The sequence below is a fragment of the Peromyscus californicus genome, unplaced genomic scaffold (assembly GCF_007827085.1).
Source record: "Peromyscus californicus insignis strain IS unplaced genomic scaffold, ASM782708v3 Scaffold_19__1_contigs__length_69161282, whole genome shotgun sequence".
NCBI lineage: Eukaryota > Metazoa > Chordata > Mammalia > Rodentia > Cricetidae > Peromyscus > Peromyscus californicus.
In genome coordinates this window covers 65,049,752-65,121,625 of record NW_026294491.1, presented here as the reverse complement: position 1 = coordinate 65,121,625, position 71,874 = coordinate 65,049,752, and the positions used below count along the sequence as shown (strand labels likewise).

Below are 71,874 nucleotides of genomic sequence, written 5' to 3'. Positions count from 1 at the left end.
GCAGGTCAGGTAGATGGCTTATGGAGGATCTGGGTAAGCCCCGTAAAACAGCACAAGTTATAAGCAACAGATAGATCTGGATGGTCCCTCAGAAGCCCGTGTGAAGGGCCCTTAGTGACTAGAATGGAGTACCATGATTGTCTCTGAATATTTCTGAAATGATATGGCAGAGTAATTTCTCTTATTTAGGATGGTAATACTAAAATTATATGATTTATAGATTTACTGTTTATATGACAGAGCCAATTTTCAAAAAATTTGTGTAGAATGCCTGGTAATAAAAAAATATATATTTCAAAGCCCTTTTTAATCATACTTAACTCACCAACAAGATTCAGCTTCTTTACCAGTCCTGCTCTGCACACCAATGCCATGTGGCCCACACAGACTGCACACATTTCATGGAGGGCGGAGATGCTCAGACCTCCAGTGTTTAAAGGAAGCTGGTCACCTTGTGAATCCAGACACAGGAGGGGGGTGGTGTGTGATCACTCCCATTCTAGCAGTCTGGAACTGGAATATTAAAAACCTACCAACCCCCCTGACTCCTGGGGTAAAGAAGTTGATCTGCAGAAAAAGAAAAATGTATCATTGTTGAAGTAACTTAAAGACTTCTCTGCAGTAGACAACAAGATACATAAAACTGATGAGATTTTTATTAGATTAAGAAAAGAAAAGATGAAATACTGAAATTAGTGAAAGAAGAAGGGTCTATCAGAAGCAATCTTACAAAAATAAAAAGAATTATACAAGATTTTTTACAAGGAAGTGCATACCAAAAATTGGCTAACTTAGATGAATTGTACATGTTACTAAAACAAAAAACAGAAAACAAAACAACAACAACAATAAAAACCCCAAACAACTGAAACGAGGTAAACTGGGCAGACTGGAGGACTTGGTCCTTAGAAGAGCATCCGCTCTGTTGCAGAGGAGCTGGGCTGGCTCTAACTGCCTGCAGCTCCAGTGTCAGGGATCTGAGGCCCTCTTGTGGTGTCTGAGGGCTCCTGCATGCGTGTGACACAGACATTCACACAGGGAAAACACACATAAATAAATAAATCTTTTTAAAGAAAGGCATAAACTACCAAAATGGTACAAGAAGCTAAAGAAAATATAAGCAGACTTACATGAAGTGAAAATATTAAATGAGTAATTTTAAAACTCCAACAAAGAAAAACAGGTCCAGATGATGTCACTGGTGGATTCTCCCAAATACTTAAAGCGGAATGAACACCAATCAGTGATTAACTTCCCAAAACAGAAGAGAACACATGATTTGAACTTGTCGTAATGAATCCAGTATTACCCTGATGCCAGAGCTAGCATCTTGGCGGGAGAATGGAAGCATCTTCCTTTAGAATAGGAGAAGACAAGTGTGTCTGCTCCTATGCTTTCCACTTAGCATAGCAAAGTAAGCAAGAGAATTTATAGACAAAAAGCATTTGGATTGGAGAAGAGAAAGTTGCAGATGCATAATTTCATATACAGAAAATCCAAATCACCAAAAAGGTATTAGAACTAATAAATACAGATAAGGTTGTAGAACACAGGGTTATATAGACATTTGCATTTCCATGTGCTTGTAACAAAAAAATCCAGGTGAGGGAGGGAAGGAAAGAGAGAGAGAGAGAGAGAGAGAGAGAGAGAGAGAGAGAGAGAGAATGAATTAAATCCAGGCATGGTGGGATATGGCTTTAATTCTAGCACTCAAAGCAGAGACAGGCACCAGATCTCTGAGTTCAAGCCAGCCAGTGCTGCATAGTGAGACCCTATCTCAAAAAAAAAAAAAAGTAGCAACAAATTTAATAAAGAAAAAAGTGCAAGATGCACTGAAAACTACAAAACAATATTGAAAAGCTTAGATCTAAATAAATAGAAGGGTATCCCATGCTCATGGATTGGAAGATTTAACATTGCTACAATGGTGATAGTCCCCAAAGTCACCTAACAATCCAATGCAGTCACGCCTCCCAATTTAAGTTATTGCAACAATGAAAACATTGTGGTGCTGGTATAAGGACAGACAGGTTGATCAGAATTCAGAATACAGGAATAAATCCTTAACTTCATGATCAAATGATGCACACAGAGGTGCCAAGAGTTTAGTGTAAGAAGAGTGTGTTCAGCGAATGATACTAGAGAAACTGGACCTCTACGTGAAAAAAAAAAATTTGGGCCCTTCCTTCACATTATATACAAAAATGAAGTAAAAACAAAGCACCTCTGTTGACCTCTGACCTCCACACACATGCACATGTGCCCTCATGTACAACACATATGCAAACACACACAAACAGTGCTCAGAAACATAAGATCATTATTGGTCACAGCAGCTCAAAAATGCAAACTAAATCTTTACGTGGACAAACAAAATATCCATAACAATGCAACGAAGAAATGATACATGCTACAGCCCAGAAAACACTGAAGTCATCTTCAGGGAAAGAAACCACAAAAATACCACACATTTCATGATCCCATTTCTATGAAATGTTCAGAATGGACAAACCTATAAAGACATAAAAAGGAGGCTGGGGAGTAGACAGGGGTTCTTTGTGGGGTGCTGAAACTACCCTGAAGTAGGATTCTGCCCTTGCTCAGTTGGTCGAGTGCTTGCCAGCAGGAAACCCTGGGATCCAACCCCAGCAGTGCGTGTAACCAGGCGTGATGGCGTAGCCTGTGATTCTAGCAACTGGTGGTGGCTGCCCGAGGAGAGGAAGTTCAAGGTCATCATAATGAGTTCAAGGTCGGCCTGGGTTCCATAAGACTCTGTCTCAAGATGATTAATAATCATAATAAAAGTAAATAATTTAAACCAGCTAGGAGGTAGAAAATGCTCCAGGAAAGTTCCTTGACAAGAATACTTAAATTGCCTTTCATTTTAGATAAGGTGAAAATATAAAGACTGTAGTTCGAATTCATTACCATAGCTGCTGTTTGCTGCTGTGAGGTGGTTCTGTCTCCACGGTTCCCATGTGTTTCCTGCTTCATCTCCTTCACTGTGGTGCCCTCTGCTGCTGGATGCTGGTAGAAGCTACTCCCAAACCCCTCTCTGCCTTTGAAAAACAAGGTACAGAGACATTCAAATTAAATTAAAAGCCCCATGTTAATTTAGGAGAAATGTACAATTCACATTTCTTAAAAATATCTGTCCAAGGCTGGGCAGTGGTGGCACATACCTTTAATCCCAGCACTCAGGAGGCAGAGGCAAGAGGATCTCTGAGTTCACGACCAGCCTGGTCTACAGAGCCAGTTCCAGGACATCCAGGGCTGCACAGAGAAACCTTGTCTCTCCCCCCGCAAAAAAAACCCTATCTGTGTGTGTGTGTGTGTGTGTGTGTGTGTGTGTGTGTGTGTGTGTGTATCCAAGAAAGAACTAATCTAAAACGCACAACTTTCTAACATGCTTTGCAGAATCAGCACCCAGGAGTTATGAGCTGAGGAAACTACTGGGTATACACACAGAACTGAGGGGCCACGTGTGTAGTACAGCAACATATCCACATCCAACACAGACATACCAGAAACCAGGCCCTGTCCAGAGAGGCAGCACCAGTGCCCAACACATGGTGGGCCAAATGATGATGCTCTACACGCTGTGGTCCTGTGCTGTTGTGCAAAGGTCACTTGCCTGCCATGGGTATCACTGTGGAACTCGTGGGAGAGACACCGTCGATGCCCCGCTTCCCACCCTCAATAAACTCATTCACACAGGGGGAAAATCAACAATGAAATTAGAGTATGTTAAAATCGCCTCAGAGTGGGGAGACAGGCAAAGGAAGTGGAGCTTACCTTGGGCTTGAACAGACTGCAGTGGAGGAGGGCAGTCTACATGAAGAACTGGGAACACAGCACTGCCCAGGTGTGGTCAAGGAAAAGGCTCAGCTCATGGCCACGGAGGCCACCAGACACCGTCAACAAGCAGCAGCCATGCTTGGGGCAGGGGTATTCTCTGCTCCTCTTAGGCTTCACTTCAGTCCCGGCGTCACGTGACCTCCTGCACCCACCCCTCTGACACTGGCTGCTGCTCTTCCAACCAACAGCCTCATTTTGCTAGGAGCTGACATGAACGAAACTAAGCAGTGTACTCTGCCTGAGTCTCACAGGCACAGATATCTGACTGACTGAGTGAAATACCGACAGTAACAGAAAAGAAAACTATTGAAGTCAATGCTAGACCATTGTACAGAGCACTTAGGTGCCCCAGTCCTTAGGAGTTCCACTGTTCCCTCCTAAAACGTGAAAACTGAAGACCAGGGAAATGCTGACACTTCTACCTTACAGACCTAGCAAGGAGAACAAAAGCCAAGGAGCCTGAGTCTGAGCCTGAGGCCATGAAGCCTCCCTGCCCCCAGCAGTGGAGCCACCACAGGAGACAGGCAGCAAAAGCCACATGAGAATCTGGCAGCCACACAGACATGCTGATCGCATGCCCTTCTTACCCCAGAGAGGAAGGAGGAATTCTGACTAGGTCAAAAGCAGGCCTCACCAAGGAGCTAGTTGGTAAACAGTGGGCCTTTCACAGAGAGGAGTGGAGAGCCTAACTGTGCTCACAGGAGTGTTTGGGAAGTGATTTCTCCTTTCAGCCTTTCCCACCCAGTTAGACTGCTTCCGGGTGCTTTCCTGGTGGGAACCAGTTACGTCTGAGGCCCATCTATAATCTGTGTTGTGGGAGTCTGGGGGAGTTTGTGGTTAGAGACTCCCAATGCCCGTGGGAATTCAGTAATTTCCTTAGAGTTGGATCCAGTGTTTGGCAGGCATCAGAGGAGGTACCAGCCAAGACGTCATAGATGTGGGGCCTCGGCTGAGCACAGCGGCGACCCTTGCCCTTACTTCCAGCAGCCCCTCATTCCCATCCTGACCACTTTCACCATCAGTCACACTCAGCCTCTCTTTCCTGCCCAAAGTGACAGGAGGCGAGTGCCCAGCTAGAGACCTAAGAGACCTAACAAAGAATGGAAAGGGTGACATGCCAACCTAACCCAAACAGCCACCCTGTAATCCATAAGGTTAGATCTGGAAATGAACCCAGAGCCTAGAACCATACAGGAAGTCAGAGGTAAGGGCACAGTCATTCAAGGGGAAGAGGCCTGGAGTCAGGAATAATTGCAGACCCACACTGCTAACCAGAGAAAGGGTCACACTTTGATCCCTGGTTGCCCACATCTGTCAGGAGCATAGCAGAGTAAGCTGGCCCTAAGCCACTCACTAGGCTGGGGGACCATCACTCCAGCTGGAACGCTTTTGTTGTGAGATTCCACTTCTGACATTGTTTTCACCAGGTCCCTGCAGTCTGCAAGTGATAATGCGCTCACAGGCCACCATGGTGGCAGCATTGCAACCAACACCCAGGCTTTTGGACCTAGGAGACTGAGGTCCACGTCTGGGAAGAACTCAAGGGTTGAAGGCTTGGGGACAATACTGTGTTGGGACAAATCCCCATGGAAGGGAAATATGAAAGGCATCGTTACAATTGAAGTCTCTCCATTTTTCAAAGTAATAATTGCTCAACCATTTTTTGAAGAGTAAATATGTTGCCCACCCCTTAAACTGCTAAATACATTTAATATGTATCACCGAACATGTGCAAGGATTGTACTAAATTGCTTTACAAACGCCAATTATTGCAATCAGCATCTTGTTTTCTAGTTCTAAATTCAAAGGCAAACTATTAACACGAGACTGCTACTCTTGCTATTATCACACATCCTAACAAAACCACATTTCCAGATGGACTGCCAAAATTAGTCAAGTAACTCCTAAGAAACATCACCAAGATTGACATGCCAGAAATTCATAGAAATGAAGATGATATTTAAATAGAGGACACATACACTCAAGTACACCTTTTCTAGGGAAATATAAGTAGCTTTGTTTACAGTATGGCTCAGTGAGGCCATTCTGAGAAACAGTAGGACAGCTGGGCTGTTAGCCTGTCAGCATACTGATTAGACCTCAGAGTCAATGGAACACACTTAGGATTTGTGTGTGGTGGTGGGTGGGAGGGGTGTGTGTGTGTGTGTGTGTGTGTGTGTGTGTGTGTGTGTGTGAAAGAGAGGGAGAGAGAGAGAGAGAGAGAGAGAGAGAGAGAGAGAGAGAGAGAGAGAGAAAGCTGGGCCTGACTGGAGAAGCCTGTTAATAAATGAAGCAGACTATTTAAACCCAGACAAGGCGTGAGTAATAGGAATTTGTTAAGGGGGACAGACAGCCCTGTGATGACAGAGCTAGTTGTCCTTTCGGCTGCTCTGTCCACTCTGTTAGAATAAAGGAGACTGGTATTTAGAAATGTGTGAATATCTGGCCGCCACATAACGGGAGCTGGATCGACGGGAAGCTGCCAGAAGACACAGCTATCAAACTGAGCTTCTGTGGATCAGCACCAGCCTCTTCATTTGAAACTAGACTACTCAAGGCATGACAGAGGGGCCTGTGGGCTCAAAACAGATGTGGGCTCCAGCCCAGAAAGGAATCAGACTGTCCATGACAAAATGGAGGTGACCTAGAACTCATCTCAGTCGGTAGGTGGGGAGCATAGCAAGTCCCTTCCAGAAGAAAATGCAGTCCCTTTCGCCAAACGGCACCCCTTAGATATACACTCTTGGAAAAGAAAATGTTACTTATCTCTGGCTAGTCTTAAAATAAAAATCTTTACTAGCAATAAGCAAGTAGAGGCTGTCCACAGGCAGACTCATGGACACACACCCTAGCCATGGCCACAACCTGAAGCCAGAGGACTCTGTGCCTATGAGGCCTGAGGAACAAATGGCCTCCTGAGGACTCCTCCTGAGGACTCTTCCTGAGGACTCTTCCTGAGGACTCCTCCTGAGGACTCTTCCTGAGGACTCCTCCTGAGGACTCCTCCTGAGGACTCCTCCTGAGGACTCCTGAGGACTCTTCCTGAGGACTTCTGAACTCTACGAAGAGGTGGTTCTGAAAAATATCGAACAAGGCAAAGTACACACTGCTTTGGCTCTGCCCACTGTGTAGATTTAATTGACTTCTAGACTGGTCCAACGCTGTCTTATCCTGCACACAAAGAACATTCCTTACAGGGATGGTGTGACCAGCCTCCATCTGAGGAGTCATGCAAGGCACTGGGCTAAGCACCCAGAAAAGCTCTGGGTGTGGGACCCCTCAGCAACCCCACCTGACCTCTAAACTCTTCATTAGTATTAGGCCAAGTGAGGCCATTGTCACCTCTAAGTATGTAAGAAACCCATGGCATGCTAACACACACATTCAAAGAAACATCAAGAATTGTTTAAAGAAGGAATTCACGATGGCTTTGTGTCTGATTAGTAGCAGAGAACATGTTTGCCCTCCTCGTGTGCTTCTTAACTTTTTCTGCTTTATTATATTTTTCCAAACATAAACATTCCTCTTTCACGATGCTCAGCGTTTCCCTTCCTCCCTTAAGTCTGGGAAGATAAACGCTCTTTCCTTCTTAGGTTCAAATTCACTTGTAACTCGCTCAGGCACAGATCCCTGGGTGGAGCACCCCTGACATGCTCCACCAGAGGGCGCTCTGGAACCCTCCCATCCTGCTGCTAGCTCATGCTGACCTATCCTCCAGCCAACTCTGGATGGGAACCCATCTTGAAACATCCATCAGAAAGTCTCATGATGGATGATAGTCGCCCCCACAATCGCAAATACCTCCTAAAATGTCCTTCCCTGCTCCACCCCTATAAATCCCTTACCTTCTTCCTCTGCACTGTTGCTAATTCCTTGTAATTGTGTGAGAAACAATTACAGGCGCTCACATTTTCGGAGGTTACTCCCAGAGTCTGCACCGACCTGAACAAAAATCCTTTGGACTCTCCTCCCAGGCTCTGGTACCTGTTCTGAGCGAGGCGTTTCCTGTTTCTGTTTTCCTGTAACACTGTGTTGTGCATTGTGCGTTGGCCTGGAATAAGCCTGTGCCCTCAGATAAGGCTGGCCTTCGGAGCCACCACAGACGCCACCTAGCCGGTTGCCTGGATCCAGATTCCGCAGGCAGCAGCCCTTATCATCAGACCTGATGACAGGAGTGCACCAATCCTCAGGGGGTTAAGGAAGTGGTTAGGACACCCAAGGTGTCCAGTTATATCAGGCCATCTGGTTGGTGACAGCAGCACCTGATCACCTTTTAGAAATGTTTACAGTTGCCAAAGTTAGGCCAGTGAGGACCTCACAGAAGTTCCTGTCTAGAGTTTGGTAGTAAAGGGAGGGCGTGTGGTATGAATGTGTATGTGGCTCCACAGTCCAGAGACTGATCAGGGCTCCCCTAAAACTGCCTACTGCTGAGGAATCTGAATCCCTGCCAGTGAGCAGCCAGACAGGCCCTGTGATTTGTGTCCTGGACAGTGACTGTTCATGGGTCCTTGTCCCTGTTCTGACTCAAGCACAGCTGGATGTACATCAGGACCCCTCACTGACTCCAAAACACACTGCCCTTGTCTGTATAGTCAAACATTGCAAGAAAGGAAATTCAGGTTATAGTGTTGGGATGTCTCCAGGAGAGGGGACAGCTCCATGAGTCAGAATGGCTGACTTTTGAGGTAGAATGGTCTCCAGAGAGATCTGTTGCTATGACCAAGATCAGGCAGTACACTGGGTGGTGACTGGGTAACTGGCCACCCAGAGCAGTTTCTGTATAGAGAATCTTGGCTGCAGGTTATATTACTTCAGCTCCTTTAGATACAGAAAAAATGCAGCATCCTCCTGGCTGAAACCCCACTGGTCCTCCAGTGAGACCCAGATGAAGTGGTTGTTGCTCCTGCACCCGACAACTCCACCCAAACCAGAGGCCTTTCATCAGAAAGTTCACAGCCCTTTATATCTCCCATAAGGCCTGAGGGGCTGAACCACAGGAAGGCACCTCTATTTTGTCCAGAGACAACAGCCTCTCCTCCAGATGCCACTCCACAAGACCAGGAGCCCCCAAGGTGTGTACAAGATGCAAGTGTCCATGAAGGATGGCCTGTTTTTCATTACCAGCCTTTCTCTGACACCAACCTGCTCAATTGGAAGAATCATATTCTGTTTTTCTCAGAAAAACCTCAGGCAATGGTAGCTAGACTTTATCTTCCTGTCTGGCAACTGCTGCTGGTTCCTCCTGACTGTCGTAACACAAGAGAGCAGCAGCCATAATGACTGATGCCCCAGCATGGTTGATGGGACATGTCCTGGCAGGATAATTAAACACAGAGGCGCGTAGGTGAGGACAGCCCTCCCAGCAGACGATCCCCAATAGGATCCAAGTTCTGATGGAGGTAGCGCCAGCTTGGAGAGAGATTGACAGGCTCCCCTAGAAGGACTGAGGCGAGGGTGAGACAAAGAAATCACAGAGTCCCTCCAGAGGCCGGAAGGGAGCCCATCTGATTTCTATGTATACTCCATTTGATCCTGAGGCCCCAGAGATCCAACAGCTGGTGAATGCTGCTTTCATAGGCCAGGCACAAGGGGACAGATTCAGAACACTAAAAGCCAGAAGCGTTCATAGAAATGAGCAGTACCCGTTACTGGAGGTGGTGATGAGGTGTTCATAAATCAGGAATAAACTATAAAGAGAAGTAGCATGATCTTGTGGCAGCCAGGTTCAGGTCCTGAGACAGGGAAGGGGTGTCAGCACAAAGAAAAAAGTGTCCCACCACCAGGTGAGTTTCACACGATTGGCCGGCCCCAAATAGCTCAAGTGCTTGTCTTTACTTTTACTTTAAAAACAAGCATGTTTTCCCTGCCTTCCAGGATTAACCTCCAGCAAAAACAAATAGGTTTTTCCCCTCCAAACTTTCACATCAAAACAACTTTTTTAAAAAATTATTTATTTATTTATTTTTGGTTTTTCAAGACAGGGTTTCTCTGTGTAGCCTTTTGGAGCCTATCCTGGACTCACTCTGTAAACCAGGCTGGCCTCGAACTCACAGAGATCCACCTGCCTCTGCCTCCCTAGTGCTGGGATTAAAGACATGCGCCACCACCGCCCGGCATCAAAACAACTTTTAAACAAAAATCAACACTCAGCATTTTGTTGGCTTGGCTAAATATACAGCCAGTCAAACCCTGTCCTTACAAAGCTAGAAGGTGATAAGCATAGGCACACATCCTCAAGATCAACAATAGCGTTCAAAACTCAACACAGCATATGTACAGAAATCGGGGTCATTTACCGTAAGCTGCTTGTATACAGTTAGCCTGTATTCCTCCAACTGTCCCCTGTCCTACGAAAGGGTCCTGCACTCCCAAGCCTCTCTATAAAGGGTAAACTTTGACAAGGTACTCTTTACATCTTAGTGTTTTTCCCCAGAATTAGGAGACATAGTTAATGTGCCCTGTGCTGCTTCCTTACATGTGCTCATTAACTTTCTTTGCTTCTGATCCTGTCAGCACTGAATCAAAAAGTTCCCATGGTCTGGGGTGACAGCTGGTATTTCCAGACAAGAAACCTTAGAAGCATCAGTTCTCATAGAATTTTAGAGGAAAATATTTTTTAAAAAATGGGGTTTCCAGAAATGATTACATCTGTCCCAAGTGTGTCTGACACAGTAGAACTAAAAACTGCCAAGAGAATCGTCAACATTATGAGAGAGAAGGGAGCGTGCAGGCCGCATGGTCCCAGCAGCACTCTGAGCCATCCTGAGGTCCACTGGTTCTTACCGAGTGAGAGACCATCTCCACGGGCCTTGCCTCATGGAAACCCGTTGAACAAGCGTTCATATACAGATCTTAAACTAGGCCACACAGCTGAGAAGAGCCGACAATAGTGTGAAACAGAAAGCATCCCTCCTGTCCTTAGCTCTCCTGGTGTGGCCGGGACTGTGCTAACCAGCCCCATCTGGGCCCAGGCTGCAGCAGATGAGCAAAGCCCAAGTCCTCGGCCTTTTACAGAAGGACTAACGTGCTTACTGCAAGGAACTCGGACACTGCAAGAGCAAATGCTCTGATAAACCTGTGGGGATAAAGGACCAGAGGCCAAAGTAGGAGCATGTTCCCTCTGGGCTGAGTCCTCTATGGTCAGAGTTATTGGGCTGGCCAGAATAAACTCATAAACTCCGACAGGTTGAATACGTGTGCAGCCCCCCACACCCACGTGCATGCACATATGTATATATTGGAATTTATACTCCCTATACTTCATTCCTGTGTGGTTCACCTGTCTAGATCTAAAGAATGTCTTCTTCTGCACTCTCATGTGAGTTGGTCCACTTTCACCTTTGATTGGGAAGATGCCATCATTGGCTGGAAGGACCTGAATGCCCCGGGAGTTCAGAAGCTGCCACCACAGCATTCAGAGAAGCCTGGCAGATGATAAGGAACATCTCCCATGTGTGGACTAAAATGTCCACTCCTGCAATGTGTGGGTGATCTGCTCCAACAAGGCAGCCTTGAAGGAATGCTGTGAGGGAACAGACGTGACTCAGGAGGAATGGATACAGGGCACCCCTTAAGAATGCCCAGATCTGCCCAAACAAAAGTTAGATACTTGGGGTTTCAGATCTCAAAATGACATCAGGTCTTGAGGCCAAATGGAAGAAGGCAATGTGCCCTGCCCCCACTCCTGAAGACTTGAAGTCAGATCTGAGCGTTTCTGGGGGTGGCAGCCCACATTTGCATTCCTAACTACTCACTCACAGTCAAGCCCCTCTTTGTAGCCACCAGGGGAGTGAAAATGAGTCATGTGAGTGGGGGCAGCAGCAGTGGCCTCTCTGACCTTAAAGAGAACTCCCGTAGTGGAAGGCCTGTCCTGGTGCTCCCTGATGTAATCTGTGAATTTGGTCTGTTCATGAATGAAAAGGAAGGAGTATCCCTGCGAGTCCTAAGCCAAAACACAGGACTCCAGCCATGGCCGGTGGTCTGTCTGTCTGACCAGTTAAACAGAGCGGCAGTCAGACAGCCGTGCCTGTGGGCCCTGGCCACCACTGAGGTCTTGGCTGAAGAGGCAGACAAACGGACAATGAGACAGATTCTGAACAGCAAGGTCCCACATGTAGCCACGGCCTTGGTGGACCGCCAAGGACACCATTGCCTCACCAGTGCATGCAGGAATTGATAACTGTTACTCCTGTGTGAAAACCCGAGTCCTCCTGGGAATTGTCAAAACATTAAATTCAGCCCAGCCGGGACTCCAGATGGCGACTGTATTGAAACGATGGGCAAAATCTACTTGTGTTACCCGGACTTCACAGCCCAGCCTCCCCCTCCCTCACAGACCAGCCTCTCCCTCCCTCACAGCCCAGCCTCCCCCTCCCTCACAGACCAGCCTCCCCCTCCCTCACAGCCCAGCCTCCCCCTCCCTCACAGACCAGCCTCTCCCTTCCTCACAGCCCAGCCTCTCCCTTCCTCACAGCCCAGCCTCCCCCTTCCTCACAGACCAACCTCCCCCTTCCTCACAGACCAGCCTCCCCCTTCCCCAGACCTCACTCTACACTGATGGAAGTAGCTTCCTGTTAGATGGGAAGCATCTGACAGGAGACGAGGCTGCAACAGGAATGTAGATAATAGTCAGGGGCCCTCCTGACAGGATGGCCAGCCCAGTGGGCAGAATCGCTGTCCCAAATCAGGGCCCTGGAATTAAGCAAAGGACAGAAGGTGAACTTCCACAGAACCCCGAGGCATGCCTTCACCACCCTCCGTCTACACTGGGCCCTCTGTAGAGAAAGAAGACTCCTCATTGCACAAAGAAAGGCTATTAAGAATCACACTGCAAGCCGGGCGGTGGTGGCGCACGCCTTTAATCCCAGCACTCACTCGGGAGGCAGAGCCAGGCAGATCTCTGTGAGTTCGAGGCCAGCCTGGTCTACAGAGAGAGATCCAGGACAGTCAGAGAAATAGTGTCTCAACCACACCCCCACACACACACACAAAGAATCAAACTATAATCCCATACCTTCTGGGAGAAGTCTGGGATGACCATTGTCAGCTACTTCGAAGAACATCAGAAGGGAGATCCTGTAACCAAAGGGACAAGGAAGACAAACAGGCAGTCACGACGATGACTCCTCAGGATCTTCCTGTCATGATGACTCCTCAGGATCTTCCTGTCAGGATGACTCCTCAGGATCTTCCTGTCAGGATGACTCCTCAGGATCTTCCTGTCAGGATGACTCCTCAGGATCTTCCTGTCACGACGATGACTCCTCAGGATCTTCTTGTCATGATGACTCCTCAGGATCTTCCTGTCATGACAATGACTCCTCAGGATCTTCCTGTCAGGAGGACTCCTCAGGATCTTCCTGTCAGGATGACTCCTCAGGATCTTCCTGTCATGACGATGACTCCTCAGGATCTTCCTGTCACGATGATGACTCCTCAGGATCTTCCTGTCAGGATGACTCCTCAGGATCTTCCTGTCATGATGACTCCTCAGGATCTTCCTGGCAAAATTTTAATGGTTTCAACCTTACTTCAGTGCCCAAATTATACCAAGGAGGAAGAAAACTGGATAAAAGAGATAGGGTGCCAAGAGCTCAGATAGATAGTGACATTTTCCTGATACACACACCTTCATCCCAGGCCTCTTGCCCTATCCCAGGCTCATCAACGGCATGAGAACACACATATGGGAAAAACAGCAACATCAGTAAACCAGTGTTACTACGTGGCCAGATGTGGTGAGCCACAGAAATATGAAATAGAAGCTCAGCTGTATATTATAAGCTATACCTTGACCAGACCAAGGGTCAGTCAAGTGGCAAGCCATTTAGTAGGGACTATTGGTGTTACACAACTTAATATTCACTTGTGCCTTGCTATGAATTTCTTGTGCTCATAATTCTCCTAAAATGTGTGTGTGTGTGTGTGTGTGTGTGTGTGTGTGTGTGTGTGTGTGTGAACTCCATTTCAAAGTACTTGGATAAAGTCACATAGACAGAACCTTCTGCCTCTGAGCTCCTGGCTCCTCTTTCACATTTGTTTTGGGTATCTGCCTTTTGCAAACACCCTCCCTAAGCTACTTCCTAAGATAGGGCCAACCCCAAACAAAGCTTTGAAAGACAAGTGAGGAACAGATAGCTCCCAGACCACCTGCTAGATGCCTGAAGCGCCCTCCCAAACTAAGGTAAACCATCCTTTGGAGACAACCTGTTTCCCAGGCTAAGTGCCTGGTCCCCTAGATGCACAGCTTTGTTTCTTGTGCAAATCAAGTTCAGGTCTTCCCCTCTTTCTCACTGCCCCAGAGCAACTTCTTAGATCAAAGGGTTTCCCCTCACCGGGTGCTTCAAGCTGTGATGCAGACTGACCAGCTCTCTGTACGCCTCCCCTGCCCTGTCAGGAAACTGGCAGTGGAGGGAAATAGAGGCAGTTTTAACCTTTAGTGACCCACAGACTTTCCCTCCCTATCACCTGTAAGTTTGTAGTTGAACACATTTGTGATAGATTCGTAATGCCTTCACCTAACCACGGTAAGGATATATTTTGTGCTAGAGCACATAAATTCCTTTTCTGATTTATTCCAACTCCTATCTGACTCCGCTCTTGTTCTCTCCCCTTTTGGGTTGCAAATAAAGTTGCCAGGAAGCTTCTGGTGGGGACCTTGCAATCTTGTGTTGTATAGTAAACATGAGGTATTGTTGCTTGGGAAAAGATATAGACCAGTCCCCAGAGAACAAGGGTTGGGTTGAATTGAGGGAGTTGAACTGAGAGAGTTGAATTGATGGCTGAATGATGGTGGCAGATGAACAAACAAATTGGACAAAAGAGCTTCATGCATCTGGATTCATTCCCGCATTGATGGTAGCATCCCTTCTGGGCCCCTGGGATAGTAGAATAATAAGGCTGGACCTTTATTATTATACAAAATCCAGACTCACACACTTTGTAGAAATAGAACCTAGAGATGCTCATCACAGTGCTGAAAAGGGGCCTCACTGCTACCAGGAAGACAGAGGACAAGACAAAGCTCATCTGAAGACCTGGATGTAGCTGGAGAATTTTCTCTCTGGGTCCCACCAGCTCCAGCAGTCCAACAGCCCATGGCATCTTCACATGCTGCTTGTCATGGCAGCGGCTGGCAGTGTCTCCTCCTCAGCCTTCCACTTCCCAGAATTCTCTCCATTCTCCTCTCTGTTAGTCCCGCCGATACTTCCTGCCTGGCCACTGGCCAATCAGTGTTTTATTTATTGACCAGTCAGAGCAATTTGAAATACAGACCATCCCACAGCACTTCCCCTTTTCTTTCTTTTTTCTTCTTCTTTTTTTTTTTTTAAAGAGGAAGGTTTTAACTTTTACACATCTCCAAAGCCAGCTTGGTATATTTGGGAATTTGGGCATAGCTTCTCTTACTACTTCCTGCTGGAGGGGGGCGCTGTATTTTATGGGGATATAAAGAAAATTTTAGGATTATGGAGTAGTCCGTGAGGGTGTATCGTCTGAGACAGTTGCCTTGAAATGGTTCTGGATGTTGGATTGTCTGGGCCATGGTGTCATTGGAGACCTTTCAGGGGATCTTGGCTTGTCAAACCTGATGTATCTTAATCTGGAACAAATCCATAGCCTCTGGCTTTCTGTGGAAACAAAAACAGAGCCTCTTTTCCAAAGCAACATATCCTTATATCCAAATTTTGAAGTCAAGGTACCTTTAAAATATACATTTTGACATAACTCAACAGCTTTTACAATCAAATGTTTTTCTTCAGTTACAAATATCAAAGAGAACACAATCTGGATTCTCTGTGTGATAGCCATCTTTAAGTGGCTTATTTTTTATACATTTTTACATACATTGTAAACTATTCTATCTGAATCAGTCTTATTGTGAACCTATTGCTTTAAACTGCAGCATTCTAAGACTGAAACAGCCCTGTGGCTGCTGGCTCTGCCCACTTCAGCTTCCCAACATGGCGGTGGTACATTTTCCGCCAGCTCTGGGAGCCATCAACTCTCAGAAATAGTGGGTCTATGCTTCTATCAAAGCAGCGTGTAGTCCAGAAACCTCTTTTTGTTTTGTACTAGCAAAGGCTAAATCCACCACGCAGCTTAATGTGCCACTTGGAGAGGACCATACTGCAGGTCGAGCACTCACGTCAGGAATCCGCCATAGTAGATAGTAGCTCAAACACGCAGGCTGCCACTAGCTTGAAAGAGACAACTAGGAACTATTTTTAGCTCCGTTTTAGAATCTTTTTACTCAGGTTTTAGGTGGAAACTCTTGCCAACACGTTGGTCACCACTTTTAGCTGGAGAATTTTCTCTCTGGGTCCCGCCAAGCTCCAGCAGTCCGACAGCCCACGGCATCTTCACATGCTGCTTGTCATGGTGGCAGCTGGCAGTGTCTCCTCCTCAGCCTTCCACTTCACAGAATTCTCTCCATTCTCCTCTCTGTTAGTCCTGCCTATACTTCCTGCCTGGCCACTGGCCAATCAGTGTTTTATTTATTGACCAATCAGAGCAATTTGACATACAGACCATCCCACAGCACCTGGAAATGGATTTTACTGAAGGTACACACTCCTCAGCCCATCAGACCTGAGGAAGCAGGGGAAATGACTGTGTCCCGCTGGGCATGCACGACCATGGGGAGTGGTTGGAATTCCTACCAATGCCTTCATAAGTTGGGTCATAAAAATGGACCAGACTTCATGGCTGAGCTTACTCAAGGACTGGTGAGAACCCTACCAATTAGGTGGTACTTCCACCTGGCCTGTCAACCACAGCGTTCAGGGAAAGCTGAATGCAAGATCCAAACCCTAAAGCCAGCCTTAAGCAAACCTGTCAGGGAGCCTGATGACTCTGGGACTCTGTACACCAAGGTGAGATGCTCCCCATAGCCAGAGCCAAACTCTCACCCTCTAAGATTCTGTTTCGTAGACAGAACCCTCCTCCTCATAAAGGTCACTGGAGACAGAAGGGAGATGCAAAATCTGAAAATCCACGCTCAGTTATAACTCCTAGCCACTATCATAGCCCGATCATACCAATAGATTCTAGAGAGAATCCCTATGCCCTTAACAATCTGGTGCACCCATGCAGACCAGGAGATTTTGTATAGGTAAAGACTTTTGTACAAGGCACCCCTCAAACCCTCAAACCCTCAAACCCTCAAAGTGGAAGGGTTTCTCCTCTGTGCTTCTAACCATTTCTACAACTTGGAAAGCTACAGGTATAGATGCCTGGATCCATAGTTCCTGAGTGAAGACTGCTGCTCCACCTGAATGACCAGGCAGGTAGATTGTAGTGGAGATCCCGAGAGCCCCCTTAAGCTCATTGCCCTGCTTTGGACACACCAGAAGCTGGTCAGTCTATGCATGGATGAAACCAGAGTAATCTATAGCCTTGCCCCAGTCACAAACCCAGGAGCTTACTGGTTTCCCCATGGCAGAAGCTTGAAGTGGGAGAGAAGTCCATTAGCATTGCTTTAGCTTTCCTGGGTAGGATTCTTTGCCAGCATTTAGTGTGGCAGTAGTCTGTTTGCAGGAACTGTTTGGGCTTCACTAAGTCCTAATTTAAATGTAAATAGGTCTTAGATGTTGTCTGATGACATTCCTAGCTTCTGGATTGGTAGAAACTAGCCGGCTGCTAAGTTAATAGGTTTTAAAAGGTTTTTACCTATTAGTCAAAGGATGTTAGTTCTGATGTAGAGGTGGGCAGGGAATTCAAGGGCTAAACTGAGCCCAAGATAAGGACCTGCAGAATTCCAACGTCTCCACATCACTGCAATTTTAATTAGTCAATCCGTTTTTGCACACAGCTTCTTTCCAGTAATTCTCATTCACACACTATATTGCTTTGTTTTTTGTTTGTTTGTTTGTTTTGCTTGCTTGTTTTGTTTTTTGAGACAGGGTTTCTCTGTGTAGTTTTGGTGCCTGCCCTGGATCTCGCTCTGTAGACCAGGCTGGCCTCAAACTCAGAGATCCACCTGGTTCTGCCTCCCGAGTGCTGGGATTAAAGACATGCGCCACCACCACCACCGGGCTATATTCCTTTTTTATGTATATATAAAAAACCCTGTCATTTAAAAAATATTATCATCTTTAAATTGAGTGATTTGTAAACACAGGCAAGACTTGCACTGTGCCATTCCTAACAACTTGGCTGGCATCTGTGGGATTCTCGAGTAAAACCATAAACGTATTCACTTTCACCACATCCATACCAGTCACCTGGCAGCCGTGAGGCCTACCGTCACAGTCATGAGCTGGCATGGGACAATGTTTCACATCAAATGCTAGGACTGTGTAAGATGGACTCTCATCCTCTCCACATCCAAACACAAATTGTATCGAAGAATCCACACCTTCTATGAAGCCATCTTCCCATGTAGCTAGTGCCTATGTCCAAAGATCTCATATGCATTATGGGTTTTGCTATTAACACAAACATGTAACTCCTGGACCAAACTGACAGTTCACTCTTTGTCCAGTGCATTTCCTCTAATGCCATCCTTCCTCTTCCCACCTGTGCTGCTTGGTTTATGTCAACATGACATAAAGCAGAGTCACCTCGGAAGAGGGACCCTCACTTGGGGAATTGCCTTCACCAGATTGGCGTGATTCATGTGTGCGGGCCCAGCCCATTGTGGGCAGGGCCGCTCCTGGACAGGTGGTTGGTTGTGTAAAAATGCAGGTTGAGCAAGCCATGGGGAGCAGCGTTCTTCCCTGGCCGCTGCTTCAGTCCCTGCCTTGGCTTCCCTCCATGATGGATGCTACTGGAGAGTTGTAAGATGAAATGAACCCGCTCCTCCTCAAGTTATTTTTAGTCAGTGCTCTATCACAGCAACAGAGAAGCAAATCTGAACATGACTTTATTTTGCTTAATATCAGTATTGTATACAATTTAATGATTTCTACCCTTGGGGTTGAAAACCTAATAATCTTTTGAGAGAACTCATTTCTTTTGTTTTGAAGCTAATTCGCATAATTAAGGGTCTGCAACTTTGGCCTTCATTTCATGCTCTTCTTTTAATTTTTAACTGTCTATCCATCCATCTACCTATCTATCTGTGTGGGTTCACGTGTGGAGATCAGGGAATGACTGGGAGTTAGTTCTCTCCTGCCACCTGTGCTTGAACATTTGTTCTTGCTCTTGTACTCACTGGATCAGAAGATTTCACAACTGAAGCTTCAACTAGCATACCCTATGTTAAAAAACAGGAAATGAAGTTTTATGTAAAATAATATTTACACTCTTCCACTGTTGAATAAAATAATACATTGGCCACCTTTTATTGACACATGGCTTAGGTGGGGTTTATTGCTGTGAAGAGACACCATGACCAAGGCAATTCTTACAACGGAAACATTTAATTGGAGCTTGCTCTTACAAGTTAAAGGTTTAGTCCATTGTCATCATGGCAAGAAGCATGGTGGCATGCAGGCAGACATGGTGCTGGAGAAGGAGCCGAGAGTTTTATATCTGAATATGCAGGGAGCAGGAAGAGACTGTCACATTGGGTGGTATCTTGAGTATCTGAGACCTCAAAGCTCGCCCCCAGTGACACACTTCCTCCAACAATGCCACACCTGGTACAACAAGGCCACACCTCCTAATAGTGCCATTCCCTATGGGCCTATGGGGGACATTTTTATTCAAACAAATGTCTTCTGTCCTCTCCATCAGTTCCAGGACCTCCCTTGCTGTTCTGCCATCTGATTTGTTCTCTCTGTCCAGCTACATCACTTCCTCTTCCTGCCTAGCTCTGTCACTTCCTGTCTGTCTGTACAGACCTCCATACCTCCATGGTTAACTAGTGTTGGAATTTAAGGCATGTTCCACCACACCTGGCTCTGTTTCTAGTGTGGCCTTGAACTCATAAAGATTCAGACAGATTCCCTGCCTGCCAAGTGATAGGATTAAAGGTGTGTGCTGACTTTTTTTGTTTACTTATAATGGCTGGCTTTTTCCTCTGATCTCCAGGCAAGGGTTATTTATTAAGGCACAAATAAAATGTCACCACATTTCAGCACAAAGAAAATATCACAACATCATGAGAAAGTTGAGCTCTGATGGCTTGTAATTGGCACCATGTTTTGCTGATTCCCAACATGGAACAAAACAAGTCTTTCCTTTCTCAGCTGTCATCCCATTTCTCTGCTCCCATTCACACCAACACAGTTCAAAACCTCTTTATGGCTCTGCCTGCATATCGGTGGTGGTTTGAAAGAGAATGCCCCCACCCATAGGCTCATATGTTTGAATGGTTAGTCAAACATGTGAGTGGCACTATTTGAAAAGATTAGAAGGATTAAGAGGTGTGGCCTTATTGGAAGAAGTGTGTCACTGGAGATGGGCTTTGAGGTTTCATGCCATGCCAAGCTCATGCCAAGCTCATGCCAAGTTCATGCCAAACTCAGAGTCTCTCTCTTGGCCTGTGGATCAGAATGTAGCTCTCAGCTACTTCTCCAGTACCATGTCTGCCTACATGCAGCCATGCTCCCCACCACGGATGATAATGTACTAACCTCTGAAAACTGTAAACAAGGTTCCAGTTAAATGCTTTCTTTTACAAGAATTGCCTTGGTCATCTTCACAGCAATGGAAGACTGACTAAGACAGAAGTTGGTACCGGGAGTAGGGTATTGATGTGACAGGCCTGACCATGATGTTTGTGGTAGGATTATGGAAGATTTGGGACTTTGGACTAGAAAAGTGGCTGAACACTTTAAGTGGGGCTTACTGGGCCATCCTAGAAGGATCATGGAACCCGGTGGTGCTGAGAGCGATGTAGATTATGTAGATAATGCAGATTATGAACACCCAGCTCAAGAGGTTTCAGAGGGGAAGAATATTAGTAAGTGGCCTAGAGACTGTCCTTGTGATATTTTGGAGAAAAATGTGGCTGCTTTCTACCCTTGTCCAAAAAAATCTGCCTGAGACTAAGTGGAAGAATTTTAGATTAATGGCATTGGCAGAGACTTCAAGACAGCCTAGTATTGACTGTGCTGTGTGGTTATTAATGATCACTCTTATGCAGATCTATAATGAAAAGGAGCAATCCAGTAAGCAGTGCCCATCCATGGCCTCTGCATCAGCTCCTGCCTCCAGGGTCCTGCCCTGTTTGAATTCCTGTGCTGGATTCCTTCAATGATGGACTGTGTAAGCCAAGTAAACCCTTCCTTCCCCAACCTGATTTTTGATCATGGTGTTTCATTGTAGCAAAGAAACCCAATTAAAGCATTCTAGTCACTCGCTGCCTATCCTGGCCAGTCCTGGGATGACGGCACATTCAGAAGAGCTGACACAGTCTACCTCCCATTCTCCCACATTGATTCTGCTGAACATGCCAAGCTCATCTCTGTCCCTGAGTCTGTCTGCCAGGAATGCCATGCACATGACTGGATCCTTTATGTGCTCGAATCTTAGCTCAAGTGTTAAGCTCAGATTTAAAATGGCCCTACCCCCTCTTACCTCTCTTCACTCAGTTGTAGTTACTTCCTGGCATGCATCACCCCTGACAGTCCCTGGCTTCCTATATCATTGTTATGTGGAAGTTTTCTCTTAGATTAAAACCTTCCAACCTGCAGGAACTTAAGACATAGGATGTTAAAGGGAGGTGAAATAGGATCTTCTAAGGGAAGAGGAAACATTCCATCCTTCTGGGAAGCCACTTAAGTTTAGTAAGTCAACAACTCAAAGGCTTACAGGAAGTTCCTGAAATGGACCAGATACACTAGGCCACTCCCTTCCCAAGCATGTACAAGCATGTACAAGCATGCAAGGACTAATGAGAAACACTCTGAGATGAGTTCCTGAAAGAAGCAGAGACCAGTCAAGCTGCCTGGAAAGAGGCTTGTACCAACAAGCTACCTGGAAGAACGTTCTCTAACATGTTGAGGCTATTCCATATTCTCAAAGCTTCAAGCTTTCATGAGCTGTCCCCTGCTGGGTGATGCAGCTGTCTGAGTCACTTCTGGGCCTATAAGTAACCCCTCACCCATATTCCTGTAAACGACCCCAATAAACTTCACTGATTTACCAAGTTGGACTTTAAAGATATCTGTACTTTGGTCTCTCACTGGTTCCATACTTAGGGTGAGCAGACATTTGTTCGTATCTCCACATGAATAGTGTCACAGACCACACACGCAGAGGGGCTTCTCTGCCCCATCACTGTTTTATCCCCAGCACCTAGAACAGGTGTGATCATGGCACACAACAGCCACCATTACATTGTCTGTTGGATTTAAAATAACATTTACTTCACTTGAACGGGTCCTTTAGGGGAAGAAGGGGAGAGAGCTCCTCCCCCACTGCCTAACTCACTAAGTGAAAGTGTGTTAATAAGAATCAGCAATGAACACTCAGACAAAGCAGAAGCCCAGCTTGTGTCTCAGCCTACGAGCTCTGTGCAGTGACTGGGTACCCAAGGCGTCTGTGTCTCCCACTCTGCTTGTCAGTGGAAAAGGTGATGATGTTGTGAATACCAAGTAGATCTCACTCCAGGCTGTACAGTTTCTAGAAGGCTCTGTGACCATCAGGTTCTGACAGCCAAATCAAATTAGTGGTATAGTTCTGAGAAATGAAGCACAGAAAGGCCCCTCTGCACTGCAAGTCCCCACCTTTCAAGTTGAAGATGACCACTCTGTCACACAACCTCCTCAGACTGCACAGGTAATGACTGACCAACAGAATAATAAGCTTGGGACACAGGCCTCACAGCTAGGCTGCCCATGCCACTTAAACCCACACCTTGGCAATCCTTTGGTCAAAGCTAGGAATCAGAATGCATCCCAGCACTGGGAAGACTGAGGCAGGAGGATTGAGAGTTGGAGAGGAGCCTGAGCTGCACAGAAAAACCCTGTCTCAAAAACAAACAAAACCCAAACCAAACCAAACAAAAAAGCCCAAGCAATCCAAACAAAAAATTTCTAGTAATCCCACAAATCAAGCACATTAGGAGAGATTGGGGACTTGAAGGTCATTATGGCCACCACAGAGTCTCCATGATCCTCTGGGTTTGCACTCTCCCACCCATTGAATGAGCTGGGACCATCCGACAAATCTCTAGATATGCACTCTCTCACCCACGGAATGGACCAGGACCATCCAGTAAGCTTCTGGGTACACACACTCTCACCAATGGAATGGACCAGGACCATCCAACAAGCCTCTAGGTATGCACTCTGTGACACGTGGAACGGACCAAGAATCCTACACTTCTCTCCCAGGGTGGCTGGAGAAATGAAGGACCAGCCGTTGCATAATTTAATGCTTTCTAAACAAAATGGCAACAATACACGTAAGACATCGTAGCAGAAGGTACAAGCTTCTAACAGTAAACTAGTGTCAATGAAAAGCAGTTTTCTCAACAACAACTAAGTACATAAAGTCAGCTCTCTGGACCAGAGCATAAAGCATAAAGAGAAGTGTTTGCTTTGCATGTTTCCAATGCCCATGACTGGCCTGGTGTCTAGTGTACTGCCAAATGATAAATGAATGCAAAAGAATTAATTTCCAAACTTCTGGCATTGTAAAATCCTCCCAGCCAACTGATGACCAGAGTGTAGCTTGCTCAGTGGGCCAGTCTTCCACGTGGACAAAGGACATGGTGACCCCTAGAACAACATTGGTCTTGCTTGATCTTACTGCCTTACACTACTCCTATGCTTCTGGACATTTCTAACGTTGCCTACCTTGCTTATTTTTATCTTTAGTGGAAAAAATGTGAATTTGAACTCAAATGCCATTCAATCAGGGTCCAGTATCCTAAACCAGCATGCTGCAGATGGCAACACTTGCGTCCTAAGAGCATCCTCACCATAAATATTCCGCTTCCAAGTTTTCCAGAGGGAACGCCATGTCAGCACTGAAAGGACATCTCTGTATGGGCGACTGTTCCACTCCATCCACTCAGGAGGTGGCAAGAGTCTCTGGTGTAGGAATTCTGAGCTGGAGGTTCTCTCTGGCTAGGGGAAGAGATCCAGAATGTCTCCTAGGCACCGTTTCCTCTTAAAGCAGATGGCAGCCTATCGTTAGGACTTGTACTCAGGGAGTGCAGAGAAAATGTTACACAGTAAGAGGTTTCTTTTGTTTTTAACTCTGTGTAGGTGGTGTATAAGAACATGTATGCACACCTGTGGAGGCCGGAAGAGCACATCTGGTCTCTTCCCCTCCAACTCACCACCCTGGTTTGTGAGGCAGACTCACCAAACCTGGAGCTGCTGTTTTGGCTAGGCTGCCTGGCCATTGAACTCTTGGATTCTGCCAGCCTCTTGCCCTCCCCCAATGCCAGAGTTGCATGCTCAGCTTTTATATAGGTCCTGGGGATTTGAACCCTACTCCTATTGCTTTCACAGCAAGCCATCTTTTCCATAGAGTCATCCCCCGAGCCCCAACAGGGGGAGGTGTAACAGTGAACTGTACTTGCTCTACAAACTAAGGGGAAGAGTAGACCATTAGAGCCAGGCTTTAATCCCAGCACTCGGGTGCCAGAGGCAGGTGGATTTCTGTAAGTTTGAGGCCAGCCTGGTCTACAGAGTGAGTTCCAGGGAATCCAGAGCTACAAAGGGAGACCCTGTCTCAATAGATAGATAGATAGATAGATGGATAGATAGATAGATAGATAGATAGATAGATAGATAGATAGACAGACAGATAGATGGGTAGGTGGGGGCAGTGGGGGTGGATGGATGGATGGAGAAACAGAGAGATAGATAGAGAAGATAAGACTATGGTGAGTGGTTGAAGTGATCCATCCAGCTCTGCTACAGTCCAGGAGAAAGGTATTTTCATTTCAGAAGTCCCTGCTCTGAGGTTGGCGTGTCCTCTGGGGGTAGGGTTGTCGCCAGTTCCTCCCACCTCCTCCCAGTTTGGGACAACAGAAATTCTAGTTTCTAATTTCCTGCAAAATAGTAACCGGACCCAAATTTCATCTCTGCTGTTTCCTGATTCTTGGGTATTAAAATGCTCAACTTTCAATCATACTGTTAGAATTTACACTGATCTCCTTTCTTTATCCTAAACGTGGATAAAATGAACCTCCCCAAAGTCCCATAGTCAGTAACACCTGAGTTGACATTATAACTCAAGGACAGATGGGTGATTCCTACTGGGTGCTTTGGTGAGTCGTAGTTTATCGGTCATGACAACCTGGCTTTGCTGACGTACTGTCATGGCTGTCTCCCACCACAAAGACACAGTTCAGTATTGAAAATGAGACACCCTGACCCATAGAGTTTAAATCTTTACTACTTGGGCCTTTAAACGGTGTTGCAACATTGGCTCCATTTCATTGTTACCTGCCTCCACACACCACAAAAGATGCAGTATAAGCTTGTGAAATAAGCCATTTCTTTCTTTACAACTCATGGGATTTCATTTCTGTAAAGAAATCCTAAAAGCTCCACATTTACACAATCAGCATTTCTATGTGTTCAAAAAATTCAGATTCATCATTAATGGGAAAGTATATTTTCCCACATGTCTATAAACTTACACTGCTGAACTAATTTTACATACTTTTCAAAATGAAAAAAATCTGAATTAAAGCCGAATCAGCAAACACAGCACCCTTGGTCCCAAACAATCCTCCGAGACACAGGGTTTCCTTTTATTAAAAATGAAACTATTCAGACATGTTTGCAGAAGTGTACAAGAACACCTTTTGTTTTTTCTGAGTTCAGGATAAAACTAAGCTAAATACATCTGCATACATGTAATACAACTCAAAAAAAGCAACGTCAAATATTGACTCTGTTTTTAAGCATAAATGGGTTGCTCACCGATATAAAGAGTGAGGACCCTCTGCTTTCCAGCCCTCCAGGCAGTGGGTAGCTGAGTGTCACAGACAAAGTCTGCGGGGAAGGCCTAGGAGCTCATCTGCCTTCCTGTTTCACTTGTGAGTGCTGCTCTCACGGGGGAGGAGGTGGTTCTGAAGCAGGACCAGCAGAGACTTTGACTCCAGGGCAGGGGAAGGCAAGTCATTCAGCATCCCCACTAAGTTCCACTCTCCAATATGCCCTAAACACACACCTGGGAGGGAGCTCCTTCATCGATGCTGCGATCCCTTCACCAAAACAGCCAATTCACACCAAGCTAAGACAAAAATGCCAAGTACTGCTCTGATTTTTAAAAATTTATTTATCTTGTGTCTTACTCAGACAGTTTCAGAACAGGAAAATGAAAGTCCCTGGCTGTCACAGGGACCAGTGTCACTAATGTCTCTCTCATAAGCCAGTCAGGAGCGTGTGCAAACTGTCATGATCCAGGGATACAAACATCCATCTCAGGACACCTGTGGTTCTCTCCAAATGGCCAGCGTTCCTTTGGGGTTTCATTATGCTTTTGAAAATAAGCTAAAAATAAGTTATTTTCTCTTTATAAAATAACAAAACTAGCTTCCTCTGTAATGTAGCATTGTGGAAAAGCGCAGGTGATTGCAGATCCTGCAAAGCTCTATAAACCTCGCAGTGGTACGCCACACATCGAAGGACAGGTAGCACACTGGTGGCACACGTCCTGATGCCAATATGCTCCCTATCTTGAGTTTGGCAGGCCTCCCACAACTGTCCCCAGATCAAGTCTCCGAGAATCCAACCAAATGACGCCGAGGACCGGCAACTCAGCTGGTTAGAGCAAGGTGATGTGAAGTGTTGCTGTCTACACCGGGAAGCAGCCTGAGCACAGATGGTGCCCACAGAACCTTGAAGCAGCCCGGGAGTCGAGAAGTGAGTGCTCGCCCTGGTGCTTCCCGGGAAAATGTAACTGAAATTCAAAATCATTTTCAGAGAAAGCAGGAAAGTGGTAGAGTATTTTAGGGATGGATGAAAAAGACTTTTGTGGGCTGGAGAGATGGCTCAGAGGTTAAGAGCACTGGATGCTCTTCCAGAGGTCCTGAGTTCAATTCCCAGCACCCCCATGGTGGCTCACAACCATCTGTAGTGAGATCTGAAGCTCCCTCTGGCATGAATGCAGACAGACCACTCATATCTCAAAAACACATAAATGAATACAATAAAAAACTCCATCCCGTCTTCCCCTTAGAAAAAGGACTTTTGCTCATGTGCAGTTATGAGCTGGTCAGCCACCAAAGCAAGCAATGAACTTTTACCTGGCAATAATTCTGACAACACTCAGAGCAGATCCAACACGTCTGCACAGTACGTAAGTATGTGACGACCAATGCTACCAAATACAGCCATGTGCCACGAGGAAGGACAGCACAATCTGAGAACTGTTTCATAGGGCAATTCCCCCGCTGTGCAGACGTCATAGGACAGATTCACACAGTGGCGTAAGTGCACGATGTTGGTTAATTTCTGGAAACGGCCTCTGGATGTAATCAAGAGACACAGCACACAAGAGCTATGAGGCCGCTGCGGCATAACATGGTACATAGCTTCACAGAAACATTTGGTTTGATTTTAAAAAAGACTATTATTATTCTGTGTGTGTGTGTGTGTGTGTGTGTGTGTGTGTGTGTGTGTGTGTGTGTGTGTGAGAGAGAGAGAGAGAGAGAGAGAGAGAGAGAGAGAGAGAGAGAGAGAGAGAGAGAGACACGCAGTGCAGTGCACATGTAGAATCAGAGGACAACTCTCCGGAGGAGTTGGATTCTTCTCCCACTGTGGGTCCTGGGAATTGAACTCGGGTTGTTGGTTTTATGCTACAAGTGCTTCTACCCACTGAGCCGTCGTGCTGGCCCAAAATATTGTTTCTGTAAGTAAAATAAAGATACTCTAAAATAATGGCATAGAAGGTGATAAATGGAGGCAGCAGGAACACGGTCGTTTATTAACAAGTATTATATAGTGAATATAATTATATGTCTGCTTCTAAGTAACTGGAAATGCGGTGGGTTAGCTCACACCACAGCACTGTGAAAACGAGCTAGGCTGTGATGTTAGGACGGCTATGCTGTTACTAGGTGACAGGAATTTGTCGTCTCCATTATGGTCTAATGGATGTATATGCAGTTCTCTGTGGAACAGAAGGACATTATGTGGCAGGTGACAGTGCTCGCGGCCTCAATTTGTTTCTTAGGCTAGTGTGAGAGAGTACACATTTTATGACTGCCTGGGAGTTGTGTTCTACCTCCAAAGCCCCAAGTTTTTAGTATTTTTTGCTAGGTGTGGCCCAAACTGGCTCGTGCTCCTCCTGTCTCTGCCTCTTTGGCATATCCTTCTAGCAAGCTACCGCTGAAGACATTGCACACGGGTTACATAACGCCAAGAAATTACGGCAATACTGACCCGGAAGCTTCATCCCTACCGGCCAGCTGCTGTGCATGCTGCCAGAGGACAGCAGTAGTTATTGGTCTCACCTGGCTGGGAACTCTGAGGGCTACAGCAGCGCGTGGCGTGGTGAAATACGCCCACGTGAGCAACTGGACCCACGTGTGCTCAGCCAACCACTTTCTAACTGGATTTAAAGTCTGCTTCACAAGATGGAACCCAGACTTTACACCACCATCAGGGTCCAGAACCTGTGGCTAGACCGGTCGGCCATAGATGCTTATTTCACAGCAGATAACGATTAACACAAAGATCCAAAACTGGTCAAGGTGTAGGAAGTCAGAGACTGTGGTGTGTTCATCCCTAAACAGAACATCTCTATCATACCCCCTTCTCTTCCCAAGGCTCAGTGATTATCACACAAAGTGGGAAGTTTGTCAGAGCGGGAGGCAGTGGATGACACAGGGCACTTTCACATATGAAGTCACAGCAGCTTTGACAGTGTGCCCAAGACCTGTATAAGCTCAAGGCATACAAAACCCCCAAGATGGAGCTGGGAGGCAGGCAGGAAATCCACCCCTAGCTGAGGAGCCATTGGTAACTGATGGCTCCTAGGACGAGGGGAGTTTGTTTCCTTTAACAGTGTGGCCCACGGTGGGTCAACCACACTCCACTGTATAGCCATGCACCCAAAAGTAGACGGACAGCACAAACTGGACTCGATGAGTATTTTAAAAATGAGAATGCAGCCGGGTGGCGGCGGCGGCGATGGTGCACGCCTTTAATCGCAGCACTCAGGAGGCAGACAGAGATGGATCTCTGTGAGTTCAAGGCCAGTCTAGTCTACAGAGTGAGTTCCAGGACAGCCTGATCAGTTACACAAAGAAACCCTGTCTTGTAAAAAAAAGAGGATGCAAAGTTGGGTAGGTAGGAAAGGAGGGGTGGACTGGGAGGAGTTGGAGGATGGGAGATAAAGATGACCAAAATATAATGTATGAAATTCTCCAAGAGTGTGTGTGTGTGTATATTGTTAGAGAAAGAGCAAGACGTAGACAGATTTACTGAAGTTTCTTAAGGCTAGCAAGATGATTCAATGAGTATCGACACTTGCCACCAAGCCTGGAGACCCAAGCTCCATCTCTGGGACCCACACGGTAGAGGGAGGGAACAGAATCTGCATGCTGTCCTCTGTCCTCCATGTGCACTCTACACATACTCATGCACATGCACAAATGCACACACGCACACATGTACACACACAAGTAAATAAATGTAGTAAAAACTTAATAAAAAGCTCAAGATCCATAGATATTTAAAAGCAGCAGACAATAATACTGATCATAATAAATCAAACTAGTAACCACCTAAAAGACCACTAAAGCACAGTAAACGAAGTGTGATACGTTCATGCAATGCACACTATAACAAAGACAATGACACACTTCTCTTGCATGTAGAGTAATTGAATACTGCAGGTATCACATTGCATGAAGCAGCTAGATTCCAAAGAGCACATTTTCTTTGATTCCAATCAATATGTAAAGATAGGCAGAATTAATCTATAACGTTAGAAGGCAAGTTAGCAACCACTTTTGGAAAGCAGCTATTGATGATGTAGCTTCTGTGTATGGGTGCTGATGGCCTCAGAATGCCCACTTTGTAAACTCTTTGGGGTATCTTCACAGGTACCGTCGATTGTACTTTGGAAAAACCAGGAAGATTCCCAATAATTCATTTTTTTTTCTCTTTGGTTTTGTGAGATATGCTCACTAAGTACCCAGGCTAGCCTTGACCTCACTGTGTACCCCAGGCTGGCCTCCAATTTGGGCTTATCCTGTCTTATCTCTGTATTCGGGGATTGCCGTCACACGCCACCATGCTGGGTACGTCTTCATGTCTTAAGACTGTGGGGACTGCCAGGTAAAGTCCTGGTTAGGAAGGAGCCCGGTGGTTCGTCTACTTCTTGTTCCTGCACCGTCTTCTTGTGTCAGTTTTCAAATACCTCTTTACTAAAAAAAATCCACACTGAAAGCAATAGTCTGGGACTGGAGAGACAGCTCAGTTGTCAAGAGCACTGGCTGCATTTCCAGAGGACTGGGGTCCAATCCCCAGCCCCCACATGGCAGCTCATAACCGTCTGTAACTCCAGTTCCAGAAGATCCAGCCCCCTCTTCTGGCCTCTGCAGGCACCAGGAATGCACACAAGTGGCGCTCAGACATACATGCAGGCCAAACACCCATACCCACAATCTCCTAGTACATGTAATTTTTGCATCTATTTATTTAGTGTGTGTGCGTGTGCACATGTATGCGTGCCCTGTGCTTGTGCCATGGTGTGTGAGTGGAGGTCAGAAGTCTCTCTCTCCTTCTACCTTATGGGTCCCAGGGATCAAACTCAGGTCCTCAGTCTTGGTGACAAGCACTCTTAGATCGTGAGCCACCTTACTGTCCCCCAGACATTCACAGTTAACATGTTGTAATTGCCCTGATAATAACTTTGAATAGAATGGGAACACTCCTTTCTTAAGCATCTTAGAAGGCACAGTATTAATTGAAGTAGGTTTAGTGCTAGAAGAATATTCATGCCGATTAATGAAGCTTCATGTTTATTAATTTAGTCTGTCATTCAGTAATAATTCTGAAGGGCCCAGCATGTAGCAAGCAAGCTTTGGTGGGCGTGTATGAAGAAACTTCGGGGAACTTACATTCTAACAGGTAGAGATGAAAAAAATAAACACGTCAATCGGGGGTGACGTAAGTGAGAAAGGACTCGTGAAAAGGCCCGCAGCTTCCTAAGGAGTCCTTAGATCAAGACCCATCCCTTCTCGCTAAGCACACTGGCTAGTTTTCCCCCTAATAAGTTAGTTTTTCTCCATTAAATGTGCTAGACAGAAAACAGTGTGTTAATCCTGGGGAGGGGCCTTACTTTAGAAACCCATGAGATTCTGGGTGTCCGTCAGTGCACAGCCCACTAATAAAATATTTCGGTCCCAGTACTACTGGATACACACCGGCTGGAACATGGAGAGTTTTCCGCATACTGAAATTCTCCCCAAGTTCCCAACAGCTGAGACAGTGTGTGAGTGTAGGGGCAGAGAAAGCCCATCAAGGCGTGCTTGCAAAGGAAAAGGCTCATTTGGGGTTGAGAGTGTGCGGCTCAGTGGGTTTATTTGGCAGACACACACACACACACACACACACACACACACACACACACACACACACACACACACACACACACACACACACACGCAGCCACACTGAAGGGAGGGAGTGCAGCGAGTCCGTCCAGGCTCCTTCACTCCTCCCCACTTCCTTTTTGACTGTTCCCCTTCTGCTGTTTCTTGATCTGCCTTGGCCTGAGCCGACTCCTGCAACTTAGGTGACCTCCTCAGGAAGTGCCCTCCACGCGGCATTCTGCCGCCCACGCTCCCTTCCTGTCGGACGCAGGTGGTTCACCTTATGGTTCTGCCCGGTTTGATCTGGCAGTGTGCTGAAGACAAGAAAACCAAAGGCTATAATGATGCCGTCCTGCCGCTTGGGGCCCAGACTGTTAATTCAGCCTTCGAATAGTGAAAGGTGGGCATTGTTCCACTTAATGTTTTAGACGCCTACTGCTAGAGTAAATGCTTTTACAGTAAAATAAGTCTTTAGCGACTGTGCTGTGTAAACGGCCTATTTCTCAACTCAAGTGGAAAACAAAGAAAAGTCGATTCTTAAAAGCTGTTCTTTTTCTAAGACCTAGTTGTGTTAACGGGAATCACGAGCAAGAGCGCCACCTACCGGCGAGAAGGCATTTAAAAAATAAAACTGCTCGCGCTGCCTTCCGCGCGGATGGCAGTCTTTGAACTAAAATACAAAGACAGGCTGGCCAGAGCGCTTGGCGCTAAACCACAGAACCCAAGTTCAATCCCGGAGTCCACATGTTAGAAGGAGAGAGCTGACTCCCACAAACTGTCCTCTGACCCCCACACATGTTCCCTTCCCCGGTAAATACACAAATGCAATAACAAAAACTTTAAATAAAAAATTACTGCCTGCTTTTGTATGTCCGAGCACTTCAGATAAGCAGTGTATTTTTTTACATTTATTTATTGATTGATTGTTGATTTTTTGGTTTTTAGAGACAGGGTTTCTCTGTGTAGCTTTAGAGCCTGTCCTGGAACTCACTCTGTAGACCAGGCTGGCCCTGAACTCACAGAGATCCGCCTGCCTCTGCCTCCCAAGTGCTGGGATTAAAGGCGTGTGCCACCACAGCCCAGCAGTGTGTTTTTTAAAAAAGATTCTATTTTTATTTTTAAGTGTGTGTGTGTGTGTGTGTGTGTGTGTGTAATTTGCACATGTGAATGAAGTACTTTTGGAGAATGGAAGAGGACATTGGACCACCTGGAGCTAGAGTCGCGGGCAGTTGTGAGCCACGGATGCTAGACATTGAACACAAGAGCAGCAGCAAGTACCCTAACCACTGAGCATCTCTCCAGGGTCAAGTTTACATTTCTAAGAGACTGCCTAGGTTGAAGCAGGAAGTCTGTTTAGGAAACTGAGGTCTAAGATTCTGGCACGGCGGAAGTGGATAGCGTAGGACACATCTGGGAGACAGGGCCCTACAGCTGGCCGATGGTTAGGGCATGAGACACCAATGAGAGGAAAAAATCCAGGAGTGCCTCAAAGAGCAGGAAGTCCTGAAGCCATGAACAGCCCTGGTGCCTGTCAGATCAGATGCCCCTCGGAAGCCGCAGGCCACAGGCCCGGGAAGAGCCTCGGCAGAATACAGTTAGGTGTGATTGTTTTCCTATTGTTTAATCTTGAACAAGTTACCTTTCACCATTTCACACACACACACACACACACACACACACACACACTCACACATGTACCACACACACCTACACACACACTCACACATATACCACACACACATACTCACATTCACCACACACACTCACACATGCCACACACAGTTTACACACATACTCATACACATTCACACATGCACCACACACACTGCTTACACACACACACACACTCACACATGCACCACACACTCTGCTTACACACACACTCACACACACAAACACACAAATACCACACACATACACAAATGGATATAGTTGTCTTTGGCTGATAGTAAACAAAATTGTTAAGTTTTTTATTTAAAAGAAAACAGTTTCTTTTTTAATTACTAGTACTGAGAATCAAATCTTAGCCCTCATTCATGCTAGGCACATACATGGCCTATCAGCTGAGTACACCCTAAGTCAGGTAGGCCTTTTAGAAAACAATTCATTCAGACCCTTCAAAAACAGTTTTTCTAGGGGTGTCGTAAAATATGAGGTTAATAAAGTTACGAGGCACTCATGTGATTTTGCTCTGTAATATTCCAATTTTTCTTTGAGCATAAACTAGAAAAAGAACAATTAATGAACCATTAATGACGGCTAACCACATGCCTGACGCTGTATAAATCCTTTGTGTGATGAGAACAGGCCAGGAGGTTTGGGAACAGCCTAGGGCAAAGCTGCCATGTTGAGCTAGCCACGGCCCCCACTGCGTCTACCTGACGCTAGAATCCAGGCTCTTAATCAGCTCTCTGCATGTGTGATCCGGAGCTTCAGGCAGAGTGAGAGGAAGGCAGCGTGCTCCCCGACTGCAGCAGTTCCCTGGAGACTCCGGTTCGGGCATTCTCCGACTCTCTCCAGGCTATGTTTGTCCGACCACCTGCTGCCCTCTACTGGTCTGTACCTGTGGTTCTGCCCAGCACTGTGCCAAAGACAGCGGAACCAGAGAGCATGGATACAGGTGTCTAAACTCCACTCAGCACGTTTAAAAGAGACATTAAAGTGACTATCAGACTTTAGATTTATTCCTTTAAAGGAATGAGATTTACAGCAGTTACAGAGCAGTGTTTATTTTTATCATAAAAGTTACCACTTCATTTGGAAAGTAACAGCGACCAAAGATCTTTTTTTTTTTTTTTCAGTTTATACACGTTTTATTACAGACACACCAGGAACCAAACACCTAGGTGAGATTAAACATACAAAGATTTCATTAGGGAACTCCCTGTGAGGCCATGTAGGGAATGAGCTGGGAAAAGCCTCAGACCTTCAGGGACTGGGACTCTCAGTGCCGGAAGGGAGATGGCATGGATCAGTCTTTCAGCCCTGCGGTCTAAGAAAGGTTCTCAAAGTTTAGTGTTCAACTTCCTGCCATCTGGGGGAGTCAGCCACTTCAGCTCCTGGATTGGAACAGTCCCTAGCAGGCCTGGTCCCTGCATGGCTCCTTTCCCCACAGCTGGGAGCTTTGAGCTGCTCTTCAGTACCTGCCACAAAGTCTTTTTGACCAGAGTAAGGAACAACTTGGTAAGGTGCGCCCCCATGTCGAGCTGTGCTGTTGACCGTTGAGTAGCTAGGTCTCAGCCCTCAGCTGCCATGTCGCCCTCCTCTCCCCTCCCCCTTCTTTCCTCTCCCCTCCCCCTTCCCCACTGCCTTCCTCCTCATTTTCTCCCATATCCTCCTGTCTTCACACCTTTCTCATCTCCCCCAGTTCTTAAGATGTGTACAGTGGACACACAAGTGTGGATGGGATGGGTGTGAGGGATGGGATGGGTGTGAGGGATTGTCTTCACCAAATTCATGTGCAAATCAAAATCCCGTTGGTTTGCTTTTTTGTTTTGTTTTGTTTCCCAAGACAGAGCTCCTCTGTGGAACAGCCCTGGCTGTCCTGGAACTCACTTTCTAAACCAGGCTGTCCTCAAACTCACAGAGATCCGCCTGCCTCTGTGCTGGGATTAAAGGTGTGTGCCACCACAGCCTGGTTAGCACAATATTTTCTTTTTCTTATTTCTTTTTTTTATTTTTATTTATTTATTTAATGCAGAATGCCATTTATTGAAGGAGGGAGAAGGCCTTAAATACAGGCTTACAGCACGATGGGAGAACCCTAGAGGGCAGAAGTTTACTACCAATGTTTTGTTTTGTTTTTTTGGTTTTTTCGAGACAGGGTTTCTCTGTGTAGCTTTGCGCCTTTTCCTGGAACTCACTTGGTAGCCCAGGCTGGCCTCGAACTCACAGAGATCCGCCTGGCTCTGCCTCCCGAGTGCTGGGATTAAAGGCGTGCGCCACCACTGCCCGGCTACTACCAATGTTTTACAGTCTTGCATCTAAGCTGTTAATGCCCATTATGCAGGATACACAGACAAGAATCTTCCCTTAAGCATTCAGGAGGGTGGAACCCGGGAAGGAATTAGCATAGGGAGGATATCAAGGTCAAGGTCAGCAAGGAAGGCAACAGTTACCCAAAACGGGGGCCAGGGCCCTACAGGTCCCCCTTTTACTAAAAAATGAGCTTCTGACTTAGGTTGTGTGGGACGTCAGCAGGTCACCTTACCCGTCATGGAGACGCCTGCCCAGGCCACACAGGCGCTCTGTCTTAGGTTGGTGAGCACCCCCCAGGAATTACCCGTCTCTGAATATTCATTATCATACAGGCTCAATCGTGTGTGAGCTGCAGAATTAACTGCTGCCAAAGATCTCAAAGTGGCACTGGGCTTGCAATCTGTGTGTTCAACACAGAAAAGACCAACAGAAGTCCTAACCCACTCATAGCCAGTAGGCTAAAGACAACTGAGCCATTCCCTTCCTTAAGGAGCCTTACTGCAAATTGGAGTCCTTGTAAGATGGTATCCCAAAAGCAAATGGAACTTGAGTTTATAAATTTATAATTTTCAAAGCCAATCGAAATGTATATAACTATTGAATTAAATTTATCATGTCCAATAGAATGAAAGATTAACTAACTGTGGTAGCTACTTTTGCTGCCAGGGTCTCCACTGTGCTAGTTGTAGTAACCAATTATGAAATGGTAATCCCAGACACAGTAGCAGCGGTGGCTGCCACTGCTATAACAGCAACAATGGCAGCAGCGATGTCAAATTCTCTTCTGGAGTGTGTGGGCATCCACTGGCATGGATACAACTCCTGGAACACGAACTGCCAAGGCCCATTTTTCTTGATCCCAGCACAACTTAAGCTGGCAGCTCTGCAAAAGAACAACTAAGAACCATAAAGAAAAAACAGGCAGCTCACAAGGAGCATAACTAATGGTCTCATAATGGCTACATTCAGGCTCATAAATTTTAAGGTATCTTCAAAGGGGGCTAAATGAATTTCAGGAGGCCAATAAATTTTGCACAGAGCCACTCCTGAAAAGTAGGTACTACACCAGCTTGAAGAGGATTTTGAAAATGAAAAGGCTTAGCTGGCATGCAGCTGTTAACAAATGGAGGTCAGTGACCTTCAGGGTTATCCTTAATCTCCAAGGTGTCTGTTCTCAAACATACTTGAAAAAGCAGTTACCATACATTACCTTCTGGAGAATCCAACCTCATGGCTACAGTTCCTAGGCTTATGTTAGTGCTGGCCATATTGGGCTCTCAATCCCCATTGGCATCAGAAGGGGAGAGTTTTTCATGAAGGCCCAATAGGTCTCTGCCATGTTGGGATTCGGCAGCAGCCACAGGGTGCACACAGCGCTCAGGAATCCAAAGAGGAACCTCATTGTTCTGAGGAAAGACATAAACAGAACCCCAGGCCCACACCAACACCAGATCAGGTCCCCTCCAAGTGCCAGTAGAAAGATCCTTCCATCACTCCAGAGGATGATTTGCAACAGGAGCCCTCCAGTGCTTATCTGCAGTGGATACTCCAGCAGAATCCACCAATAAAAAATTTAAAATATATAAAACAAGGAAAAGAATAGACTGTGGAGAGGAATGATGAGTCCCTAGTTCCCCCTTTTTTTACTTTAGTAAAATATGTTTGTTTGGTTTTTTTTTTTTTTTTTTGTTTTGTTGTTTTTTTTTTTTTGGTTTTTCAAGACGGGGTTTCTCTGTGTAGCTTTGGAGCCTGTCCTGGATCTCACTCTGTAGACCAGGCTGGCCTCGAACTCACAGAGATTCACCTGCCTCTGCCTCCCGAGTGCTGGGATTAAAGGCGTGCACCACCACCGCCCGGCTGGTTTTTTTTTTTTTTTTTTTAATAGTTCAAATTTTTCTTTTCTTTTTTCTTTTTTTTTTTCATTTGGAAAGTAACAGCAACCAAAGATCTTAACTTAAGGTCTAGGTCACATTGCATGATGGGTAACATGTGATGCTCCCTGTGCTGTGTCAGGCCAGGAGAGCCTTTTGTTGGCTCCATCAGGCCCTTCTGGATGGTTTGGAAAGGAGAGGGACTTACTCTCGTCGGCCAGGTTCTTCTACATTTCATTATTCCTCTCAGCAGTGCAATGAGGTAGTGGGTGTGAGTGTGTGCAGTATGTGTGAGTGTGTGTGGTGTATGTGTATGAGTGTATATGTGTGGTGTGAGTATGTGTGTGGTGTGTGTGAGTGTGTGCTATGTGTGTATATGAGTGTGTCCATGGGGGAGGTGTGGGGGTGTGAGTGTGTATATGTGCTGTGTGTATGTGTGTGTAAGTGGTGTGTGTTGTGTGTGTGTGTGTGTGTGTGTGTGTGTGTGTGTGTGTGTGTGTGTGAAATGGTGAAAGGTAACTTGTTGAAGATTAAACAACAGGAAAGAAATCACACCTGAGCCATTTCACTGACTCCAAGTCAAAAACTGTGTGTAGGCTGTATTTCTCTGAGGCACACACACATGTGTGTGCATGTGTGTGGTACATGTGTGTGCACGTGTGTGGGAGGAGTCAAGGTTGATGCTGGATGTCTCCCTTAGTTGCTCTGCACATTAACTTTTGAGACAAGGTTTCTTCCTGACTGGTCACTGAGCTCCAAGGATCCCTTTGTCTCCAGGCTGTCACATCTCCTCATGTGTTCCCTCTCCCCCAGGGACATTTTATTGACTGATCCATCTCTTTAGTGTAACTGCATACATTTCTGTACATTCAAGAATAACAGGGCGGCAGTGGCGGCGGCGGCGGCAGCGGCGGCGATGGCGGCGCACGCCTTTAATCCCAGCACTTGGGAGGCAGAACCAGGTGGATCTCTGTGAGTTTGAGGCCAGCCTGGTCTACAGAGTGAGTTGCAGTACAGCCAGAGCTGTTACACAGAGAAACCATGTTGTTCAAAAAATAAAACAAAACAAAAGTCTCCTGTAAGAATTAAAGGTAGACACTGAAATATCTCATTCCCCTATGTCCCAGAGGCTACCTGGGAAGAATTTGTCTACAAAGATACAAGGAACATATGAACTGTGTGGGTTTTAATGAGATTTCTCCTCTCCTTGATGGGCTGTAATTAACCCTTAAAGGCAAAAACTGTTTCCTAATTGCTGTGTAGATCTCCAGTTATGCACAAATAATGTCTGTGGGCTTTCTGAACCAATCCTGCAAATGTTTTCTCCCAAAGACTTTGCTACAAAACATTCTCAAACTTAAAATAAGGTCGACTGTCATCTCAGTGTGTACAAGACTGGTAATTTGTACAAACACCTAAGTGCTTAAGCACTAAGAATATGTGCTGTGTAAATGCAAACTGTATAAGCGACATACACTGGTCTTTCCATGCAGAAAATGTTGGCTCTGAAGGGACCTCGAGAGCACCCCCAACCCAGTCCCTCCTCGGAAGAGGAGGAAGAACATGATGTCTAGCTCCCAGAGGGATGGAGCCAGGTTCTGAGCCAGTCCTTCTGCTCTGCCATGGTGCCTTTACTCCTCCAGCTGGAAGAAGTCGCCTAGCTCTACAGATGCTCCATTTGGTGGCAACCAAAACAGGACCAGCTTTGCTTTGAGACCAAACAGCTTGCATTGGCATTTCACGTCTACCTTCAAGGCAGAGGCCTCATTCCGATAACACTCTCACTGACTCTGTTCTTTTTCCAGAGAACTGGAGTTGATTTGTTCTTGGGCTTGGGTCACATGCTCTTCCTAAGCCCATTCATATAGAGATTACATGGGTTATGTTGGCCCCCATGCCGTTACCACACCTGGTCATAAAGGGATGGGCATTGTGGTGATATTTTATTTGTGCTCTAACAAATAAAGCTTGCCTGGGGACCAGAGGAAAAAGCCAGCCACAATATTAAACATAAAAGTCAGGCAGTGGTAGCACACACCTTTAATCCTAGCATTCCTGAGGCAGAGATTCATTCGGATCTCTATGAGTTCAAGGCCACACTGGGAACAGAGTCAGGCCTGGTGGTACATGCCTTTAATTCCAGCACTAGTTAACCATAGAGGTCTGGAGGTCTGTACAGACAGACAGGAAGTGATAGAGCTGGGCAGAAAGAGGAAGTGATGTAGCTGGATGGAGAGAGGAAGTAAGATGGCAGGGCACAGAAAGGTATATAGGTGTGAGTATTCAGAAAGCAGCTCTCTCTTGGGCTGAAGATTTCCTAGCAGTAAGAACTTGTGGCTGGCTTGTTCTATTCCTCTGATCTTTCAGCTTTCACCCCAGTATCTGGCTCCAGGTTTTCTATTAATAAGACCGTTTAGCAATTTGTGTTACAGGGCATGTTAGGCCTAATACCATTTTTGAGCTCAGTCAGATGTGGGGTATGTGAGCATATTGGTCCTATGCTGCTGCAAGCTGCAGGAAAACATAATGGAATCCAGTTACTATCACAAAAGCTACTACTTGGAAAAATCAAGCACTTTTCCGAAGGTCAAGCCATGGATTGAGAAGACTTGGTGATATTTTAGCTTTTGTATGTATATATTAGCTGGTTCCTAAAATGTTTTTCTTGTGTGCTTCCAAGAACTCCTACAGTGTATTTATCTAAAATACCTATCAAGCATCCAAGGCCAAATGATCTCCTGAACTAAGGTAACACCCTTGTGGAAACAACGCCTGTCTCCTAGGTCAGGTGCATAGCTTTATTTCTTGTACAATTTAAGCTGAGACCCTCCTTTCTTATATAGCCTTACTAACATTAAAGACTCCTAACATTTTTACCTAACCACTTCCGGGAATGTAGATTGAGCACACGAATTCCTTTTTTGATATACTAACCAATATTAGCGCTCAGTTGACCTCTTCCTTTACCACTCCCCTTTTGGGTTGTAAAAGAAAGCTGGACAGTCACTGCCTGAGGAAAATTCTTACCTGCCTTTATGACCCTGTAAGAATTCAAGACTGGTGACCTGGCTGGAGGGGAAGATTGCTATTGCTTGGTTTTATAATTGTAAACATCAGAGACTTATGGTGAATTTGAAGGATTTGGAGGAGTTTTGAAGATTTTGACTGGAGAGGATTTTAACTAGAGAATTAGATGGAGAACTAGAAGAATGAGATGGAAGATGAGGAAGAGCCAGATGGGGGAGAATGAGATGAGAAAACCAAGATGGGGCAGAACTAAGGTGAGAGAATTAAGAAAGAAGTTAGAGGGGACAGCAGATAAATGGAGAGAGAAATCAGGCAAGAAAGGAGCTAGGCTTGAGAACAGAACTGTAGCTGTGTAGATAGAATCTCATCCCAGAGGAATAAAGTAGATGCACTAAGAGCTCATTGTACTGAGATTCATTTCCCAAAAATAATTCACACCATTCATAGCTTCTCTTCTGGGCCCCTGGGAAAAATATTATTAAGGTAGGTCCTTAATAATATTTGAGACTATGCCATTTCTGAGCCTGATCAGAAAGCAGGTATGTGGGCATGTTAGCACCCATGCCATTTCCAGCCCAGTTCTGTGGGGGTTGTATGGGGCATGATGGCTGCCATGCAAATCCTAAACCCAGTCATATGGGATGTGTATGGGCATGTTGTGCCCTATACAATTTCTGCACCTGGTTACCTGAGGGGTATATGGGCATTTGAACTGTATGTCTTTCCCAAGATATGTGGGTGTGTATGAGCATATTAGCCTCATGTTTTCAAGCATAGTAAAATGCTGGGGTATATCGGCATGGTGGAGACTATGCAGTTTCTGAACCCATCATATAATGAGGTTTCTGGGTATGTCACCCTCCATTTGATGTCTGAGCCTGGTCATATGGGAAACAGTTATGGCATGTAGGCACCCAGTCATTTTTGAGTGGGGCTATATGGGTATATGCCATCTGTAATCCCTGACATAAGGGGAGAAGCTATGGGCATTTTGGCCCCATTCCATTTTCTGTTCTAATCATATAAGAGGTACATGTTGGCTTCTATGCCATTTCCAAACCTGGTTATGTGTGGGGCTGCATGAGCTTGTTGACCCCATGGCATTTCCAAGACTGGATAGAGGAAGGGTGTCCGGGCATGTTGGCTCCCATGTAATTTCTGAGCCTGATCATAGTGCAGGGTATATGGTTATGTTGGCCCCTATGCCATTTCCAGTTCTTTCATATGGGGGGGAGGGTATGAGCATGTTAGCCCCCATGCCATTCCCAAGCCCAGTCATATGAGAAGGTATATGGGCATGCTGATTCCCACGGCATTTCAGAGCCCAGCTTTATGGGTGGAGTGATACATATGGCTCCTGAGGTATTTCCCATCCTGGTCATATGATGGTGTTGTTTGTGCATGCTGGCCCACATGCCATTTCTGAGCCCTAACATATGGAGATGTGTATGGGCATATGGGCACCCATACCATTTCCAAGTGGCATAATATGGGGGGTTTATGAGCATGTGGGAAAACATGCCATATCTGAGTGGCATAATATGAGGGTTTTATGGGCATGTTGACCCCCATGATATTTCAGAAGTGAGTGAAGAGGCATGTGCTGGCCACCAGTTGGTGGCTCAGAGACACTGCCAACATGCAAACAGGCATTCCCAGGCCACCAAGTGGCAGTGCAGATACATAGCAAGTGTGTAAACAGGTGTGTACAGGGAGCTATGTGGCTGTCTCAAGACATAGCATATGTGAAAGAGTGCCTAGGTCACTAGATGGCAGCATTGGTACATGGCAAATGTGTGAACAGGCATCCCTAGGCCTGTGGGTGCTGTGGCTTTGCTGCTTTGATAGAGGAATAGACCCACTGCCTCCTAGAGTCCGGCAGTGAGCATGGTTCCTCCAAAGCTGGCGGTGAACAAACACACCATCACCATGTTGGGAAGCTGAGGTGAACGGGAGCATGCTGCAGTTTAAAGCAACAGGTTCACAATAAGACAGATTCAGACTATAAACCTCTAAACAGTTTACAATGTGTGTAAAAAAATGTATGTAGACTTGGAAGAGAGAAAAAGGAACATATACAGTTATGTAAAGAAATGGTTTTAAAAAATAAAGTCTTTTATTTACTTAAGAGAAAGTAATATAAAAAAATAAGCCACGTAAAGATGGATATCACACAGAGAATCTGGATTGTGTTGTCTTTGGGATTTTTAACTGCAGAAAGACATTTGATTGTAAAGACTGTGCAGGTAAGCAAATATGTATATTTTAAAGGTACCTTGACTTCAAAATTTGCATCTAAGGATATGCTGCTTTGGAAAGGAGGCTCTGCTTTTGTTTCCACAGAAAGCCAGAGGCTATGGATTTGTTCCAGATTAAGATACATCAGGTTTGACCAGCCAAGACCCCCTGAAAGGTCTCCCATGACACCATGGCCCAGATGATCCAACATCCAGAACAGTTTCAAGGCAACTGGCTCAGACAATACAGTCTCATGGACTACTCCATAATCCTAAAATTTTCTTTGTGTCCCCATAAAAATACAGCACCCTCGGCCAGGCGGTGGTGGCGCACGCCTTTAATCCCAGCACTCGGGAGGCAGAGCCAGGCGGATCTCTGTGAGTTCGAGGCCAGCCTGGGCTACCAAGTGAGTTCCAGGAGAGGCGCAAAGCTACACAGAGAAACCCTGTCTCGGAAAACCAAAAAAAAAAAAAAAAAAAAAAATACAGCACCCTCATCCAACAGGAAGTAGTATGAGAAGCTATGCCCAAATTTCCAAATATACCAAGCTGGCTTTGGAGATGGAATTGGCTCACTCCTTCTCTAAACCCAAGCATATTGCTAAAAGAAAAGGTTGAGAGGTTTTTCTGTCCCATATCAAAAGAGCCCTGTGGTGTGGGACAGAGCAAAACCAATATTTTTATTTAAGCAGGTTGATTATAAATGTGATCTCTTTCTAAAGAAGAAAAGGGGATAGTATAAATATGATAGGATGAAAGGGTAGATTATTGAACCTACTTTTAAGAGCAACAACTTGTTTATAAATGTTTTACATTGCTATGGATTTTAGTTTATTGATACAAGTTTAAACTTAATTTTGTTATAGTGTATATATGTTTCTACTCTCATTTGAGGTATTATGTTTATGTAACTCATTTAGATTGTAATGGATAATTAAAAAATATAGATTAATAATTAGTCTTCTATGATGATCACACTTGTAGTCATGTTAGTTAAGTTTTCTAGATATATGTAGATATAATTCAATTAGACAGGTAATCTTCAAACACTTCAAAGACCTACAGAATACGGCATTTAAAATGTCTTAAAAATTTAGACTTTCTGGACAGTGAGACATGTCTGCTCCTGGCAGCACTGATTTACTTCAGAGAGGAGGATGGGCATCAAAGACACTCTATATGGAGTTTATATTCTTCTTGTCAAAAATAGTTATTTGAGCAAGAGACTGTTCTTGCCAGGACTGCTTGATCGACTGGACATGCAGGACCCATAGGAAGGTGACCACTGAACTTTGCTTGGCAAAATGATCCTTCAGGTTCCTGCTTCACAGAGGAAACTGCCGGACATTCTACAGGACACTGAGAGAAGTGACTGAGAGACTCTAGCCCTGTGGGCTGAAGAAAGAGGCCCCAACTTTACAAAAGAACTTTGAATGACTGTCCAGGCTGCTAGCTGTTTCTGTTTACTCTCGCAAGACTCCTGAAAGTTGCTTGCATCCTTCTCCCGTTTCTCAGATAATATTATATCCTTCTGAGGTCTTTGATGCAGTTGAAGACTAGATAGTTATAATTTCCTTAGTTATGATAAAAGAAAGTTAGATATGAAACCTTAGACTCACAAATAAAGGATAGATAGGATATCTTCTTTAATTTTGCCAAATACAAATAGACTAGTTATTATAAATAGACTAGATATTATAACTATAATTCTTCTTGATAATTGTTTTGTTATATGTAATTTTACTATGTTAAAGTTAAAACCTTCCTTTTTGAAAAAAAGAAAAGGGGAAGTGCTGTGGATATTTCTATGCTGTGAATGTGTTGCTCTGATTGATTGATAAATAAAACGCTGATTGGTCAGTAGCCAGGCAGGAAGTATAGTATAGGTGGGCTAAGGAGAGATGAGAATTCTGGGAAGTGGAAGGCTGAGTGAGGAGATGCTGCCAGCTGCCGCCATGAGAAGCAATATATAAAGATACCAGTAAGCCATGAGCCACATGGCAAGGTATAGATTTATAAAAATGGGTTAATTTAAGATGTAAGATCTAGCTAGCAAGAAGCCTGAGCCATTAGGCTGTACAGTTTGTAAATAATACAAGCCTCTGTGTGTTTACTTGGGTTTGAGAGGCTGCGGGACTGGCGGGTGAGAGAGATTTGTCCTGACTGTGGGCCAGGCAGGACCAGGAAAACTTCAGCTATGTGCCGATAGCGGCACCAGGACATGGTGTGCATGGGGACAGGTGTACCCAGACCCCAGTTGGTGGCTCTGGGACAGGGCAAATGTGCAAACATGTGTCTTGGGACACCGCAGGCATGTGAACAGGTGTGTTCAAGTCACCATATGGTGGTGCTGGAACATGGCATGCATACTAACAGATGTGCCCAGGCAGCCTATTGGAGGCCCTGGTGCACAGTAGGTGTGCCCAGGCTGTCACTTGTCAGTAATGGGACATGGCAGGTGTGCAAACAGGCATGTCAGAGTCAGCACATTGTCGTCCTGGGACATGGTATGCATGTGAACAGGAGAAGATGGTGAGAAGGTGTCACTGCGTGTCCCCAGCCTGACTTGTAAGAGACAGGACAGCCTCTTTCTCAGAGCATTCACCCCGAGAGGCCCCTTCCATGTTGTCACAGTAGGAGGCCACACAGACGTGCGCTAAGGTCTCAGTCAACAGCCCCCATCTGATGCCAGATACAGGAGTGAGTATGGAGATGATCCTAAGCTGGGCTTTCCAACCACCCACTAATGCCCGGAGACAGCCCTGTCCCCACTAAAGCCTGGTTGAATTCAACGTCCTGGTTAAAAGTGATGGTATTTTCTGGCACTAAATTCTGTAGTCTTCTGATACATGATTGTATTGGCTATTTGTTCACTGGGGGACAGACACATGACAAAGTCATCTTAAGAGAGGAAGGGTTTATTTGGCGCAGTTTTAGGGGACACAGCCCATCATGGGTGAGAAGATGTGGTGACAGGAGGTGGTTGGTCACGTTGTGTATGCAGTCAGGAAGCAGGGGCCGGGGAGGATGCTGTTGCTCAGCTCACTTTGAGAGGGCAAGGAAGCATCCAGTAGCTGTCTGGGTTCATACACCTGCTGGCAGCATCAGTCCTGGGACTCACTAGCAAACCCCGTGACTCCTCTAGATGGTCCAAGGATGGCAGGTCCGGCATCTTCTCTGCCCTCTGTGCATGCCTCCACTCATCCTGGGCAAGCTCACCTGGGGCTGGCATTGTTTCTCTCTGTGGGTTCTAGCCTCCATTGTGTCTGTTTATGGATATGTGTGCATCGTTTAGAGTTAAATTTCTCTGTGCTAGAAACACCCAAGCAATAGTTCCAAATATGATGTCTAATGCTCTCACATGAATCAAGGCAGTGTTCAGTCCTGGTTTGTTGTGACTCTGTGATGACCAGGACTCCAGGCTACTTCTGCTACTGTGCTTCAAGTCTCAATCCTGGCCTCTACTTCATGGTGCAATGTGGCTGCCGGGCCTCTTGCCACCATGTCAGCATTACAGAAGGCTAGAAGAAAGAAATAGGCAAAGAGGAGCACACTCCGTTCCCAAAGTCATATCCCATAAGTTGTTGCACAGCCTATTGGATGAACTTGAATCTTCTACCTGTACCTAGTTGGGAGGCACAGAAAACCATGCTTAAAATCAGAGATCCAGCAATCCTGGAAGACAGCTAGCTGTCCTCATCATGTCGCATAACCTGAGTGGAAGGTTCCAGATGTGATGCCTGGTGACTGGACCCCGTGATCCCCTTCCTGGCCCCGCCTCCGGCTTCGGCACTTGATGTTGCCCTTGGAGCAGCGTAGGGAGCAGGTGCACATGTCCCCTGGCGTCTCCAGCTGGGACAGGATGATTTTGATGATCAGGGCCAGCCAGGCCATCCCGAAGAGGATCCATAGGGAGACAATGTTCTTGTACCATATTGGGTAGTTTCGAGAGGGGTCCATCCCTGGGGAAAAGGCAAGGCCAGAGGAGGTGGCAGCTGAACAGAAACTGGGAAGCCTGAGTGACTGACAAGGCGAATGGAATGCAGGACGCCCACAGACATGACATTCCCAGTCTGTGGCTGTCAGTCTGAGATTCCAGGAAGCCTCTGGGATTAACTGACACCTTATATCTGGAGATGAACCTTTTCTAGAGTTTCTCAAACTAGCTAGCTTCCCAGGGAAGCTCCATGGTGGTCACCTGAGAGACTACTGTAAAGGCAGGTGACCAATCCCACCTTGTCTGGTTAGTTGAAATCTCTGGGGTGTCTCAGAGGCTACAGTTTTGCAAGTCTCCAGGAGAGTCTTTACTTGTTCTGTTTTCTGTGTTCAGCTTTTATTTTGTGTTTATTAAAAAAATATTTTTAAAATTTATTTTTATATGTATGAATGTTTTGCCTACACGTATGTCTATGCACTGTGTGCATTCCTGGTGCCTGGGGAGGTCAGAAAAGAGTATCTGATCCCCCAGAACTGGAGTTACAGATGGTTGTGAGCCACCATATGGGTGCTGGAAACTGAACCCATGTCCTCTGCAAGAGCAGTCAGGGCTCTTCACCCCCAAGCCACCTCTCCAACCTCTGTTTAGTTATTTGTGAGACAGGATCTCATGTAGTCCTATTTGGCCTTGAACTTCTGATCCTCCTTGCCTCTGCCTCTGGAATGCTGGGATTATAGGTGTGTGGCACCACACCCAGTTTTGTGGTGTTGGGATCAAGCCCAGGACCTCATGGGATGCTCTTCCCACTGTACTACAGCCCCATCCCATCAGTCTCATTATTGTCTAGGCTGAAATGGGGCGGGTTGTGGGAGCCAGGGAGTTTAGAAAGAAGTATGAGGCAGCTGGAGAGTGTCCCGCCTCAGTTCCTAGCGGCTGTGAGTGCCCTCTGAGCACCCTGCACCTGTGACAAGGGAAGGCAGTTCCCCCACTGCCCCACCCCGCTTTAGAAACCAGCTAAGACCGGACTTCCAGGCCTGCTTAACTTCTCCAGCATGCCCCTCTGTCGTTCCCATCCTTCCCCGTTTCTCAGGACCCTGGTACTGGCGGTTCCCTCAGCTCCCCATGGCTCTTCTTTCAGCTGCTCTTGACCTGTTCTTTCCCACTCCTCTTTACGTGTTTGCTCAGATGTCCTCCTGGAGAAGAGCCTGGCTCCCCGTCACACTGTTGAAGCCCGGGTGTCTTTGCTGGGAGCTGCTCTCTTGGCTCACAGGAGAAGCCTTTCCCAACTGTCTCTAGAGTCACGCAGCCTAAAGCCCCAGGTGCAGAACACTCCCAGACTGGAGCAGTACGCTGTGGCTGGCCCTGGATGCCCTGACATACTGGGTCAGTTGGTGGCCGAGGAAAGGGACCGAAGCCTGCTCTGCAGCATGTTCCCCTTCTGTCTGCTTCCCAGGGACCTGGCCTGCCTTCCCAGGGACCTGGCCTGCCTTCCTCATCTGACCGGGAGCACGTTCACAGTGCTCCTAGTAGGCAGATCTCACAGCCGGTCCTGCCTTGGGCCATCCTCCATCCGGTCCCGTTGACCTCACTTCAGACCTGGCCTGTGTCGTGGGCCCTGGCTGGCAGCCAGCATTAAGTTGATAGAGTTTTGAGACCGATAGTTTGCTTCCTCTGGGTTCCAAATGAGATCAGTGGAGCTGTTGCTCCTGGGCACAGAAGCCGGGGGCCCTTTCTCCCCTTGGTTTAATTTTTGGCACAGGAGTTGGTAGCTGAGCAGCTAATACAACTGGGGATGAGGGAGGAGCTTGTGGCTGGGCTTTGGGTGACTCTGACTACTGGCTTCAAGTAGGGAAAATGACATCCCACGACCAGCTGTGTGTGTGTGTGTGTGTGTGTGTGTGTGTGTGTGTGTGTGCGCGCGTGCGTGCGTGCGCGTGCGCGTGCGTGTGTGTGTGTGTGTGTGTGTGTGTGTGTGTGTGTGTGTGTGTTTATGGGGTCAGCATTTCCACCCAAGAAAGCAGTTGCTCTATCTCTAAAGGACCAGGAGAGCTGAGATTTGGAGAAGAGGTGTGCAGGTTTTCAGAACAAGTGTGGTTGGCCTTAGGCACCTCCCTGCCCTTCTCCAGGCCTCAGTTTCTCCATGGGCCTAAGCCAGAGGCCTTGCAGATGAAGGAGCCAGGGGCCCTCTGTGTGCAAAGGTACAGAAGTAATGAGCAGCTTCAAGGACCTCAGCATGCAGCTCTGTTCTCCCAGCAGCCCTTCTGGCCTCCAGGACTTTGGACTGAGCTCAGGGCAGGGAGCTTCAGAACAGGAGGCCAAGCAGACTGTCCTGCCCATTCACAGAGCAGCTTCCTGGGCAGAGACCCTGGTGGCAACCTCACTCCTGTAGTCAGACAGGTTATGCCATGTCTCTGTCCTTCCTGGAGGCTGACTGATGCCTTTCCTCCTATTTCCAGCGTGCCCATGTCCAGAGAATACTGCCTAGTTGGAGAACTAGCTTGATTTTGAGACGGTGTCTTCTAATGTAGACCCGTCTTTAAACTTAGATCCTCCTGTCTCTGCTTTCTTAAGCACTGGGACAGCAGGGTTAACCACACACCTGTGTTTAGTTGTATAATTTGAGTTCTACCCTAAGACTGTGGGAAACCCTGAAGGTTTTCAAAAAAGCTAGGCATGGTATATGACCTGAAGTGCCAAGGGAAGAGACTAGAGGGCGCATGACCCCCTGAATGCCAAGCCTCGTTATGCTGTGTGGATGGGAACCCTTCAGGGCTGGGCAGGGCCCAACCCATGCAGCTTTATGCAACAGTCCAGGCCTGACGGGGGAAACAGCAGAAGAGAAGACAGCTTCCAGGAGTGTCTCCTGAGCCGAGGGAGGCAAGCCTGGACCGCCATGTTGATGGCTGCAGCTCTCCCCAGACACATGTCCCCACTATGGGGATGGAGGTAGGCATCTGACCCATTTGGAAGAATCTGTCCAAGTCGGTTCTTCCTGAGCCACAGGTTGGAGAAGACCAGGCTGGGATAGCAAGGCCCTGATATGAGACCCTCCCCTCAGGGGAGAAGAGGCCTAAGGCAGAGGACCTTGAACCCAAAGGCCAGAAAGCAGTGATGGAGCCCCCAGCAAGCCCAAAGCTGGATCCTTTACTTTACGGTTAGGGATACTGGGGCCCAGAGAGGGTTCTAGGACTAGCTTGAATTTGGGGAAGAAACAGATTAGGAGTTGTATCTCCCTGAGCTGTCTCAGGCAAATGGCTTGGTCTTACGGGGTGACACTCACTCTGAGTTGCTGGCTGAGTGAGTGATTTGTCGTCTTGTCTCAACAGTCCCCTGAAGGAGTATGGGGAGGTCCCCATTGTATAGGACTGTCCTCTGAGCCAAACTGCCACCATCTTCATGGATCAGCTGGACCCACTTGCAAAAGGTGGTCACAGCTGGACTGCTGATCTTGTGGACTGACGACCTTCTCTCTCAGAAGGGGTGGTGGGGTGAGCCGTCGGACCCTCACCCGAGCATCCAGCCACTCCTTCCAGCCAGTTGCATGCAACTCTGCCCTAACTGCATGTGGTCCAGGGTGTCTCGGAGGGTGAGAGTACGTAGGCTGGGGAGGACTAGGGGAGGGGCTTCGTCTTTGTAGCCATGGAGAGGTCGCCATCCGTGCTGGATGAAAACCTTCCAGGACAGATACTTTAGTGTCACCCATGCTCCTGCCTGTGACCCTCACCCGTGCTCAATAAATCCAAGGACTCCCCGAGGGGAGCTTTGGTGGAAGCAAACTTTGGTTTCTTATTGAGACCTTAGAAAGAGTGGGGAGGGATGTTTAGTCCCCCAGCCCCCAGCCCAGGAGAAAGTTATCATGACACTCCGTCCTCATCCCAGAGCCATGGCCAAGGCTGCCCCGGGTAGTGAAGAAACCTGTGGCCTTTACTCTTGGATCTTTTCAGTGCCAGCAGAAGAGAGAGAGAGAGAGAGAGAGAGAGAGAGAGAGAGACAGAGAGAGAGAGAGAGAGAGAGAGAGACAGAGAGAGACAGACAGACAGACGGACAGGCAGACAGACAGAGGCAGACAGAGACAGAGAGATGCCGAGGCTGCCTGGAGCCACTGTTCCTCCATTGACACCTTCCTCACACTTGCCTCCACTGTCTCCTGCAAAATCAGCATCTCTGCGGTGCCTGCACGGCCCAGGGGACAGCACTAAGGGACCCCATTCCAGGCCTTCCTGGCAGGCTTATATTGGCTGTCATTTCCTCCTGAGGCCCAAGGGAGACTGAGTGCTCTGAGTTCCCTGATTGTTTCACCAGGGTCCTCGCCCGGGTTGGGTGGGTGGGAACGGGATGCATGGAAGTGAGGGAGGTCCGAGGGCTGTGTGGCCCTCTAGGTCGCTGATTAAGCCCGTAGCTCTGGACGACAGCTCCACACTGGCAGGCAGGACCTGAGAAATCACAACCCACCACCCTGGGAAAGGGCAGAGCCTACTTAGGTGGAAAGCGGTGCCCCAGGCCCACCAAGCCACCCACATGAGACACCAGTCACCCGCAGCGCACTCCCAGGCCTGCCTGGGAGGTCCGGGCAACTGGGTCACCCCCTCTTCAGCCCAGGGCCACTCACCGATCACGTAGTCGCCGAAGCCCACCGTGCTGAGTGTGATGAAGGCGAAGTAGAAGCTCTCCACGTAGCTCCAGCCTTCCATGTGGGAGAAGAGAAGTGGAGGCAGTAACAGAAAGAGCAGAAGGCCCCAGAGCAGCGCCACCGAGCCCGCCAGCCACCGCGCCTGCGCGGGGTCCTGCAGCACACAGCAACGGTCTGTGGCTCTGTCCTGAGCAGCAGGAAGGGGATGCCCCACGCCCACCTCTCCAGCTTTGTGTCCCCCCACATTTCCTTCCAAAAGCCTTGGTGGCTTTGAGTCCTCCCAGCCTTCTTGCGCCCACCATGGACACCTTAACGATCAAAGACCCTCTTCTGGGCTTTGCTCCCACAACCTTACCACCCACTTCATCTTCCTGATCCCACTCCTTCTGGCTCCGCACTCCATTTCCACCACAGTCCCCCATCTGGAGCTGACTCGTCCAGGGTCCTGCAGTCTCACCTGCCAGCTGCCCCCAAGCCGTTGGACACATCGGTGCACCCCTCGCTGCATAAGATGGCCCAGCCGGTTGAGCACCACCAGGTTGAGCGGAATCCCCACGAGAGCAAAGAATATGCAGAAGAGACGGGCAGCCATGGTCTCTGGGCTCAGGTTGCCGTAGCCTGATGCAGGAGGGAGGGGTATTTAAGGGGACCCTTCCCCCAGCTCTGGGCATAGTCGCTGTGGCCCTCCTGTTCCACTCCCACACTGGGGGGAGGGCAGCTGGTTGCCTACCCATGATGGTGAGATAGAGCGGGACTGGCACATCAGGGCACAGGTGGCCAGTGGAGCTCTCTGGCTCCACTTCTTGGGCTCTGACCCCTGCAAGACTGTGGGAACCTGGTCAAAGGCCTTGGTCTGTCTGAGCCTGCTTTCTGGATCTTAAAACGGGCTGCAGGCATTCACTGGCATTGGTGTAATGAGAGGCCACAGTGGGGACATACTGCAGGTGGGAAGGTGAACCCCTGAGCTTTGAGTGGGTACCCGGCTGAGTGGGATGACTCATGATGGAAGATTACCATGAGGGCATCTGGCCTGAGAACCTCAGAGGTCTCTTTCTCTGGATCTTCCACCCCCTTTCCACTCCTGTTTTATTTTGTTTGTGTTCAAACAAGGTTTTGTGTTGCCCAGGCTGGCCTCAAACTTTTTATGTAACCTTGAGCTCCTGATCCGCTTGCCTCCACCTCTCAAGTGCTGAGATCAGTCATGGCTCCAGTAGAGGTGGGTGTTCTGGAGGTGTGTTGGGGGGGTGGGGTGGGGGGGTGGGGGTGAGGTGGGGTGGGGTGGGGTGGTGGGAGCTGGGAAGAGAAGACCAGGCTCAAAAGGATGCTGGTCAGGGAAGAGGGAAGATGGAGCCTGAGCCTTCAGTGGTGTGAGCCTGCCACCCGGTGGACAGTCCTGGGTCATGCAGGTGATGCAGAGGACAAGGGCACCAGAGCAGCCGACCAGAAATGTTTCCTGGGATCCAAGGCTTTCTGTGCACACTGTTTCCACACAACAGCTTCAGGTGCTTTCAAGACAAGTTCCACCTCAGCCCGGCTCTGGAGGGGAAATGTGTCTGGAGGATAGTGATAGGGACTGAGAGGTGCTGGTGGGCTGGGAGGGTCTATGGGGCTGGGCTGGGTGACCAAAGTCCTCTAGGGCATCAGTCCCCAAACTGGAATATGCATACAGTTCCCCTGGTGTCTGATGAAATTCAGAAACCAAGTCCACAGGTCCTGAGGCATGAGATACTGCCTGCAGGAGTGTGGGAGTGTGCTTGCAGATATGACTGCTTTACAGGGGTGACACCCTATGACACTCTCTAGAATGCCACCACTGGCCCCTCAGGGTGAGGCTACCTTCCAACCCCCACCAGCTTGTCCCCATGCTGCCCTTACCGATGGTGGTGATGGTGGACACGGAAAAGAAGAAAGAGCCCACAAACTCCCAGCGCCCCATGCTGGCAGTATTGTCCAGGAGGTAGGTCCCATCTTTGTATGCTTGGATGATGCCCTGGGGGAGATGCTGCAGTGATCAACAGGATCTTGGGAGGGGAGACTGGGCCCCTGCACCCCAAGACATGCCCACACCCAGTCTATAGCCACACCTACACCCACACTTTTACAGGGGCCTCATGTTGTATAGACAGTTTCTGCAAAGTGATACCCTTCCTCCTGAAGAGAGGAGAGAAGCTCCCATGACTTGCAGGCTCAGAAAGCTACAGCAGTCACAAGCCCCTGCCCCAAGTTAAATTTCACATAACAACTGCTGAGGAGAGGGGACTCTTCAGAAGAGCTGCCTACAAGTTGTGCAGTGAGCTCTAGGGATGTGAGGTGTCACTCCTGTTGGGGTGAACGTTTCTGTGATGTGGCTGCTTTCAGTCACCCACATTCCTTCTAGTAACCCCAATAACTCACTGGTTCACCCAGCTAGAAGTGGGCGGGATTGTTTCTTTGGTCAATCATTGGTACCCTATCTGACTTGAAAAGACTTTTTCATGCGTGTAGGGCCCTGGCCCTCCCATTTTGAGCAAGCTATTGCCTGCTTGCCAACCTTGACCAGATGTCCTCCCTATGCTGATTCCATGCGGGTTTCCTTCTTCCTGAACACTCACCGGAGGTTCCTTGTTTGTGTATCCTGCATATTGGTGTAAACAGCTTAGATGCAAGAATGTAGAACATTGGGTAGCGAACTTCTGCCCTCCGGGGATCCCCCATTGTGCTGTAAGCCTGTATTTAAGGTTTCCTCACTCTTTCAATAAACGGCATTTGGCATTCGGCTGTGGCGAATGACTCGCTGTTTCTTGTCTCTATTTTTTAATCCACAGCCCCTCGCTCGGACTTGGTGAACGGGTGCTGGTAGCGCAGGCGCTACCGCAACACATGTGTCCCCAGAAAAACTCACACAATATCTCCCTCCTTATTCCAAGTCTGTTTGGGGCAGAGGCAGAGATCATGGGGACAACCCCTTCTCCTCCTTATCCTAGAGCCAGGTTCTAGGCTATCTCACAGGCTTAACTACTCATTTGCTGTCTAGCTCAGTCCTACTCTTGCAGGAAGCAATAGGCAGATGTTGCCAGAAGACAGACATGACCTCGGTCTCCAGTGGGACAGGAGAACTGAGCTAACGCTGATATGGGGCCATCGTGACTGTTTCGGGTATGAAGGAGACTGTGTAGGAGGAGGTCCTCAGTTTCTTCACACCTCAGTTTCCTCATCTGTGAAATGGAACACTAACAGTGGTGAACAGTTGCTGTCTTCTTAGGGATACCACACTGTGGGAACACAGAGATGATGGGGCTTCGTGGGGGAGTGTCACTTCAGCTGGGCTTCCTCGGAGGGTCTTCCCACTGAGAAGGCTTTCAGAAGGCAGGGCAGCAGGAGCAGAGGCTGGCAGCTCATACTGTGCCCTGGACATAAAATCATGGGATTCTGAGAAGCATCCAGGTACACAGGGCTACACAAAAGCAGCCTCCAGGTGATTGACAGCCTCCGCTCTTGGCTGTGCAGCCTTGCGTCGATATTAAATCTCTCTGGGCCTTGCTTCATCTCTAAGTGGAGCCACGGTTCATCTCCTAATGGGGATGGTAGTATCTGCTAGTGAGACATGTGAGGCGGGGCTGGGCAAGGGGAGGGTTGCAACAGGAGCATTTGCTGGTGATGGTCAGACAGGCCCAGCCCGACCGGCCTGTCCAGAGGTTGGAATTTCACCTCCACTCATCATCCCTTCTGCCCCACTCCAACAATTTTCTCTCCCCAAAGGGGATTTGGCTTCAGTTTAAGGGCTTGGGGACAAAGGTCCTGCCCCACTCTGTAATGGAACCATCGCAGGAGAGTGAGGATTCTGCACTGAGGCCTGTGGGTCTAAGCTCTGTCCCTGCACTTGAGGGAGGGATGTGGAGTAAAATAGTAATGCAAATGCTGATTTGCTCAGCTGCCAGCCCCTTGGTCCACGGGGGCCAGGAAGAGCTCTCCAGGGGAAGCCCTGCCAGGATGAGCCACCTCCTGCCTGCAGACCCTGCAGCATCCCCATCCTCTGAGGAGCCTCTGACTCAGTGACCTCTGCACTCTCCCCTGCTCTGCCCCTTTTTCATCCCTGCCTGGACTGCAGGTGGGGAGGGTGTCTGCTCTTAATGTGCCAATGTTTCAGGTAAGGTGACCTTAGCCCTGGGTCCAGTCCAAGTCCCCTAACTCTCAGCTCCCTCTTGCCTTTGCTCTGGGCCCGGCCCAGACAAGCGTACTTGAGCCCTGTTTTACCCAAAGGCATAGGCTGCGCCCTTTCTCCCAAGTTCCATGCTCCCACCAGGTCAGGTTCCTCCTTAGAGTCTGGCCACGCCCCCAAGGTATTTGCTCCTCCCCTGTCCTTTGAAAGACTAGGTGTGGCCTTTCATCCTTGGCCCTTTGTTTCTGTAAACCCCACACAAGGCTGACCAGACCAAATGCTACCTGTCCCCATGATGACCCCATCGGACAGCCTTGCAGCTTGTGACCCAGGGAAGCGCTCCTCTGTATTCCTTATGGTGTGTTCTAGAAGGGTCTTCCTACAGGGCTAGTACTGCCCTCTCACTACCTTAAAGACAGAGCCGCTTTCCACTGGGTCCAGCCCATCCCCGTGGTTACCCACCCCCAACCTCACAACCCTGTTTTTCCCAAGCCTGTCTACTCCACCTCTCTAAGGGATAACCATGCCCAGCGCTTTGCCGGCCAGAGCACTCTTCATCCCTGCTGTGAGCTCCCGCCCCTTCGCACCCACCCCACCCCTTCTTTCCCAGGCTGGCTCCACTAGTCCCCTAACCTGTATCAGCAGGTCCAGCGATGGGCCGTCCAGACACGTGAAGTTCTGTAGTAGCATCCACTTGTCGCGCTGGAAGATGCGGCTGGAGTTCCGGGCCGCAGGACCTTCCAGTGCCCAGAATACACCGGTGCCCAGCACCAAGTAAGCCAGGTAGGTGAGCAAGAGGAGCCCTGTGCCTGGTACCCCGACAGCCCCGGGCCCAACAGGGTGCCTTAGGAGATCGCGGTCCGCACATGGTGGAGAGGCCAGAGCCCAGGAGCGCTCTGGTAGACAGGAACCGGGAAAGGGCAGGAAAGGCCGGGAGGGGCTTTTCTCTAAGCAAACGCCTGCTTGCCGGTGGCCTGCTTTCCTCCGAGGAGGAGTGCAGCCCTGCCCACCCTCTAGGATCCAATCCCAGTGACAAAAAAATAACTCGCCAGAGAGTTGGAGTGCCCACCTCAACATTAGGGGAACAGGAAGGGCTTCCAGGTAGTCACAGGCGAGGGGAGGGAAGGACCCGGACCCCTGCCTGCCCCGCTCAGTGCTTCCCTTCAGAGGGAAGAAGGACTCCTGCAATCCAGTGTGGAAGAGAAACTTCAAAGTTTATTGTCACAGGGCTCCTGTCTAAGTTGTGAGACCAGGGGCTTCCTCCAAGTGCCTGCGCGGTCAGCACCACACTAGGTTCCCCTACAGTAGGTGCTCTCCAAGAAAAAGGCCCCCGCTAGGCTTTGTCTGTGTGTATGGGAGGCAAGAACATGTGACCCCAGGCTCATCCTTGCTGCTCCGGAGGAGGTCTCTGAGTTCCCATTCACCCAGAGCAGAGGCAGGGCCAGCATGTATAGAGCTGATGGAGGCCTTCAGATTTCAGTCTTTTCCTGAGGGGCTATAAGTCCGGGGTGGGGGTAGAGAATGTCTCCACGGGAGTGGGTTCTTCCCAGGGGCTCCCCTCAACCTCCTGGACTCCCCCAATGCTGCAAACACACAGACACTTAGAAACCTCCTTGCAGCTGGGGAGAGAGGACACTCAAGGAAGAGCTAGCTCCTAATCCTTTTAATACTGGGCGTAGAGGCAGATGGGCCAGCCTCTCCTCCCTTCTGGCCCATGGTGCTGAAATCTGGCAGAAGGATCAGGTGCAGATGGAGAGTGTGTTCCCATGGGAGCCTAGGCCCTGGAAACTTATTCTGTAAGGCTCCTGGGGTCTGCTGCCCCTTCAGTTTCTCAAGAGGAGTAGTGAGGACCAGGAATGCCCCATGGGTCATTTTCAGGAAAGTGGTAGTGGGACACCCAGAAGAGATCCCAAGCCTTGTTGGGGGAAAAACCTTTTCACTTGTGGCCCAGGAGAGCAGGAGAGTGCTGACAGGCAGCCTCTGAGTTCAGAGTCCTGCAGCTGTGAGCCTCCCGAGGGCGGTTTCCTGTGTGCACCAACTGTGTCCCTGGGTGTGTGCCCAGCTCCGATCCCCCAGCCACCGCCCTGAACTCTCGTTCTCTCCCGTTTTGTTCCAGTCAGTCAATGCTCTGGGGGTGAGGCACTGGGGCTGCCTCTCCATGTGTCCAGTCCTTCCAGACTGAAGACGCAGCAGGGGTAGGGACAGTTACTGTCATGTCCCCAGACCTGGTGCAGGCCTGGCGCAAAGTGGGGACTGGTTGAGGGCCGAGTGTGTATGTAGCAACTAACGAAAGAACCAGCTCCATCTTTGCTCACAGTCTAAGGACTGCTGGTGTGTGAAGGTGGCGATGATGTAGGTTTTTCTGGGTCCTCTTTGGGGGACCAGGGAAAGGGGCTCTGAGGCCAGCATGCAAATATTCACCCACATAAATCTCTGAATTTTGTCTCTGCATCTCCCTTAAATTACTGTGTAGGCACACCTGTCTCCATTCTCTTTGGAGAATTACTGACCACCCTTTGTGGGAAGTGTGTGGGTTGGAGAGGAAGGGCAGGGGATGACGTGGGCTTGGTGGTGGTGAGGCAGGATGGGTGGCTGGAACACTTGGGGATTTCCTGAGGTCTGGGGTCAGGGTCAGGGTCTCCTTCATCCTTGAGGTCCAGGCCTCTGATGAGCAGCCAGAGACGGGGGCATCTGTGCAGAAGCAGGAACCCCAGGCTGAGGACACTGGCAGCCATGCCAGCCCTAGGAGGATCCATACAGCTGCCAGACTCCGGTACATGGTGATGTAATGCTTGCTGGGGTCTGTGCCTGCCAGGGAAGGTGATGGCTGGTGTCTGAGGGCACAGCCAACCCCAGATTCCATGGGGTGTTCTCTCCCTGGTCCTCGTAAGAAGGGCCAGTGACAGAAAAAGCAGAGACTTCTGAGGATACCACCAAGAATCCACAAGGGTCCCAGAGATAACCAGCCTCTGCTGGTACCTCCATGTACCCCAGGTTCTAGTGAGTGCCCACCAGGGTACCTAATTATCTCATTCTCACCGACAACGTAGTCCCCGAAGTCAATGGTGCTGAGGGTGATGAAGGCAAAGTAGAAGTCTTCGCGAAAGCTCCAGCCCTCCACATGGCTGAATAACATGCGTGGGAAGATGAGGATGACCAGGGTCCCCAGGGTCAGGAACAGAGCAAGGCCCAGGATCTGCAGGAGCTGCAAAGGGTGGGCCTGCCTTTGAGAACACTTGGAAGGGTCTGGGAATATATGGGGAAGGTCTGGGAAGAGTTGGGTGTGGACTGGGTTGGGTGATAAGCCTGTGTCAGGCCTCCCGGGGCAGGGGATGTGTTAATTGGTCAAGGAGGAAGACCCCTTTGAACTTGAGGATTACGCTTGCATAGGCTCTCTCAGGGACTCAGATCTGGGATGAGGCAACTATTACCGAGATGTCCTAGTCCTTCTGTGGCAGTGAGCTCTAGGGCTCACTGGGTGGCCTAGAGACTGTTTTGAACCACGCAAAAGGATGTTGGAAGTCCATGATGAACATGGAGACATGACATTCAAACTTCTGCTCCAAAGAACTACCTGGCACCTGGGCACAATCCTCCCAGAGAAGTCGTACCCAGTATCTGGCCCTCAGCTTTTGGCAAGTCAACTCCGTGCTCTCGTGTGTTGCAGAGAACTTTGAGGTCATGCCCTGTGCGGCCTGAATCACTCTTCTATGGTCTCCCTGTTCAGCCTTGCGGTTGTCTGAACTCTCGGGTGTCTGCCCTTAACCTCATACACCCAAGCCCATCTCCACATTTGCAGCTGTCTGTCCCAGGGGCTCCAGAAGATACCATCCTACCTGGGAATGCCTGAGCTGGTCCTCCCACCTGTCCAATGTGGTCAGGTTGAGGAAGACCACGCTAAGTGAGATGCCTAGCAGGGCACAGAAGACACAAAAGGCCTGCCCCATCTCTGTGTGGGGCGCCAGTTCTCCATAGCCTGCCAGGCAAGGGAGTGTGCATATCAGGGGAAGAGAGATCAGAACTGCCTTCAGACAGCAGCTATAGCAGAGGCTTGTCTCCATCACCTCTGGGGGAGGAAAAGAAGTTCCCGTGGCACTCATCCTACCCTCTGCTAGAGCAATCTCTACTTACAGAATTCTCTTCTCCAATGATGCTGCCTCCATGAAGCCCTCCCGACTGCCACCCTCTGCCTTTCTGCCCGGGAATCATGTTTTGTGTCGTTTCTATTTAATTATCCCATTTGCCTTATGTAATCATAGTAATTCAATCCCTCTTTAGTGAATTGGGAAGCCAAGCCTGGGTTGTATCTAAATTCATACCCCAACCCGTATTCTAACACTCTTCCTGGATTGCCAAGGAAGGTGTTTGTGATTGGATTGTGGCTTAACTGAATGGAAGGGAGGCCTGTGTGAGAGGCTGGGGTGGGTGGAGTCGGCTTTCTGCTGATATCCCATCTCCTGGGGATACTGGGATGTCACTGCAGTTTTGAGGGGCTGCCCCTATGCACAAATGACCTCTCTTTACTATATCTCTCTGAAAGGACATTCTGGTCTGTGGCCAGGTGCACAGAGTTGGAGCATTAACACACCAGAACCAGCTCTCTGCCAGCCAGGACTGAAGTCAACAGAGGGACCCATGCTTGCCTTCATGCAGCTGTGCTGAGGAAGGGCTCTGCCCAGCCCCTCAGAGGACCCGGGGAGGTGAACCCAGCCCGGAGCAGCAGGGTTTACTGCCTTCCTCTGTTACTGTGTCACCATGTCCCCATCTGTGCTTCCTGCATCACCACCTGCATAAACCACATCCTCGAACCATAGCTTTTGGAAGCGATCCCAGGCTGAGCGGGGCCTGAGGAGGCCTCTCCCTCCCCGCCCCTCTCTCTCCTCCCCTTTACCTATGGTGGTGACCACCGTGTCTGCAAAGAAGAAACTGCTTCCGAAGTCCGTGTTGCAGGGGTTGGCGGAGTCGCCTTTGGGGTTCATGCCTTTCACCCAGGCTTCCCGGACGACCTGTTGAGGTGGCATGGTCAGGAGGGGAGGGGCTAACGATTGCTGAGGCCCGCTGTCACCAAGCAGCTCTCAGGAGGATGCTTTTGTGAGCTTACGTTTAATAAGTCTCTTAAACAACATCATTCCCATTTCACAGAAGGGGACATGATCTCTGAGTGGCTAAGACCGAGTAGCCAAGGCTGACTGAGGTGTGTGCTCTGATGCGTGGAGAGCCAGGGGCCTAAGGAGGAGGTGTGGAGATGCTTTTGGTGACAGAAATGACACACACATATACATTAGTTAGGACAAGATGAGGTTGACGTTGGATACTTCTGGAAGGGTCTGCTTGGGAAGGTGGGGTCTGGGGCTTCCCTCCCATTGGGTATGTGGTGGGAGCCTGAGAGCTTTGGGCGTCCAGGGAGCTGGCCGCTTTGCTCTCTAGCGCCCTCTAGTGAGCATAGTCCACGCCTGCAGAAGAAGTTACATCAGGGACCCAGGAGAGAGGCTACGTGGGCTGGGCACACGTAGTGTGTTGTCAGTGTGCTGTGCCATGCTCTGTGTTACACGGGTGTGTATGCTTTGTGTGTCTGTGTTTTGTGTTTCTAGGGCAGGGCTCCCTCTCCCCAATTCTGGCCCTCTTTCCTCTAACTGGAAACTTGTTCCAGGGCGGCACCAACTCGTTCTTGTTCCCCGGCAGTGCTCCAAAGGGGTGCGGGGGAGGGGGGGATGGAAGTATGGCTGCCACTCCTGCCTCCCTTCCTGTGGGAGCTGGTTTCCACTTGCTGGGTGGAGGCCTCCTGGCTCTCACTTGGGCAGGAACTAGCTTCTTAAGATCTTCCTCTTTCCCACACATGCAGAGAGCTGGGCCAGACATTTCAGAGCATGTCCCTTCCCTGGAGACCCCACTCTTGGGGACGGCATGTTCCCAGGTCTCTGACTCTCCCTCTGCACCTCTAGGCCCTCTGTCCTGTGGAGAAGGGGCTCTGGCCTCCCTAAGGGCTCTGAGCGTGACTGAGTGGCCTCAAGTGGCTGCGGCATCTTTGTCTCTGAGAATCCAATGGTGAAGGAGAAAGAGGCGGGTCTACAGGTGTCCTCACGGAATCGTGTTTGAATACTACATTCAGCACCGTGTTCATGGCTCAGCATGTGTGTTTCCAGGACTGGGTTTCCTCCAAATGTTACTCCAGCATTTCTCTGCCTCCAGGCTCTGTTTGCCGTCAGGAGACTGAGGACTTTGAGGGATATGTTTCCCATCGAGTCCCTGGTCCTACACACTGGTCCCTCTAGTCTGCAGTCAGACCTAGATCCTTGTCCTTAATTGCAGAACCAGTTTGAGCCTGACCACTGTCTGTCCACTGCTCGTTCCTGGTTCCACCTCCAGCCCAGGGCTGAGACAGGAGAAGACTTGAGGTGTCCCTGTCTCTGGCTCACTCCTGGGATGTGGGGGTACCTGAAGATGAGCACCATCACTGAGTAAAATATATGCATGGAGTAAGGAATGCTCTGATCCTGGAAAATCAGGGGCAACACTCTCTGCTGACATCTCATCTTGGAGATCAGCTGCTCTCAGTTCCAAGAGAAGTCTCCGGGCCTCAGCATCACCTGGTGACCTCATTCAGTCCCTGAGTCAGCAGGTCTGAGTGGGTCTGCAACTTGATTTCCTAATAAGCTCTCAGGTGCTACCTGTGGTGGTGGAGGTGCTGGTGGTGGTTGAGGTGCTGGTGGTGGTGGTGGAGGTGCTGGTGGTGGTGGTGGTGGTGGTTGAGGTGCTGGTGGTGATGGTGGTGGAGGTGCTGGTGGTGGTGGAGGTGCTGGTGGTGGTGGTGGAGGTGCTGGTGGTGGTGGTGGTGGTGGTTGAGGTGCTGGTGGTGGTGGTGGTGGAGGTGCTGGTGGTGGTGGAGGTGCTGGTGGTGGTGGTGGAGGTGCTGGTGGTGGTGGTGGTCCATGGACACTACCTGGAGAACTCTCACTTTCGACAGTACCCTGCCCCCAATGTGTGTGCTAATTTGTGTAGTGAAGAGTAAAGGGCACCCCGGCAAGAAGCATGGGTGTGAGTTCTGCCTCAGCCAGTGGCTGAGCCCTGGTCCATACCCTGCATCTCCTCGGCCTCAGCTCTCACCTATAAGTTGGAGATGCTGATCGCAGTAGACAGCTGGGAGAAAACACCTGTGTGTGCTCAGCCCCACGATGGGGAGCCACAATGGAACGGAGGTCTGGTCCCCACCCCTCAACGCATGTCAGAGACGCTCACTAGTGGCCAGTTATCACTCTGCCAATGTGCTTGGCCATTGTCCACCAGCTCAGCGAGGGAGCGAGTCTAGTATGACAGTTGGTCCTCACCTTTATCTGTGTCTCCACCCAGGAGCACACCCTGAGAGCCAGCAGACAAGCATCAGTCCTGAGAATTGGAGAGTATGGGAGGGGAAATTTCTAGAGTGTCTGTATATCAAGTGACAGCTCAGGGAGATTGTGCTCGACATTCGACAGCAGTAAAGACAGCACCCTTGTGTATGTGTGTGTAATACATGCTTGTGTATGTGCAGACAGTTGTGTGCATATACATGTGGAGGTCAGAAGTCAACTGCAGGTGTCACTCCTCAGAGCCATCAGCCTTCTTATTTCTTTAAAAAAAGATTTATTTTATTTTATGTGTATATACATTTTTCCTGCATGTATGTCTTTGTACCACATGTGAGCCTGGTGCTCACAGGATCTCCTGGATCCACCATGTGGGTAGGGAATTGAACCCGCGTCCTCCGGAAGAGCATCCACTGCTCTTAACTATGGAGCCATCTTTCCAGCTCTAGTTTTCCTTCTTTAATCTCTCTCTTTCTCTCTCCCTCCCCCTCTCTCCTCTCTCTCCTTTTCTCTCCCTCCCCCTCTCCTCTCTGTCTCTCTCCTCCCCTCTCCCTCCCCGCCCCCTCCCTGCCCCGTCTTTCCCTTCTTCTCTCTCTGGTGCACATTTCTGAATGTGTGAGTGTGCTCAGAGGAGGCCTGAGTGGGATGCCTGTGTCTTCCTACCACTTCCCACCCCATCGCCTTGGGTCTCTCACCAAGCTGGAAGCATGCCCCTGGGCTGGCCAATGAGCTCTTGGGGGACCCAACTCCCTTCCTGTCCAATGCTGGAGTCACATATACTTGCCATCATAGCAGAGTTTTACCTGGGTGCTGGGAATTCAAATCAGGTCCCCAAAGAAAGTCCTATTGCCCACTAAGCTGTCTTCCAGCCTTCTGCCATGTTTCTGAGACCGTTTCTCTCACTGGCTTGAGTGGGGCTTGCCTATTTGTCAAGGCTGGCCAGATAGCCTTAGGGATCTGCTTGTCTTGGCCTACCCAGTGCTGGGTTAACAAATGTGCTCTGGGTTGACCTCGGGTCTTCAGGCTTGATGGAAAATTCCTTTGCCAGCTGAGCCGGCTCGCTTGCCCCACACCTGGATTTTTCATGTGGGTTCTGGGCATTCAACTCAGATCCTCATATTTGGATGGGAAGCACTTAGGACAAGTGATTTGATCAAGGCCATGTAGTGGTCTAGCTGTAGTCGAGGGTCAGGCTCTGGACTGGGTTTCACCAGGCTCCAGTTCCCACCGCCCTCTCTCCAAACAGGATTCAACCTCTGGGCGGTGGCTCTGCACCTGCCATCGGCCCCCTCCACCCACCTTCCGCTCTTCCTGTCCCACCCTTCCTTACTCCCTCACCTGCACAAACTTCTGCTGGCCTGCTGGTCCAGGCAGCTGTACTTCTCTAGAAGCACAGCTTTTCCAGCTGGAACCAGTCCCTGGATTGAGCTGCTGCCTCTTTCTCCAGCGGCCGAAAGATGGTGGCCCCAAGCAGCAGGTAGCAGACATAGGCCACAAGCAAGGGCAGTACCTGGCCACCCCAACAGCTGCAGAGCCCAACACAGGGCATGGTGTGGCCAGGATCCTGCCGCAGATGTCAGGGTGGCTGTGGGAAGAAGGGGGACGAGGTGAGAGCCCCTGCGACTGCCCACTGTCCTCCACCGCACAGGTGTCTGCGGCAGGGGAGTCTGTTTGAACAGTGTGGTGTGCAAACAGGCCCACCGTCCCCTACTGGACCTTATTTTTCTGTGCACAGCAGCAAGGCAGCAAAGTGCATGGGCCCCTCAGAGATGCCTACCATCTTCTCCTGAGCTCACCTGGCCTCATCCTCTGCTTCCAACTTGGTGTGAATATCTGTGGGACAAATATGGTCAGGTGTCCACTCTGCTGGGTCTGATTCCTCTCGTGGGAAGGATCCCCAGCCTCGAACATGAGAGCCTGGGAGGTATCATGAGGGTGTGGATTAGCCTTGCTTGCAGGATGAGTTGATCTGTCTGTTGGGGGAACCTGAGGATGAGTGACCAGGGTGGCAAAGGAAACAGCAGATGACATCCTTGCTCAGAAGCAGTATCAGTTGGTGCTGATGCCTGGGGACCCTGGTGGCATCATGACTGCCAGTGGTCAGCCTGGCTTGAGACCCTGGAGCAGGTTACCTGGAGGATGCTGAGCTCAAGAACGTAGAGAAAACAGAAGATAGAAGCGAGTCTCCAGCCCCATGGTGCTGTTGGGGACTTAGTCCTTCACAGGTGGAGTCACGGGCTTCAGTGCACATTTGTGGCAGATGCCAAGCTTCATAGAGATTACATAATAGCTCACCCAGCATGCTGCTCATGATATATACTTCTTTATTTACTTACTGATTTTTAAGATTTATTTTTATTTATGTGCGTGTGCATGTGTGTGTGTGTGTGTGTGTGTGTGTGTGTGTGTGTGTGTGCATGAGTGTGTGTGCTAGGCTTTTAACCACTGAATCATCTCTCTTGCCCCCCTTCTTTTTTTTCTGTTGAGACAAGGTCTCATGTAGCCCAGGTTGGCCCCAGACTAGGCATGTAGTGGAGGATAACCTTGAACTGATCCTCCTGGTTTCTACCTCTCTTGGGATGGGATTACAGGTGTGTACTGCCATGCTTGGGTTATGGAATGCTGGGGCCTTGACCCACAGCTTTGTGTGTGCTATGCAAACAGTCTACCAATGGAGCCACGTCTGTGTGTCTTTTGGTGTCCGTGGCACTCAGCACAATGCCAGCGCTGATGCCTTCTGCTTGTGTGGAGCTGTCTTGTTTTCATTGTGAGCCACCAGACCTCGGGTGCTGGGAACTACACTTGAGTCCTCTTTTAGAGCAGGGAGTGCTCTTAACTGCTGAGCACTTATCTCCCTAGATACATTTGCTTATATTTTGAGCTAAGTAAATTTTATTATAAAAGACAAAATATTAAAAAAAAACCCTCACATCTCCACAGGTCTGTTTGCCTGCCCGTCTCTTCAGGGGCAGGTTTGCTTGGTGGGTATGTTCTCCTATTATTATTTTAGTAAATTGATTTATTTTCATTAATTTTAAAAGTCGGCTTATGAAGTAATGGGGTTCATTGTGGCAATTTTATCTGTAGCTTCTTTTTATCCATCGTTATACTTCGTTCTTCTTCATCTCTCCTCACTGCCCTCCCCACTGCTCTAATTTAATTTCTGTCACTGTGATAAAACACCCTGACAGGGAACTTGGAGGGAAAGGGATTTGTTTGGCTCCCCGTTCCAGGTTGCAGACCATCATGGGGGGATGTTAAGAGGAACCTGAGCACCGAGTCACATTTACAGGTAAGAGCCGAAAGAGAATAAACACACAGGGCCTGGCTTGCTCGGTCCCTCAGACTGTTCAGGACACCTGCCTGGGAAGGGGTGCCACTCACCACAGGCTGGGTCTGCCTGCACCAATCAGCAGTCAAGACAATCCCCCAGGGATGTGTCCACCACCCAGCTGACCTAAAATTCCTCATTAAGACTCTCCCTGGGTGATTCTAGGTTGTGCTGTGTTGATAAAAATAACCATCACACCCCACCCCTGCAGTCAGCTCCTTCTCCTGACACGGTGACACCCTTCCCTTTCATGTCTCTTGCATTCCGTTACCCTCCTCCTCGACATAACTCCTTTTAAGAGATTTCCTTTCTCAAGGTCTCTCTCTCTCTCTCTCTCTCTCTCTCTCTCTCTCTCACACACACACACACACACACACACACACACACACACACACACACACACACACATACACACACACACGTAGCATTTGCCTTCTGAATCTGGCCTATCTCAGTTAACATGATAATTTCCAGGTCCACAGTTTCCTGCCAGTGCCCTGACTTTTCTTTATGGTCTAGTAGAATTCCACTGTGTGTATGTGCACATGTCCTATGCTCATTTATCTGTTTGTTCAGGTCTTAGTTGTGAATAACACGGTGGGCATACTTCTCTGAGCTCCTTTTCCCCCCACTCCCATATTGAAAGTGGGCGCTACCACGTGTGTTGATTAATCTCCTCATTGCTATGAAAACACCCAACAAAAGCCACTCAAAGAAGGGAGCCTGTGCTCCAAGTTGGGGTGCAGTCTGCCATGGCAAGGGACGGCATGGTGGCAGGAGTGTGAGGCGGGTGGCCACATGGGCTCCGCAGTCAGGAAGCAGAGAGAGGTGAGTGCTGGTGCTCAGCTTGCCCTCTTCCTTTTTTTGTTCAGTCTGGGACTCCATGGGGTGGTGCTGCTCACACTGAGTGGGAGTCTTCCCACCTCCATAAACTCAGCCTAGAAACTCCCTCACAGACCCACGCAGAGGTTTGTCTTCCAGGTGAGTCTAGATCCTGTCAACCCTGACCACCCGCACGGTTTGTGATGGATCCCAGAGCTTCGCAACCACCACCACCACCGCTCTCAATTGTGGCTTCAAAGAGGAACGCTGTCACTCACCAGCTATCGCCCCCTTCACCCAAGCCACATCCCTTAGCCGACGGGAACCTGCTCTCTGTCCCTAATGGATCCCCTATTCTGGACAGTTCATATAAAAGACATGGGACTGTGGTGGGTGTTCTTGGTTGTCAACCTGACTGTATCTGGAATTAAATAAAACTCAAAAATGAGATATACTGGTGAGGGATTTTTGCTTAATTTGAAGTATGAAGATCCATTTCTAATCTATATCTTTAAATTGGGAAGACATACCTTTAATTCAGATCTTTTGCAGTCTCTTAATATATATGTGTATATATTTATTTATAATTTATGTATATATTTCCCTCTCCAGGGGGTTCAGGCATCACAGACATGCTCATCGCTTGGGAGCAGCTATGGCGGGAGGTGCTGTGGCCAGCCTGTCAGACAATAACCAGCATTGCTTCTGCAATAAAGAGAGGATGGCCCATTGGTGCATATCGGTGGAATCTTACAAAAAACTGAGGTCAGGGGAATTTTAATAATGAACAAGTACACGAGAGAGTAACAGGGGCTGTCCCCCTCTGCAGGGCCCGACACAGAGCACAAGGCATTGCTGGAGTGAGGTGAGGCAGGGGCATGACTGCCTGGCATTAAGAGCAAAAACAGCTGCCGTGAGCTGAGGAGCCATCTTCATCTTCCTGAAACCCTCCCTGCTGCTCCTGGTTTTCCGAGACACTCAGAGATTTCTGAAGCCACAATGCTTACTCTTGTTTGGCTTTTTCTCATAGTTCTGGAGATGTGGGGCCAATAAGTGCTGGTGGCCAAGCAGCTTCCTGAATCATTGAGTCCTGCCCTTGAGCAAGGGCCGGGCTTTCCCTGAGAGGCCAGGGAGTTCCTAACCCCTTTCCTTTACTCTGGGGAAGCCCAGCATGTACAGGGTCAAAAGCTCACCTGTTGACAACCAGAGGACTCCAGCCATCCGGGGCTGCACAGCCTCCAGAGCTGTAGTTGAAGAGCCCCCCCCCTTCCCAAGGCCTTCCTGAGGGAGGAGGGGTTCACAAGACGCAGGGAGCTCAGAAAGTTACAGGAGTCCCAAGCCCCTCCCCCCCCCCCCCCCCCCCCCCCCCCAGAGATTACTACATGGCAGTAAATGCTTGCCGGAGAGAGAGACTCTTCAGTGGAGATGCCTTCCAGTTGTGCAGACAGCCACCCTGGTGCATCTTCTGAAGGCTGCCCCCCATGCTGGGCTGAGTTTCTCATTGTGCAGCCACCCTCGAGTCGCCCGCCCGTGATCCTTGAAGTAACCTGATCAGCTCACTGGTCATTGGTGCCCCAAGCTGGACTTCGGGGAGTCAGTTTTGAGGTCCACAGTCCATGCCCTATCTGAAGTGAACAGACGTTTGTTCACACACACCCCAGGAATACTCACAGGCTCTGCCCTCCCTTTCTTCCTCCCCACCCCCACTTCTCTCCATTCCTTCCACACGTACAGACTGAGTGTCCTGTACCTGCTGTAACCGGTCAGCCTTTGGCTGTGTTTTGAAGAGATCTTGCTGGACGGTAGAATCCTCACACACATCCCACCTCCTGGCCCAGCATTCCCTGTGTGGGCACGGCTCCTCTGCGAGTGAGGGCTAGACACGAGGTATGATTTATAACCCCTTTCAGGGAATTACTGTTACTAATGGGCAGAGCCAATTTGTGCTTCCCCAGGGAGGAGGGCAAAATCAATTAATGATAACTGTAAAATGGCCGGGCAGGCCAGACCGCAGAGCGAGGCCTCACATCCGGGGGTGATAAAGGGTTGTCTGAAGCTGAACTAACCGGAGAAAAACAAAAAGATCAACCGTGTACAAGGAACAGAGAAGCCAGAGTAACCGGGCGCAGGCCTCCTTCCTTCCGACTGACAGAAATAAAGGAAGGGACAGGCCTCCCACCCGACCGTCCAACATAGGCTTCACTTATGACTCAACAGATCCGCACAGAAGTGAATGGACACTTTCCAAACAGGAACCAAGGGGAGAGGATGAGGCCCGCCTTCCCAGGCATGTGTCCTGTAGGAGAAAGGGTGGACAGAGGAGGGGCCATCAAGTGGGCCCCTAATAGAAGCAAGTGGCCAAGGGTTGAGTTGCAGGCAAGGTTGTGAGGGGCTCCTGGAGGTGTCCTTATAGTGGTACTGTGGGAGAATGTTCTGAGTGGGGCAGAAGGTACAGGTCTATATGGCTCTTTATCTCTCTGAGAGGTCGATCTCTCAGGATGTCCCGCCTACTGTGATTAGCAGTGAGGACGTGGGAAGCCGAGGAGTGATTTCCAGGAAGACTCCAGCCAAATAAGCAGCCACACCTGATGCTGATCTTTTGAAAAAGATTTATTAATTGTATTATTTTAATGTGTATAAGTGTTTTGTCTACAGTATGTATGTGCATGGCATGCATGCCTAGAGCCAGAAGAGGGTATTAGATGCCCTAGGACCAGAGTAACAGACATTATGAGCAACCATGTGGGTCCATGAATTAAGCCTGGGTCCCTGGAAGAGCAGCCAGTGCTCTGAACTGCTGAGCAGTCTGCCAGCCCTTTGATACTGATCTTGCTCAGTCATTGCTGCTGTTTCTTTTGGAAAGAGTGGGGTGTTATTATTATTATTTTTAGCATAAAGTCTGAGTCTTAACTGGAAACACAGTTAAGAATGGAGAAGGAATCTTATTTTCTCCAGACCAAAAAGTTAATTTGAAAACACCCACGCCCACAATTCTGAAACAGGTGCTTTGGCCAACATTGGGCTTTCTCAGAGCAGATCTGAGATGGTGTGAGATGGTTCATTGGGAAAGTGACCCCAGAAGTCATGACAGAGGATTCAGGAGGGAGGCAGGGAAGAGTGTGTCAGTAAGGGACTGTGGACCTTGGGGCTTGACCCTCCTGGGACACCTGGGAGACTGAGTACGCCTCAGATTGCCCACAGGGTAAGGAAGCGAGGTGCTCACCGCTGTGCACTTCACCAGAAGAGGATGCACCTGAGACGCCAGCTCCTTCGGCTGCTTCCTGTGGCTGTGATAAATACCATGACAAAAACGTAGCTCGGGAGGACAGGGCAAATTTCAGCTCAAAGGTTACAGTCTGTCAGGAAGGGAAGTCAAGGCAGGAACCTGGACACAGACACTGAAGCACAGACCATGGAAGGACACTTCTACCCGGCTTGCTCACAGATTCAACTCACATTTAGCTATCTTTCTTATACAGTCCAGGACCACCTTCTTGGGAGGGTGCCACCCACAGTGGACTAGGCCTTCCAACATCAATTAGAAATCAGGAAAATGCCCCACAGACATGCCCTTAGGGCAACCTGAGGAAGGCAGTTCCTCAGCTGAAGTTCATTCTTCCCAAGTGTGTCCAGATGGCACCAGGATTAGCCACGGCACCAACCCTTGTACTGCACGTGAGTGAGTGCCCTTATGTGCAGAAGGACCTTCAGGTAGAAAGATGTGGTCCAATGGAAGGATGTCCACTGTCCACTAAAGCTGACCAGCCTCTGAGGGCTGGTAGGTGTGGGCAGAGTTCTGATAGGGCCTGCTACAGACTGCTGGCTCTCATCCCCTTTCGGGTCACTGTGGTTGTAACTCCTGCAGGGATAGGGCCTTCCTTTGACCTTAATGATTCAGTGGGTAGTGTTTTCTCCACACAATGGATTTTCCCCCTCTTCCAATTCCTCCCAGACCCTCTCCACCTCCCTATCTACCCAACTGTTCCCTTGGAACCATCCATCATTTCTGGCTTTTACAATCTTTCTGCCTCCTCTTCCACACAGATCCCTCAGTCTTGAGGGGAAGGGTTTGATGAAGACGGTCCATTTAGAACTGAGTGCTCCAGCCAGACAGTGGTGGTGCACACCTTTAATCCCAGCACTCAGGAGACAGAGGCAGGCGGATCTCTGTGAGTTCAAGGCCAGCCTGGTCTACAAAGAGAGTTCCAGGACAGCCAGGGCTCCACAGAGAAACCCTGTTTTGAAAAAAGAGAAAGAAAGAAAGAAAGAAAAGAAAGAAAGTTTCAAAGTCCCTCTCTCACTGCACATTGTCCAATTTTGGGCTTCCCTGTTAATTCCCATCTATTGCAAGAAGCAGCTTTTCTGATGAGGGTTGAGCAGGCAGGGCACGGATCTATGTGTACAGCAGGGTGTCACTGGGAGTCACTTCACTGCTAGGCCCCTGTAGCAGAATAACAGCACAGGTTTTCTCCTGCTATGACTTATCTCGTCTCAGGTTCTTGGCCACCTTAGCCATGTCAGGTCTGGGTTCCATCTCAGGGAGTGGGCCTTAAATCCAATCAAACATGTTGCCACTGCTGCACTGGTGTATCTGGCAGGCGTGTTCCGTTGCAGCTCACAGTGTTGATAGCCGGGTGATATTGATGGTTACCGCTCTCCTCTGGCAGCATGCAGACGACGTTCCCGTCAGTAGGGGTGAAGCTGACCGGCTGACATCTCCATGGTCAACTGTTGTCATCAATGGGGCCTACCATCAGGTTGTGGTGAGTAGTGTGTGTATAGCCTTGAAAGCAGCCTGTGAAGTTTGGGGGTTTTCATTGTACCCCTTTGGCCGACGACTGCATCTGTCTCTCTCTTCTGAAGTCCGGTGTCTTATATTGTCTGTTCTCTGGGATGGAAAAGCCATTGATTTGTGTGTGTTGCCTAGTCTTAGGCATGTAAAGTGGAGCAAATTAGGTCTTGCTGTGCCTCATGGCTGCCAACAGTGGGCACAATGGACCCTGAAATGTCTTGACAGTAAGCATAAAGGGGCGGGGTGAACACTGCTCTGGAAAGGTCTGGAGCCGCTATACACTGTGTCAAAATTTTAATGTCTGTATGATCTAGCTATTGACATGAATAACGCTATGGAACAAATTCCCGCACCCCAGTGGTTTATGTCAAGAAATGTTTGGTGTCATGACAAGACATGGCGTCACTGTGGCTGGGCTTGTCATGCAGCTCCGCAATAGTCTCCAGACTGGCTTGGTTCTGCTCTCCCTACGTTCCAGGACATGGCCTAAAAGGACAGCAGCTA

The 71,874-nt window shown here is 48.5% G+C and overlaps 1 protein-coding gene across 1 annotated transcript; it reads right to left on the bottom strand.

Annotated features, from left to right (window-relative positions):
- Nucleotides 1–45,371: 45,371 nt before the first annotated feature.
- Nucleotides 45,372–63,974, bottom strand: LOC128113957 (uncharacterized). The gene is given in 13 exon segments (XM_052743805.1): nucleotides 45,372–46,339; nucleotides 50,924–51,098; nucleotides 51,402–51,562; nucleotides 52,820–52,934; nucleotides 55,716–55,978; nucleotides 57,562–57,807; nucleotides 57,810–57,890; nucleotides 58,122–58,287; nucleotides 58,919–59,058; nucleotides 59,974–60,088; nucleotides 63,229–63,235; nucleotides 63,770–63,818; nucleotides 63,821–63,974. Coding segments are annotated over 13 exon segments (1,935 nt in total). The 3' UTR covers nucleotides 45,372–46,076.
- Between the last annotated feature and the right edge of the window lie 7,900 nt (nucleotides 63,975–71,874).